The 72,089-nt window shown below is 38.6% G+C and overlaps 5 protein-coding genes and 1 pseudogene across 5 annotated transcripts; 3 read left to right on the top strand and 3 right to left on the bottom strand.

The window, feature by feature from the left end:
* The first annotated feature begins 33,011 nt into the window (after positions 1-33,011).
* LOC149385186 (ethylene-responsive nuclear protein / ethylene-regulated nuclear protein (ERT2)) lies at positions 33,012-34,476 on the top strand. The gene has a single exon (XM_089625042.1). The coding sequence runs from the start codon at positions 33,249-33,251 to the stop codon at positions 34,269-34,271; it is 1,023 nt and encodes a 340-aa protein (XP_089481168.1). The 5' UTR covers positions 33,012-33,248; the 3' UTR covers positions 34,272-34,476.
* Positions 34,477-40,478: 6,002 nt separating this feature from the next.
* LOC149385185 (uncharacterized) lies at positions 40,479-43,556 on the top strand. The gene is made up of 8 exons (XM_089627011.1): positions 40,479-40,705; positions 40,846-40,922; positions 41,494-41,877; positions 42,551-42,596; positions 42,668-42,759; positions 42,869-42,965; positions 43,073-43,129; positions 43,220-43,556. Exons 1-8 carry the CDS (start codon positions 40,565-40,567, stop codon positions 43,304-43,306), a joined length of 981 nt encoding a protein of 326 aa, XP_089483137.1. The 5' UTR covers positions 40,479-40,564; the 3' UTR covers positions 43,307-43,556.
* Positions 43,557-50,296: 6,740 nt separating this feature from the next.
* LOC149385184 (galactan beta-1,4-galactosyltransferase GALS3-like) lies at positions 50,297-53,721 on the top strand. Its single transcript, XM_089625464.1, has 2 exons — positions 50,297-51,714; positions 53,037-53,721. The coding sequence occupies exons 1-2, from the start codon at positions 50,534-50,536 to the stop codon at positions 53,380-53,382; spliced, it is 1,527 nt and encodes a 508-aa protein (XP_089481590.1). The 5' UTR covers positions 50,297-50,533; the 3' UTR covers positions 53,383-53,721.
* A 1,080-nt stretch (positions 53,722-54,801) lies between these two features.
* Positions 54,802-56,556, bottom strand: LOC149385183 (putative purine permease 11 pseudogene; annotated as a pseudogene).
* A 4,121-nt stretch (positions 56,557-60,677) lies between these two features.
* Positions 60,678-62,124, bottom strand: LOC149385182 (uncharacterized). The gene has a single exon (XM_089627196.1). The coding sequence runs from the start codon at positions 61,929-61,931 to the stop codon at positions 60,876-60,878; it is 1,056 nt and encodes a 351-aa protein (XP_089483322.1). The 5' UTR covers positions 61,932-62,124; the 3' UTR covers positions 60,678-60,875.
* Positions 62,125-62,284: 160 nt separating this feature from the next.
* On the bottom strand, positions 62,285-66,691 carry CEST (death domain associated protein). Its single transcript, XM_089627198.1, has 6 exons — positions 66,275-66,691; positions 66,039-66,083; positions 65,810-65,926; positions 65,295-65,375; positions 63,099-63,263; positions 62,285-62,541 (listed from the first exon to the last, which is right to left on the bottom strand). The coding sequence occupies exons 1-6, from the start codon at positions 66,554-66,556 to the stop codon at positions 62,452-62,454; spliced, it is 780 nt and encodes a 259-aa protein (XP_089483324.1). The 5' UTR covers positions 66,557-66,691; the 3' UTR covers positions 62,285-62,451.
* Positions 66,692-72,089: the final 5,398 nt, after the last annotated feature.

Here is a 72,089-nt window from a genome sequence, read left to right as displayed (position 1 = left end):
GCCAGGCACCGAGGACCTGGCGTTCACCACCACCAGGCTCCGTCGTCATCAACACAGGCTTCCGGCACGAAGATTGGTCATGGCCAAAGTGACCACACCCAAAGCAGAGGAAATGGAGCTTCTCATATTTGAACGCCACCCACATGGGTTTGCCCGCCACCGGAATAAAACGCCCCGGGAAGAGTGGTTTGGAGAGGTCCACCGTCAGTTTGAATCGAAAGAAATCTCTGAGAACCGAGCGGAAATCCGGGTCCCATTTGAAGAGTGAGATATTCCCCCCCGCCGAGGCAAGGCGGGTCAAATTTTTCTCCGTACGGGCCTGGATCGGGATTCCGTACACCCTAACCCATAGATCCATGGACGAGAATTTGCAATCCCTCCAGTCTTGGGAGTCTGGCCAATTCTCCGGAAGAATTAGTCCTCCAGAAAAGCACCAAGGACCTTTCTTTATCATTCGATCCGCCACCTCGGGGCTCGAGAATTCAATACCGATGAAGAAGCAGCCGTCTCTTTTATCCAAGAGTTTTGATTTCCAACCGGTCTTACTCCACCACAATCTGCTGAGAATAGAGATCGCCAGCTTCGCAGTACCGATTTTCGGTGCCATGAATTTTCCGACCACCGCAGCTTTCAAGCGGTTGATCGCGGAGAGATCGTCGCCAGCACTCGCGTCGTCATCCCAGTCGCCGTCGTCCATATTCAGTCCGTCAGCGAGATCAGCAAGAGAGTCAATATCATCATCATGACCAAGGTCTTGTTCAAAGTCCATGATCAGTTACAGAGTCTCACGAAGAGTGGTCCAGGAGGAAGGGCTCATCTATAGGGAATAGAGAGCGATCTACGTCACTGTTGTAATGTCTATTTGAAAGTTACACATTTATCTTCCATAAATTGTATATTTACTAGATAGTTTTTTTTTTATATTTTTAATGTAAAAAGATATTTATTTATATTGTCTTCTCCATGTATAAATAGAAGTTCTCCTTTCATATCAATACAACAGATAGAAAATCATTTTTCAATTTTTTGTTCTCTGGATGTCTACATGGTATCAGAGCTCAGAAACTCAATCACCATGAACACCTTTGAAAACTCATTTGCCCTCAATACAACCAAATCTTCTCCAACTCAGAATTTTGCTATTTGAGACGTAGAGCACTCTTCACGACTTAAATCAAGAAGAGATGTTTGTCACTCTTCAACTCGCTCACTCATCTATGGCAGAAGATCAATCTCTACGAACACCACCAGTGGACCTACCCTGAAGACGCAAAGCTCCACCGTAGAATCGTGGAGACCAAACATGTATTCAAGCTGTTATCCAGACTCAACAAGGACTCGGATGAAGTCTGAGATTGTATCCTCAGTATAAAACCACTACCATCTCTCCGAGAAGCCTTCTTGGCGGTCAGACATGAAAAAAGTAGGAAGAAAACCATGCTTGGAGGAAATCAAGTCAATCAGAGCTCAGACTCGTCAGCTCTCATCACTTGTGACGAAAGCCTAGCAATCGAGTTTCCGTAGACAACAAACCATGTAAAGCCAGGCCTTACTGCGACCATACGACCTGGTCATACTCGAGAATCATACTGGAAACTCCATAGGTGTCACGACCCGCGAGCGTCGTCACCTCGCCCGCAAGCCGCGACTCGACGAAACCAACATCACGTAGCGGGAGCATATCATATATGAATAATGAAATGTAAACAAGACATTTAAAGTAAATATATAATTTATGAAACATATAATATACGAAATACAATATTATTAAAAGTGCGGAAACGTTTACAACAAAAGTGGTTATCGGAAATCTTGGGAAATTTTTCGTTTTTCTTTCAGATCTAGAAGTCGTATATCGACCCTTATACATACATATATATGTACATAGAAGCTCCCGACTTTACATATATACACGGGATATTATTTAAGGAAGAGTCGATATTATTCAAAACATTATATATATAGAGGACTACTTCCCGAGCCAGAACCCATAGCCCGTAGGTCAAGAGATACGCGTCCCGTCTCAGTTTCCTTCTCGGTACATTGCCGCCTTGCCCTTATCTACATTACCAAGGGACATAAAACTATGAGTCGAATGAGTCAGTAAGCGGGAGTCTAGCCTATGAAAGAAAAGCAGCTAATGCAAAGCATGTGACGTGCGAACAAGCAAACAAGAATGCAGGATGCAGCTATCACCTACAAGTGACTAATGAGCGCGCATCCTAGAATACTAGCCGTCCCGCAAGGTTATACACTCCTCACTGCTATAACCTCCGGTCCGACTAGAGACCAGTTTCAGACTTCGAGCAGCAGTCGTCAACTGATCTAAGTTTTAACACATGTCTGGGATCCACTAGTGGTACTTCTTTCATCATGACGTCAGCGCCACTGGTCTCTGGCATAGTGAGCTCGCGAACCGCGACCTTCACCCACTACGCCTCGGTGTGCTCAAGGCAGCTTCCGGTGAGTCTTCCAGCTAGCAATGAGCTCGCAATGCGCGACCTTCACCCATTGCTTCGAGTACTCGGCGCACGGACCGGCATGGCCCGCCAAGCACAAGTCAGGGACTTGTGAGTACCACCGACACGAGTTTAAAGTTTGGGTACACTGCAGCTAGCAGCGTACACGTTAAACTTATATACGGAAGAGCGTGACGGGATAAACCCCGAAAGAAATCATTGTTTCCCTTTGAAGCTCGTTTAGTGTTTTAAGTTGAAAGCTCGAAATATGACTTTCGAACTCTCTACTCTCGATTGAATTTGAGAGTCTATCGCTCTTCCGTCCTCTCGATTCTAACCTACTTCCTAGAGTTAGAAGAGAAGTCTAACCGCACACAAAGCAAACAAGGTTGGTTCAAGTTAGCGTTTGAACCTAACGGGCGAACCCGAGCTAAGTTTTCAAGCAAGAGTGGCCGAAGCCTTAACTTTCGAGTTTATTCATTTTTAGGCTTTTACCTACTCTTGTTTACTAGCAAGCAAATGCACAAACAAACAGGGTTATACCCTTGGTAAGTAGTTGACTTATGTCTCCACACTTACCCGGAATTGTTCGACAGAAAGCTTGACGATTCCTGAAGGTGTCTTGCTTCACACGTTCCTCGAGACACTTGGCACTTGTCGAACGTCAAGAGAACTAGCATCCGGAGTCGAACATCTATTAGTTAATGGATTCGAGTTTACTTGAAGAGGATAGGGTTCGTTGTCGGGATTAGAGTTGGTTCGAAAATCAGGAATTTAATTTATTATTCCTCGGTTTTTCGGAAGTTTATTCAAGACTCACGTATTCTCGTATCGAGACTGATACGAAATAATGTTCAACGAGTAATCATGAGTCTTAAATAAATTAAATAATCCGAAATTAAAATAACCGAGAATTCCAAACGAATAATTAAATTAAATTCATAAGCATCATTAAATAAATAATTTATAAATTATTTATTTAAATACTGAGAGTACATATCTAAGAGTATTTAAACGCTATAAGCGATTTAAAACTCACGAGTTAATCGAGCTTTATTTCGATAACTCTTCCACTTGATATCTTCAGAAACTGATCTCGTCGCTCTTGACTCGTCTGGTTCCCGTTCGTCCGTCAAGATCTGTAATTCAAACCTGGAACCCGATAACGAGTTAATATCTTAAATTCCAACTCTTATCAGTTTCACAATCCAAATCCCGATATCACAATTCAAAACCCGAACCCATAACCAAATCAAACGAACTCAACACAATGTTGACCACGAAACTCCCGAGGCTCAGAAAAAAACCCATAATACAAACAGACCGAAACAGCCAAAACCATAGCTCACGGCCAAACATCAAAATGAATCATTCAGCCAACAACAACACACGGTCACAACAACACACGGCCAACCAACAACTTAACCAAGACAACACTTTCAAACCATAATCCAGGGTCAACAAATAACGTCCAAGTATCCAGAATTCACAACTTCACAGCCTCAATCCATCATTAAACAGAAATCCAAATCAAAACTCATAAAAAAAATTTCACACAGCCAAGATAACAATTTCAATGAAAATTCATCCAAAAATTCTCATAAAATTAAAACAGGCCCTCTAATCATCACCCAAGCTTTAAACAAACTGAGAAACAACTCAAGATCATTACTAAACACGCAGAGATCAAAAGCCCCAAATCCAAACCTAGTTCATCATGATTTTCGGCCAAATTGAGTCCAAAACAAGAAATCCGAAATCAATTGACAAACTCAAGTCATCAACATCAAAACTCGAGCTCAAAGAACAACTCAACTCAATCAATTTCTCAGATTTCACTCGGAAATCAAAAACCCCAAAAAAATCTCATGAACCCTAGCTTCAAACAAATCCATTCGGGTTTGATTTCCTTACCAAGTTTCTCGTGAATTTGGACTCCTCGGCGTGCTAACACTCTTTCCCGGCGTCTCTTCCTCGGGCGGTGGTCACGGCGAGCTCACGGCGGAGTGCTTCCTCGGCGTGGACGCGCGGCTACGTGGCTCGGTGGCTTGATGGCGTGCGAAGAAGAAAGGAAGGAGAAGAGTGAGAGAGAGAGGATGGCGGTGATGATGAGGCTCGGTGACGGGTGAAGATGGAGCTCGGTGTTGTTTCTTTTTTTTTCTTGTCTGGTTCTTTTGGCCGAGCAACGTGAGGAAGAAGAAGAGAAGTAGAGAGAGACCGAGAATGAGAAATAGAGAGAGTGAGGGACGGGTGAGGTGGCAGCGAAAGAGAGAGGATGAGTGGCTTAAGAGGCTAAGTGGCACTCTCACGCTACGCCACGCGTGCACAGGTGGCCCACTCAAATATTTCCACAATTCTCTTAAAACGACCCCCTTTTCCTCTTTTTCTTTCAATCTCGTCCTTCAAAATGTTGCACATAGGTCCTTTTAAAATAAACTCTCACAATTCTGTCCTTAATTAATTAAAAATAATCTTGAAAAATAACCGAGAAAATTATTATTATTTCCTGTTATCTTGAATATATTTAACGGATTCCGGAATTTATTTTTACTCTTGAGATTTTTAAATCTCCGAGTATGTTTCGAATAATAATATTGGATTACTCGAATATTCTCATTCCGAAATTTCATCGACCTTAAATATTATCATATTCCAAGATATTTAAAATTTAAGGACGTTTCATATGCAACAAGAATTTGAATTAAAACTCGTCCATTTTATTCAAATTCACAAGTCGAGCGGTTACAAAAGTTTATACATTACAATAGGAAACCATGAAACTTGAAGTCAGCTCGTGATACCAAAGATCCAAACTCAAACAGAAATTTAGTATCCACGATCTCCGCTGCATCTACTTCCACCTTGAATGTGTCTCCATTCAATAATGACTAGCTCGCAATCTTCCAGTAACTCATCCAACAAGCTCAACTCGGAGGAGAAAGCTCGATCGGGAATACTGTGGCAATGAGGTAACTCTTCTCGCCATGTAAGCTCTGAAAATTCATATGCATGGATTGTCGACTCAGGGGCCTCGGATCACATGACTGGTAATCGAAATTTGTTCACGAAATATTCTATGTGTGATAGAAACATATCGTTCACCATTGCCTATGGATCCAAATTCAAAGTCGTTGGCATAGGAACTGTGATCATTTTAGAGTCCTCAAAAGCCGGATTCGATGTTTTAATGCCTCAACTACACTGCAATTTATTGTCCGTGCACAAGTTTAACAAGGATCCTTGGTGTCGAGATATATTTGATGAAAGCACTAGTGTGTTTCAGGACCAGAGTTCAGAGAGAAAGATTAGTAATGCCGAGCTGAGTCCTGGACTCTACATCTTCAAGACCAATCCATCCAATGTGACCCACCTATGTCAAATGGCCCAATCTCCATCTCCACACAAAGAAGTCGTGCCAAACCATCTTAGATTAGGACATCCAAGTTTCATGTATCTCAAAAGAATGTTTCCTTCTATATTTCTCAATAAATATGCCAGCTCAATAAACATACTCGTCGCTCGTATTATCCTAATTCATACATACCATTTCGTCCTTTTGCAACAATACATAGTGATGTCTGGGGACCCTAAAAAATTCCAAACATTACTGGAGCTCGGTGGTTTTTTCTCTTTATAGATGACCACACGAGACTAAGTTGAGTATACCTAATGAAACACGAGTCGGAAACAACCGAGCTATTCAAATATTTCCACAAGACCATCAAACTCAGCTCGACACCTCCATTCAGATTGTTAACATTGATAATCCACGAGATCACTTCAACTCGGAGCTCGGAACATTTTCCAAAACCCAAGGCATAGTTCATTCCAGCTCGTGTGTCCATATCCCTCAATAAAATGGGATAGCTGAGCGAAAAACTGACATCTTCTTGAGGTCGCTCGAGCCATCATCTACTCCTCAAATGTTCCATCCTGTTGGAATCGATCTAGGGTTTGAGAAAATAATTAACGCTTCGGTAAGCGGCGGAATTTTAAAAATTTTCTTTTACAAGTAAAACAGTTTTTACTAACCTAGAAAAGTGCAAGTACATGTAATTAAAAACCAATATGAGCTAGAAGTTTACTAACCTTTCTTGAAGCTTGAACTTTGAAGAAGCTTGTGGAAAGTTTGCAACGCTCGTCTCCCCTCGCAGCACGTCTCTCTTTCTTTCCTCGGCACCTCGAGCAACCACGAAAGTTTCTATCACTAAATCACTCGAAAAGAAGGAATCAGTGAGTGGGCACTTTTAAACACTACGACTTAAGAATGAGTCTCGAAGTCGCAGAGCTAAACACTAGGTCGAGTGAGGACCTAGGTGCCAAGACAAGAAAAATCGAAAATAAACTTAGAGAGAGAGAGAGAAAAGGGGCGGCAACCACAAGTTCTAGAGAGAGAAGCTCTCAATCTCTAACTTATGTGGAATGAGAAAAATGAGAAGAATGAGGCTCCTATTTATAGGAGAGGTCTCACCTTCAATAAGGTAGTTTCCTCTTCTATAGAATATCACATATTCATGAGCCAATTTCCTCTTTTCCTCTATGATGCACTCGGCCAAGGTAGGCTTCATTAAGCCTTGGATTTGTTTCCTTTTTTGTTCCTTGCCTTGCTTCTTTCTCAACTTGGGTGCCTACCTCTTGTTTCCCTTAGAGGAAATTTGTTTCCTCTTTTTCTTTTGGCAAGTATCTTCATACATTTATGCACAAAATATTCTCTCTATCTCTTGGGTATGTTGGGCGCCTATAGCCTTCTAGAAAAGGCTTCTAGAAGCTTTTCCATTTGTTCATGACAACATGAAAAAGGCCCAATAAGAATTTTCAATAAAATTCTTATGAAATGAAATTAAATCACAAGGCCCAATGATCAAGTCATGGCCGAGTGAAACATGTCATAAAATGACCTTGTCAAAAATTTATTGACATTCATTTCATCCTTTGTCTCAAAAGACAAAAATACCCTTTCGACAATTTTCGTTCTTGTTTTGACTTAGCTTCCAGTTTAACTATTCCTATCGATGTGATTCGTGACAGTGACCTCATGGACCCAAATGAACAAAGCTTGAGCTAAACACTTGGACTCAAAAGTTCACAAACTTTTTCCAAGTTTAGCTTAATGCCAACTGACTCCACTAAAGAGCTGACACTGAAAATCTCTCGGTTCAAATGAAATTGTTTTCTACTCAAGAATTCGACCTAATTATAATGAGCGGATCCACTGAATATTATCTATGTTTACCCTTCATGAATGTCATCAGCTAGTCGGGATTTACTAAATTACCATTTTACCCTTCTAGCTGTTATTTCCTCAACTCATTTGTCGCTTGTGAATAAGTTAGAAACAATGTATTGACGAGGAGCTAACAAGTCACATTGTTTCATCCAAAAGAGTCAGGACTCAATTTGGACACTGGCCAGTTCATTTATTCACACTCCAAGGAACAAAGCATGAGGTGACATACATTGCATTTCAGCAATCTTGTACATGAATTCCATATCTATGAGAACTTCACAAAGTTACTCATGACAGACTCACAACTTAGTACTTCACCAATAGGCCTTGTTCGGAATCACATAGTGAGTCCGAACTTTGACTTTCTCAAATGAGAATACTAAGGTGTGAAATGGCATGTCTCATTTCAGGATTAAGGTAAGCATGATGCAATTCATACATAGTGACTTCGAGACATAAGAGGTTAAATGGTTTGTTCTTATATTGTCTCTAGAAGTGCACTGGTCAATTCAGTACCTTCGGAAGATACCTAGAAGAACTATAGAGTCCCCAACTCTCAATGCCTCATAACCAGACATCATAGATTCTTCTAACAATCATACTGAGGTCAATAGTCCTTTGACCCTAAGATTGCGAATATATCGTTTTAAGCAAACTACGAAGAGTTTGTTCATGCAAATCTACATTTGTCTCTTCGTAAGTTGTTAAGTTTGTTTATGGACTAAAAGACTAAGGTTTTATCATAAAGCTTCAAACAAAGAAAGAATGAATGAACGTTTCAACTTTATTATTAATGAATAAGCAATTACAAGCAAGAGTCTTCGTAAGACTATATGACATCAAATGTACATAAATAGACACTACTACTCTTCTTGTGGGCACCATTGACAACACATCCCACATCTAGGGAGAAGCAGTATTCACACCTACCTACCTCATAAATCGAATTCCATCTCGGGTCCTCAGCTTCAGAATTCTAACCCATGTTCTCCTTGACAAATATCCTCAAACACGAATCATATCCACACTCCCACCAAAAGTGTTTAGGTGCTCCGTTTTTACTCATACATATCATCAAGGAAAACTCGAGCAAAAATCAATGAAATGTATTTTCCTTGGTTACTCAGCAACTCAGAAGGGATTTAAGTGCTATGAACCCACATCTCGGAAATTTAGAGTATCTATGGATGTTATATTCCATGAGCTAAGTCATTGCTTCTCCAATTCTACTCGTCCAATTAACTGATCATTAATCTGGACTTTAGCTCGATATCAGCTCCGAGCTCCAACCCAGTAGTTCCAAGCACTACTCCTATGTCCAGCATTCCAAGTTCATCTCAAATAAATCCGAGCTCAGAACACTCAGACTCCAACTCACCCAGAGTCAGGCACAAGCTCGCATCCATATAGTCTCTCCCGTCTTGGACATCGAAAACACTGAACGAGATAATAGCTCTTCTCCCTCAGACTTACCTATTCTCTTGAGAAAACCTACGTTGTCATATATATGGCCCATACAAGATTGAAGATTATGTGCACTACGAAAATATATCGGCGAACTATCAAGCCTATGTGACAAGTATGAACCAAGAAAAAGTGCCAAGCTCCATCAAAGAAGCTCTCCAAATTCTACGTTGTAGCCCAAACCTCACCCAGAGTCAGGCACAAGTTCGCATCCATAAAGTCTCTCCCGCCTTGGACATCGAAAACACTGAACGAGATAATAGCTCTTCTCCCTCAGACTTATCTATTCTCTTGAGAAAACCTACTCGATCGGTCATATATATGGCCCATACAAGATTGAAGATTATGTGCACTACGAAAATCTATTGGCGAGCTATCAAGCCTATGTGACAAGAATGGACCAAGAAAAAGTGCCAAGCTCCGTCAAAGAAGCTCTCCAGATTCTAGCTTGGCGAGCTGCAAACTTAGGCAGAAATCTAAGCTCTCGAAAAAATGACACATGGGAGATCACCAACCTGCCACCCGGGAAGCGAACTGTTGGATGAAGATGGTTATTCCCCATCAAACACAATCCGGATGACATCGTGGAGAGGCTCAAGACTCGACGTGTCTCTGGGTAGACTCAGGCATATGACATCAATTACCAGGAGACATTCGCACCGGTAGCAAAATTCAACACCATCAGAGTTCTTCTCTCACTAGCTACCAACTTAAATTGGCCTATGTTCCAACTCGATGTGAAGAATGTCTTCCTGAATGGTGAACTGGAAGAAAAAAGTCTACATGCAAATTCCACCGGACTTCAAAAATGATCAAGCTGCCAACAAAGTCTGTAGGGCTGAAGCAGTCTCCTCGCGCTTCGATAAGAAAGTTTACTCGCGTCCTCAAACAATGCAACTACTCGCAAATTCAAGTAGATCATACGTTGTTCTAAAAAATCTATGACCAAGAAAAACACTCAATCCTGAGTGTATATGTTGACGACGTAGTCATAACTAGAGACGATCTCGAAGAAATAGAAATATTAAGCAGACCATGTCATTTGAATTCGAAGTAAAGGATCTTGGAGGCTTGCGATATATTCTTGGCATGGAGGTAGCTCAGTCTGAGAAAGGTATCTTTGTATCGTAGCGTAAATACACTCTTGACCTCCTTAAAGAAAATGGATGCTCGATTGCAAACCAGCTTATACTCCCATGGATCCGAACATCAAGCTCGCAGCTCGGACCACCGAAGTCGTCAACAACAAAGAAAGATTCCAGCAACTCGTGGAAAAAAAAACTCATATATCTCACTCACACTCGACCTGACATCGCATTCTTAGTGAGCATTGTTAGCAGATTCATGAATAACCACTCAAAGGCCAATATGGAAGTCGTCATGCGAATTCTTCAATACCTCAAATTTGCCTCAGGAACAGGTCTATTGTTCAAACAACGAAGTATTCGAGATGTTGAAGTCTTCATAGATGCAGATTGGGTGGGGTTAGTTTATAATTAAAATCTACATCTAGCATGTGTATCTATGTTTGGGGTAATCTCGTCACATGGCGGAGCAAGAAACAAACTGTGGTTGCCCAGAGTAGTGTAGAAGTTGAGCTCATATAATTGGCTAATGGAGTGTGCAAAGGTCTATGGTTAAGACGGATGTTGAACGATCTCAAGATTAAGCTCAAAGGTCCAGTTAAGCTTCTATGTGACAACCAAGCTACTTTAAGTATTGCAAAAAATCCAGTTCATCATGACCAAACTAAGCACACGGAGATCGATCGTCACTTTATCAATGAGAAGATATATTCGAAGATTATCCAGATGGAGTACATTCCAACCCGACATTAAGTGGCCGACATTCTCACCATGTCTATCCATCGGGCTAGCTTCTCCAAACAATGTAGCAAGCTTGATCTTTTCAACATTTACAATCAAGCTTGAGGAGGAGTGATAAAAATAAGTTCATAAGTCTCAATGTCACCTTGGAAGTTGCAATGTCTCCTTGAAAGTTGCACATATATATTCCCATAGATTGTGTATTCCAAGATAGGTTTTTTACATTTCCATGTAACAATATATTTATTTATGTTGTCTTCTCCATATATAAATGGAAGCTCTATCCTCTCATATTACTACAAGTAGAAAATCATTTCTCCATATTTTCTCTCTAAATTTCTACAGGTATTGGGAGATGCTCAGAGGAATTTTCATTTGGAACCATTAGTGGAAGGGGCTTTGAATGTCAAGACCCTCAAAGGTTTAAATTTTTTACGTGAAGGGCAATCCATGATATCCTACCTACTCATCGAAATTAGACTCGGAGAGGAATCAATTACATCGCGTACTACATTCGAATTTTTACAACGAATGAAGAACATATAGAGAGATCCAGAGAGAAAGACGCAAAGAAGAAGATAAAGTTTTTGATGAGTTTTTCTTATTTTGTAATTGAGGAAATGAATACAATATATTTGAAAGTGAATAATATTAACTAATTAATGACTTCCGCTTAACTAAAATGTGGTCGTTTAGTTAACAACATGAATTAGACTTAAAATAAACAAAACGACAGCGTATCTAACCATTTAACTCTTAACTAATTGAAAGTCAGCTTAGGAAACAAACAATAAATCAAATAGATTTGTCTCCATAAAACCTTCATTTCCTATGCTTCCTTTCAAGATGGATTGATAATATTTTTTAGGAGCATCTGGAACATCAAAGGTAGCAAGATTGAAGCAGGAACTTAGTAAGAGCACCGGCGATTAACATTGCAGATAATTTAGAAGTACTAACGGTCATGCAATTAATCGCGGTTAACCTTAACTAGTTTGGACTAGTTATACTTAAAAAGTTTATCTTAGTTAATCTCTTGATTTTTCCACAGTAGTTTGATATTTTTGCTTAAAAAGTTAATCTTAGTTAACCTCTTGATTTTTCTACAGTAGTTTTATATTTTTAAAATATTAAGCATAACTATATCGACTTCTCGTGTTTGAGGCTAATTAATGTTATATGGTGTTCAATGATGAATTTTGTTCTTTTTGGAGACAATTATTTATCGTCATTGATTAATTAATGAAGAAAATGTTTAAAATAGCTGACTAGTATTAATTAAAATTGTAGTCCAAGTATTTAAATATAAAAATATTAGTCCATTTTATCCCTACCTCTCACATACTATGTATGACGTGTACGTATTGTCTTAAGCTGTACTATTTTCTTTATTACTAGATAATTGTGCTAGATATTTAACACAAGGAACTTAAATTTATCATATTACTGGCTCTCCCTTATTTAATAATCACTTTTCAATTACGTTTTTAATTATTACCAAGTCATTTAGTATTTTTTTAATTTAATATCGATACATTTTTTTTTTGTAATTTATTTTTGAAAAATATCAATACATTCCTAGCTCTCTCTCTAAAACAAAAAACTAAAAACTAAAAACAAAAAAACTCACTCCGTTATATGTTCACCTCTCACGACCAAACCCCCTCAAAGGACCATTTCCTACCGACCCCTCATCCTCCGCCGTCCGAAATCTCCCTCCACACCATAAGCCTCAAACATTGTCGCAGATCGCCACTATTGTCATCACCATCATCTTCATTTCTAATGAGTAGTATATTTTAATAATTTTAGTAATTAGTAGATTGTAAAAAAAAGGTTTAATTTTTGTTTAAATTAATCTTTTAAATTTTTATGCTTATTGATATTATTAGATTATATTTTTTTTATTCAACTATTTTTGAAAATTAGTATACATAAATATGGTTCTTGGTTAATCAATTTAATTATAGAATTATAAACTATTTTTAAATTTATTAATCATTATAATATTTGTTTATTATTTCTCAAATGATCCGATTATTTGTGATTGTGCGATGGAGACTCGATAATCATTTATTTTATTTAGTATTGTTTGACCAAGTCACTAAAACAAGGAATCTCATATATTTTTTAAGCGCGATATGATCGACCAACAATTTATTAAGACGTTTAGTAACTTTTTGGGATGGATGGTCCACAATGTGATTCCTTCAATAGCACCATTGTGGAAGAATGGCCTCCAAGAATTTGTAGTAGCGCTCCCAGGGATAATGTACTATAAGTTAGCTACAACAAATTAAACTATTAGAGACTGAAGGTATTAGCGGTTACTAAGCCCAACTAGTTAGCTACAATTGTTAATGCTTGGTCGAAATTAATCACCGTTAAAACACTTAACCATGCAGTGAAAATATATAGTTATTGATATCCATTCAATTTTTGGCCCGTTTAAATTGCCATCTTCTACGGTATTGCCTACTCGCCCTTAAATATGTTTAGTGTTTACCTTTGATTGAAAACAACATTGTAACAAGGAAAAATTACGCAACTATCTCAAAATGGACACATAATTCCCTAAATTCTTCGTGTATGAAATCATTTATCAAAACTAAATATATTCTAACAAAAATGGCATTGATATTACCCTTAACACCTTCTACATAAACCTAAACTCTACTCCATTTTCACATATATTATCTTCTCTCTATTATCGCTCTGCTGAGTCTGAATAGGAACTCATTTTTTATGCAAAGAAGAAACCTTGAAGTACGACATCATAAAAAATACACAAAAGAAACTAGAATTCTCATACTAAGAACGAGAATTTAGCTATTCTAAGAAAAAGTTTTAGAAACTAGGTCGCTAGATAATTTCCACCTATAACATGAGTGAATGCTGTATCAATTGCCGCATCAAACTTTCTTTCTTGTCATGAGTGACACTTGGCTTTGAACCCTTTTGAAGCCAACAATACAAAAATATGCCCATCATCGATCACCGTGGAAATTACCCAAACTACTTTATTTTTAAAAAAATAGTTTTTTGAGAATAACTTACTTCTGATTATTTTTTACATCTTCATTTCAAATAGAGGGAAAATCATCTAAAAACTAAGTTACTTATAAAATATTTAAAAATATGATATCAGGGTATCTGTACGACATATTCATGGAATTTGCCCTATCCTCACCTGTGATTATCTACTGCTAGCATCACAAAAGCGGGCTTGGGCCCAACTGTCCATCACAGCAAAAAATAAAAATAAAAAGAAGAAATTCCATAAATATGTCTCTTGAATGTAGTTCGTAAAATATCTTAAATTTTAAACCTTTCATGAGTTTCTCGTATTTCATATAATTTTTTCCTTTATTTTGAATGAAAATGTAAACAAAATATTTTATTTTACATAAAAAAAAAAAAAAAAAAAAAAAAAAAAGGAAACCTAATGATTCCTATGGGTCATAAATACTCAGACTTTATGAGAGACATTTTCTTTATTTTTTGGGAGAGTTAGTATATGGCTTATTTAGACTTTCATGTTAAAATTATAATCTGACTATCTAACAATTTTAAAAATAGTAAAAAATAAAACAAAACATATGCAACATAGTATGAGAGAGATATATACGAGCTATATATTATTATTACTTATAAATATGGTTAAGTTATCATTTTAGTTGAGCTACAAATTAACTAATAATTACAATTACAAATTGACTAAATTAATTTAAATCTCAATTTCAAAAATTTAACCAATTTATTAACTAACTTTAAATCAATGAAAAATTCAATTCCGAATTTAGTAAAACAAAAATTTAGTAAAATCAATATTTACTAATTCCAAATCAATTTACTAAAATCAAAATTTAGTAAATTTAATAATTCCTAAGTACACATTTACTAAATAAACAACTATTTACTAATTAACAAACAATTGAAATTACAAAATCAAATTAAACTAATTAATAATTAACACCTTAAATAAATTATTAAATCAAATTTAACTAATTAAATTAACTACTAATTAACAGCTTAATTCACTTATGAACTTAAATAAAAAAAAGTACATCGATGAGGTGGTGGTAGGGAGTCGCGGAAACGTGTCGTTGGATTCACTACAATATATATATATATATATATATATATATAGAGAGAGAGAGAGAGAGAGAGATTGGGTCGGGACATGGAGGGTCAAGAGAAGGTTAGAGGCTCATGTTAGGGCGGGGAGGGTCGGGACATGCTTGATGGGCTCGAGGCTCGAGGTAGGTGGGGGTCACGGTAATGGCCGAGAAAGATAGAGACAAATATATATATATATATATATATATATATATAACATTCAAGAGCCGTTGTCGTTCTCCCTTGCATCACCAACATTTGGGAGTAGTCGGGACTTGCTCCTGCTTAAATCATGTGATAGGAAACCAACAGTGAACTATGTGCACTCCGACACTCAACATTAGTATTGGTGTAACGTCAATGAGGAGAGGTCTCATCTCGTCTCCAAACATTAGTATTTGGAGAGAGGAAGAGAGAGTTTGTATGTGTGCAGAGTCTCTTCAAGTTGAAGAGAACTTACCTTCTTCTTGTGGTGAGACCCTCTATTTATAGAGGAGGAGAACGTGGGGTGAAGGTTGGGCTTCATAAATGCAGTAGATGAGAGGGTGCATGACCTTTTGGAGTGAGGTCTTGCCCTTGGACTGCAAAGGCTCGCCCGTAGGTGGCAAGGGGTCTCCTCGGGCAGCGGAGGTCTCGCTCATGACAGCGTGCAATCGGAACAGTACCTTCAGCGTGAGATTAGGTCACCAAAGTTGAGGCAGCTCCTCGAGCGTGTTGGAACTCGGTCAACCACAAGCTCTTAACTCTGGAAATGGTGCAAAAGACCTCTTTGTCTCCCACCGTGATAGAATCAGCATCCCATAAACCAGTCTATCACTAAACCTCGGTCCTCAGCGTGAGCCACCTGTTTGAAAGTGGTTGAGTTCTACATTTTCCGACTATGCGAACATCAAACCCCATTCGGGATAAAGAATTAAAGATAGGCAGACAATCGAGGATCAATCTCCATATGAACACTTTGACATTTGGTGGGACCCTCAGTTTCCAGATCTCGTTCCAAAATGTCGTCAACGGGTTCGAGGACGGTGATGTGTCTGTGAAAGAGTATGCAAGTCGATATCCAATCCTAAATGTATATTTTTGTCACGCCCCAGGAAAGTGGGGGTGTGATTATTGAATATAATCAAACACTAATAAATTTTACATAACTATCTCACGGTGCATACACAGTTATTTACTTTACAAGTCCAAAGATAAAAGAAAAAAAAACTCGAAATAAAAAAAATAAAAAAATAAAAAAAAAATTTACAAGCAAAAGCTTATTTATAGACCTGCTAGATAAACTAAATCGAGACTTCCAAAATACTTGACGACGCTAAACTCCGAGGTCGTCCTAACCCTTCTTCTCGTTTCCTAATTATAAAAAAAAATTGAAGAAAATAGGGATGAGCCTGAGGCTCAGTAGGTGTTATAGTAATGGTTTGAGTAAAAAGATTTTCGAAAATAATACTTTACTTTATAATAATAATATTCTTGTCACGTGTAAATCACCATACATGTACAAGTATAACTTTCGGAAATGTAACTTGCATGAATGTAAATGACAAAAAATTAAATGTGTCTCTAGATACATCTAAACGTGTACTAGTTCCTGAGCCGCTCTACCAACTTAACCCGTGACAGTCATCTGATCAGAGCAAGGTGCACTATCTGCACCGCATATGTGTTTGTGTGAATCCGGCTTATCCAGGACATACGAAACGTTTTCTTTCGTAAATATGAGATATATGTATAGTATTGAAAATATTCTCAATTTCATAATCGAATATCCCGATTTGAAATTTCGCCACATTTAGAAACGATTTTGGGTTCCGTAACACGTTCACAACTATTTTCATTTCGAAAATAATATATACTTGTGGCCAAACCATAAAATCAGTAGACAAAGGGTTATATTTATCTACCTCGAGAATAAGCGTATATATCGCTCGTCCATGCTCTGTTCACTCGCTCCGTGAACCCAAACGTTCACTAACACCAAGAATCCAGACATTCACTTATACTGTGAATCATCTAAACGGCTTCCAACTCGATGTCATATTCCGATAAATCAAACTGAGCTCTAAAAGGCTTCCAACTCGATGTCATATTCCGATAAATCAAACTGAGTTTGAATCAGAAACTAGCAACTAACTCACAAGACTTAAATTTAAAAATTCAAGTCATCGTAATAAAAGTCCAAACAAATCAAAGATATCTCCAACTTCTTCGATATTAAAATCGAGCCAAAAGAGAAATTAGGTCGTTAAAAATAAAATCTCCAAATCACAGTGAGTTCCGACGCTTCTGTGTAGAAGCATCAAACTCCAAACCTGTGACATGAGACAAATGAGGAAAAAATCAATTCAACGACCAAATCCAACGAATTAAACCCTCAATAAAACAAAAACAACCAATACATCAAGCCAATTCCAACAGGGATACAAAATCAAATATCCTATTCAATTTGATAATCCAAAAATTTCGAATCATCCTATCAAAAATCTCCAATTACTCATACTCAATTCTCAAATCCAAACTCAATCTGAAACCACTTAATTTCATCAATAACAGAGTCACACGACAATTCCCAATCACTCAACAATCACAAGCAAAATCATCATAGAAATAACATCACCGAAATAACCATATCCAACAAATTTCACAATCGCAAGCGACGCCTTAAAATAAGGGATTTCAATCCGAGAAAAAACGAAATCCAGAGCTCACCTTAAAACGAAATCCGACGAAAAGGTCACCCGGTCGGAGACCTTGAACACCAAAATCTATAACATAGATGATAAAGAGCACATCATCTCCCACTTTCATCCTGAGGCCGCCACGTGGCATCACCAGACGGCGACACGTGGCGGTCTTAAAAAAAACATTTGGCTTTTTTTTTCCTCTCTCATCAATATATTTTATATAATTTTTTTATGTATATTATAATCATAATTACTAATACTATATTATACTATATCCATAACATAAATTATTTTGAGTATATGCTATTATATATATATTCTCAGAAAAACTATGTGGTATTAATATTACACGTAGATTTTAAATGTTATTGTTTGATATATAATACACTTTTGCAATTTAACATAACAATATATATTATTAATATAAATATAAGAAACTTTTCTTACTTTCTATTTCTCTATATCTTTATTTTTTTAATTTCTTTTATCAAAATTTAACTTTAAATTTTATTTATCTAATTTTTTTTTTGTCCATAATACTTCTAAGAAATCTGAAAGATAGGAAAACATGCAATATTTTTAAAAAAACTTTGAATCATAAAAGAGTTTTTTTTCTACCTTTTGATACTTTTTAAAAATCATTGACAACAATTTTGCTAAATTTAATTTAATACAATTAAAAGTCTTCAACTTACTCTATTTTCCTTATTTTTATTTTCCACTTTTTGTTTAAAAATAATAATAATTTTGTTGACTCGCGCATTGCACGTTGTTGAAACTAGTCCCCAAATAAATTCTTCATTCCAAATAAATCAGAACAAAATCTCAAATCAACATAACCGAACCAAACCACAAAACCATCATCAAAAAGTCAAACCACGTTCAAATAATCTCAGTTAAGGCTGAAATTGGATCGGTTCGGTTCGGTTTCTTACATTTTTTTATATCCGAATCCGAATATTCGTTTTTTAAAAATTCGGTGCAATATCTGGTCCAGTTTAGTTTAAAACCGAAATTCGGTTATCCAAATATTCGGTTATCTGGTTTCTTAAATCCAATATCCGGTCCAATATCCGTTTTTCAAAATTCCGTTATCCGATTCTTTAAATTTCGAATCCAGTTTTATATCCGGTTTAAACAAACCGGTTATCCAGTTTTTAAAATACATATCTAGTTCTAAAATTATTACAATGATTTAAATACGAGTACAAAATGAGTCATATAAAGCTCTAAAATAATAATTCATAGTCTAAAAAATAAAAAATAAAAGTTAGGTAAAAAATGTTGTGATTTTTTTTTTTTTTTTTCAAAATCATGGTCTAGGTGGTTGTGAAAGACCTATGCTTAATTATTTTTAATTTAATTTTTTAAATAAAAAAAATTCGGTTATATAACCGATATCCAAATTTGTCTAATATCAAATCTGATATCCGGTCCTGTTTTAGAAACTGGATCGGTTATACGAATCCGAATTTCGGTTATCTGACGTGACTCCATATTTCAGTTTTGGTTTGGATATCGGTTTTATCCGATTTTCGGTTCGGTTTTGTACAGCCATAATCTCAGCCCCAAATTTTCAAAACTCAAATCCCTAATTTATTTTTATGAAATTCAAAATAGAGAAATTAAATTCAAGGATTCCTTTACCTTGAACGATGTCCGACGATCTTGAGTTTTTTTCCGGCGAAACCGGCTCCTAACCCGGCGCCGACAAAACTTCGCTCCTCGTCGGCCACTCCGTCGCTCTCTCTTCTTCCGGGTCGCGCGGCTCACTCTCTTGATTTCCTTCTCGGCGTGTTTCAATCCCACACTCTCGCTCACTCTCACCCTCGCTATCTCTCTCGTTCGTTCTCTCTTTCTCTCTTTCTCTTCTCTCTCTCGGTCTTTCTTTCTTCTTCTTCTTTGTTTCTTTTATCCGATGCTGGTGTTTTTTTTTTCTTTCTCATCACTTAATGAAGAGGAAGAGAGTCAGTTCACTCAAAGATAGGGCTGAACAAAGTTTTAAATTTTACAAATTAAACCCTCTTTATTTGCTCGGTAAGTCCCTCCTTGTTTTACAATTAACTCCTATATTTGTGTCTCTTCTAATTTCCACCACAAGACTACTTGTCTTTGCTTTACTAGTTGCAAATGAGTCCTTTTTTTATTCCTTTCCCGGAAAATGGAAAATATGATCTGAAAATTAATTAAATAATTTTTTCTCTTAAATTCTTTAATGCAAAATTCATTCAAGGTCGTTGGAATTATTTTTCTCTATCTTTCCCATTTCCTCGAAAAATATATCCCAAAATCTCGTCGACCGTCCTTAATTTCCATTCTCGGTTTATTCTCGTCCTTTTTGAGAAACTTAATTTACGACATTAATCTTAAAATTTCGAGTCGCTACAATTTCTCTAACTCGTCATAGTGCCAAATCATATTGTTCTGGCTGGGGGGTATCTCCAACGGAATACAAAGGACATCAAGAAAACCTCGTCTAAAGAACCTCTCGAACCTTTTCTTCATTCCATCTGCCCACATCATAATCAATGAGTTCTGCTAACCGTATCTCCTAAAATATGGGAGTGGCTATGGTGATCGGTTGAAGCGTCGACGAGCTTGGTAGCCACTTATCCTGAAAAACCAAGACCTTACTTATGTCCCTTATTCTCCACCGGCATCCCTTCGAGAGTAGCTCCCGACCACATATAATAGACTGCCAGAGGAAATAAGTGGAATTCCCGGTTGTGGCTTCAAAAATGGTAGAGGCACGAAAGTACTTGGCCTTCGGTAGTCGAACCTCAAACAAATGGGGATTGGACAAAACATAACCCCCATAAGATTTTGGTTTGCATAAATACTCCAAACTTTTCCAGACGGTTTTCTTTTGTCTTGGATCCCTCCCCATCAAAACTTAGCCATCAGCTATTCCATATCCTTGCACACTGACACCGAGAGACGGAAAATACTCATGGAATATGTTGGAAGCGTCTGCGTCACGATCTTTAGTAAGACTTCTTATCCGGCTTGTGAGAAAAGTCTACCTTTTCATTAGGTGATCTTAGACCATACCAGGTCATGAACACTTCCGAAGACGAGCTTGCCGAGTTGGTGTAAGAGGTCGAGCTATTTTTCATGCGAACTAGTGTTTGAGATCCTCAAAATCCTTCCCAACCTTAATGTACATTAGGTGTCCAGAATTGTCTTCAATGCAGTGATATCAACTCGGTGCCCAATAAAAATGCAGAGCATCGTCTGCAATAAATAAGTCAGAGATCCTAGGTCCTCTCATATTACAAGAAAAAACCCACAAATCGGCCTTATCTAGCTGCTCTATTCTAGGAGACCGATAGTCCCTCTGCAAAACAGAAAAATATACAGCGATAACAGACAACTTTGGCGAATTCCATGTTGAGGGGTCATGAAGCCTTATGTCGAGGCATTTATGTTGAAGAGAAAGTTGGAGAGGAAATACAGCCCATGATGATGAAGTCCCGCCACTTTTCCGACAAGCCCGTTCCGTTGAGCATCGCCTCTATAAAAACCCCATTCTACTTGATCTTACGCCTTACTCATATCCAATTTCAGACTCGTCCACCTCCTTGGTTCTGCGTTTCTATCTTGACATCGAATAAAGTAGTGCGAAGGTGACTATAATATTATTCGTAATTAGCCGCCCCGGGATGAAGTTGGGAAAATCTCTCCGCGTCTAATAGCCTAATCTTCTTATGTTACTTTTAGGTCACCGAACTTTTAAGAATCTCTTCTCCCACAAGAGAAGACAACAAACAAGTTAAGGATTTAGATATCATTTTTTAATACGTGCAGCCAAAAAATTTGACCTTCGAGCGAATGCAAGCTTTTAGCTCAGGCGTTTTTGCAACGTTTAAATATTTTACTGCATCAAGCTTCTACTTTAATTATATTTCTTATTTGCCTTCTGTTAAGCCAATTTTTGGATTAACACTTACGGACACGTGACGTGAGCGGACTCGATCACGTGTCTTTGAATACGTGAGATTAGTGGTGAAATATCCTCTTATCAAGTGAAGAACATGAGAATCGATTTCTCAAGTTCTTGGACTCTCTTGTAGAGGGAATATAATTTGGCTTGGGAGCCTTGTGTTTTGAGAGAGAGTTAGCTTTTCTTCTCCCACTCTACAGAGAATGGAAGTAGATTGTTCATCTTTTTTGTATGAAATTGTGTGAGTGAAGTGGCTTTGATTTCTCTTTGTTCTTGATTTCGGTCTCAAATGTGTTTTAGTGAGAGAAATAGCTGAATAAGGGATTTGACACTGTCTAGTTAGAGAGAGAAAAAGCCAACCTCTGACATGTGTTTGTCTTGGATATTTATAGTGAGGTGACGAGTGTTGGGTTTAGACTTGTCATTTACTCTGGGTCTTTCTTTTCGCGGAGGCAAAGACGAGCACCTCCTTGGAAAAATGTCGAGGCACCCCTCCTTGGAAGAAAAAGTTCGAGGCACCCCTCCTTGGAAGAAAATGTCGAGACGCTCCTCCTTGGAAGAAAATGTCGAGGTGCTCCTCCTTGGAAGAAAATGTCGAGACATTTCTCCTTGGAAGAAAATGTCGAGGCGCTCCTCCTTGGATGTCAAGGTGCTCCTCCTTGAAAGAAAATGTTGGGACGCTCCTCCTAGGAAGGAAATGTCGAGGCGCTCCTCCTTGGATGTTGAGGCGCTCCTCCTTGGAAGAAAATGTTGAGACGCTCCTCCTTGGAAGAAAATATCGAGGCGCTCCTCCTTGAATGTCGAGGCACTCTTCCTTGGAAGAAAATGTTGAGACGCTCCTCCTTGGAAGAAAATGTTGAGACGCTCCTCCTTGGAAGAAAATGTCGAGACGCTCCTCCTTAAAAGAAAATACCGAGACGCTCCTCCTTGGAAGAAAATGTCGAGGTGCTCCTCCTTGGAAGAAAATGCCGAGACGCTCCTCCTTGGATGTAGAGGCGCTCCTCCTTGGAAGAAAATGTTGAGATGCTCCTTCTTGCATATTTTAGCCTCTCGGGTTGATCTTTCGATATTTCGGATTCGTTTTCTGGACTGGGCTTATCATGCTTCTTCGTTTGGGTTGAGCCTTCATGTTTTTCGGATGGGAGAAAATCCCTCAGACCACCTTCAACTTATATTTCTTCTTCTGAATTTTATCTGAGAACACCACATTCAAATTATACTTCTTTTTCTGAATTTTATCTTGTTCTCGGAGATATTGTAGAAATAGCATTAATTGTCCTTGTTGTTTCGTTTTTTGTTGGCTTTATTTTTTAGTGCAAGTTGTTTGGAAAGATGTCGGTCGTCATGTCTCTACTTCTGCTGAGACATCTTTCCTCCTGTGTACAGACTTTATTTCAGGCAAGTTTCCAGTTTTGACAGATTGCCTCGTTGGTGACTTCATTGTGAGATATTGCCTCGCTGGTGACTTTACTATGAGATATTCGTATGAGGCTGGGTAAGGAAACCCTAGATACACTTCCAGGCCTGTTCAGCTGCTGTAAAAGCCATGCGCTCCCCTTAGCAGTCTCGACGCTTTTGATAAAACACTTAGAGCTCTTAGACGTACAAGACCGGCGGACTGGGAGGCTTTGTGTTTTGTTGATCGCGGTGTATTCTCTCAAACACTATTTCACAAAGATTGAGTGTCTGTGAGAGTTGGGTTTTGTGTTCTCGTGATTGAAGGTTCACGAACGGCTGAAGACTGAAAGTCATCCGAGCACAGGCGGTTGTTCGAAGGGTGGAATTGAGACAGAGCTCAAATTCAGGGGGAGTCCCTGACTAGGTATTCACTGGTGGTGATAGTCTCTAGGTTTTATTGATTTGTCGATTGTAATCATATATAAACCTTGTGTGTACTATAGACTACAAGATAGTGAAATCCTTTCCACTGGCAGAGTGCCCCCAGATGTAGGTGTGTTTCACCGAACTGGGTAACCATATCGTGTGTATTTTGTTTATTGCACTGTTTGTTGTTTATCCATAATCTGTGTTCAAGCAAGTTGTCGGACACATTGTCAACACATTGTATGCGACATCTTGTCTTTGTAACTAATCAGAATTTTAATTGGTATCAAAGCAGGCACCTAGATCTTTTGGTGGTTTCCTGGATTTTTTTTTCTGATTACCAAATATGGATAGTTCCAGAGAGGGAGGTTCGGTCAATCGCCCTCCAGTACTCGATGGAACCAACTATGGTTACTGGAAAGCCCGCATGAGCGCCTTCATGAAATCCCTTGATAGCAGAACTTGGAAAGCTGTGATACACGGGTGGAAAGCTTAAGTTAATCTTGATGACAAAGGAGCCTCTACTGGTCCAAAACCCGAAAAAGACTGGACCCCTACTGAAGATGAGGCGGCTCTGGGTAACTCTCGTGCACTCAATGCCATCTTTAACAGAGTTGATAAAAATGTTTTCAGGCTTATAAACACATGTACAAGTGCCAAAGAAGCCTGGGAAATTCTTGCCGTTGCCTATGAAGGAACCACGAAAGTCCGTGAGCAGAAGCTGCAGTATCTCACAACTAACTTTGAAGCCCTCACTATGCTTGAAGATGAGTCAGTCGCTGAATTCAATGTTCGCATCCGAGACCTTGCCAACGAATCCTATTCTCTCGGAAAACCCATGACCGATGAAGATCTTGTTCGAAAAACTCTGAGGGCTTTAAGCCCAAGATTCAAAATGAAGATCACGGCTATTGAAGAAGTCTATGACCTAAAAACTCTGAAGTTTGATGAACTCATGGGATCCCTCATGACATTTGAGCTCTCTCTGCCCAAGATGGAGAAGAAACACAAAGGAATAGCCCTCAGAAGCTCTATTCATAAACAAAAGGAACAGGTATACTCGGATTCTGAAAATGATATTGACGATACTATAGCTATGCTGGCAAAAAATTATAGCAGAGTTATGAAGAGACTCAATCAGATGAATGGGAAAAATGTCTCGCAAGATGTTAAAGACAATTTCCAACAAAGATTCCAGAAGAATATTAACCCTCACAGGAATGGTAAAAGTGGTGAACGCTCCGGAAAAAGGGAAAGGTATTCAGTGTCATGAATGTGAAGGTTTCGGACATATTCAGAAGGAGTGTCCCAACTTCCTCAAGAAACAGAAAAAAAGGGTGCAACGCCACTCTATAGGATGAAGAAGATGAAGATAGCGACTCCGACCAGATAAGTAACTTTGTGGCCTTTACTGCCTCTATATACTCATGAATCTACTAATGAAATTGGTGAATGCTCTCAGAAATTTGTTCTAGATGAAGAACTATCGGACGATGTCATGAATGATGCATACAATACCTTACACACCAAATGGGTTGAGGAGTCCCAGATTCTCGACAAACAGAGTGCTCTTATTCTCACTCTGACTGAAGACAAGGCAAGGCTCCTAGAAACCATTGTGGATCTGAAAAAGGAATTCATTCGGCTAAATGGAGAGTTTGATCAGATGACTAAATCAGTCAAGATGCTGAACTCCAGCACTGACAGCCTTGACAAAATCCTTACCATTGGTAAACCTGCAAAGAACATGAAGGGGCTTGGATATACTCATGGTGCTTCCTCATCCAACACAATTTTTGTTCCCCAAAAGTTTACTAGCCATATGTCACGAAACATGCCTCAAACATCTGGTGATGACAAGCTTCAACGACAACATCAGCAACCTTCTTTTGGACCAACCAGGTCTCTTGTCAACAGACCTCCTTGGATCTGCCATTATTGTGGAAGAAGGGGCCATATTCGACCTTTTTGCTATCAGTTATACGGGAGAAATGTTCATCAGCAAAAGTTCTTTCACAGAAATGCTCCTCCTCGTCAACAACACTCTACTCGGTTGGAATGGAGAGTAAAAGACACATCCTACCGTGCCAATATCGCATACACATCTCTGAGTGCATCCACCGGTAGCAACTGGTACTTCGATAGTGGATGTTCTCGTCATATGACAGGTGACCATACCTTTCTGACCAACGTAAAACCTTACTCTAACTGTCATGTTACTTTCGGAGATGGAGTGAAAGCCAAGATTATTGGTAAAGGTCAGCTTAATTACCCTGGTATGTCTTGCTTGGCTGATGCTTTGTTGGTAGAAGGTCTTACTGCTAATCTTATCAGTATTAGTCAGCTCTGTGATCTGAATTTGCATGTCAATTTTACTCGTGAAAGTGTGTGGTGATAAAGGAGGAACATGATGAACTTATGCAAGGAACCAGATCTCGTGACAACTGCTACATGTGGTCCCCCGTACCAAACACTCAGTCCAACAACTGTCTCATGACCAAGATTGACGAAACCAAGCTATGGTATCAAAAGCTTGGTCACTTGAATCTCAGGAGCATGCAGAAAATTGTTTCTGAGAAGACCATTGTCGGTGTCCCCAATCTAAAGATTGTTGAAGGAAGAATCTGTGGGGAATGCCAGATTGGGAAACAAGTCAAGAAGTCTCACAAGATGGTGCAACATTTTACCACATCTCGTGTTTTGGAACTTCTCCACATGGATCTGATGGGACCGATGCAGGTCGAGAGTCTTGGATGGAAGAGATACGTGTTTGTGTGTGTGGATGACTACTCCAGGTATACTTGGGTTGATTTTATTCGTGGGAAATCTGACACTTTTGCTGTTTTTGAAGCTTTATGCAAGAAGGTTCAGAGAGAAAAATGAGAAAGCATCGGCAAAGTGGTCAGAATACGGAGTGATCATGGGAGGGAATTTGAGAATATGAGCTTTGCTAAGTTTTGTACTGCAGAAGGAATAGCCCATGAATTCTCTGCTCCCATCACACCACAACAAAATGGAATTGTTGAAAGGAAAAATCGAACCCGTCAAGAAATGGCCAGAGTGATGATGTTAGCCAAAGAAATTCCAGCGCACTTTTGGGCTGAAGCTCTCAATACTGCTTGCCATATTCATAACAGAGTTACTATTCGTCCAGGTACTTCTATCACTCACTATGAAATATGGAGGGGGAGAAAGCCAAATGTGAAATACTTCCATGTCTTTGGTTCTGTTTGTTATATCCTTGCTGACAGGGATCCTCGACGTAAATTTGATCCTAAAAGTGATGAAGGTATATTTCTTGGGTATTCTAGAAATAGCCGGGCCTATCGTGTCTTTAACAAACGCACTAAGTCTATGATGGAATCCATAAATGTGGTGGTAAACGATGATCATGATGTTTCTAACAGTACTAATGACGAAGATGAAGTCTTTCCTAGTAACACAGATGTCAGGACAGATGCTGAGAACTCTTTGGACGACATCTCTTCTGGAAGCCCTAATGTCAGGACGGATGCTGATGACAAAGTGAGTGACATTGTTCCGGATGAGGGGTCTCCTCCTATGACTGAACGAAGAATCCCTTCCAGAAGAATTCAGAATAATCATTCTGCTCATGAGGTGATTGGCGAGATTAGTGAAGGAATGAGGACTCGCCCAAAACCCCCTGTAAACTATCGGGAGATGATTGGTAATCTTTGTTTTGTCTCTAAGATTGAACCTAAAAATGTTAATGAGGCTATTGATGATGAATACTGGGTTAATGCTATGCAAGAGGAACTTGTTCAATTTGAAAGAAATGAGGTGTGGGAGCTAGTTCCTAAACCTGACAATGTGAATGTCATTGGAACTAAGTGGATATTTAAAAATAAATCTGATGAGCATGGCAATATAACTCGAAACAAAGCTAAACTTGTGGCGCAGGGTTATACACAGGTGGAAGGTGTAGACTTTGATGAAACCTTTGCTCCTGTTGCGAGACTTGAAGCCATCAGACTCTTTCTTGGCATCTCTTGTCATCTGCACTTCAAACCTTTCCAGATGGATGTTAAAAGTGTTTTCCTCAATGGGTACTTGAATGAGGAAGTCTATGTGGCCCAACCTAAAGGCTTTGTAGATCCCAGCTCACCACAACATGTCTACAAACTCAGAAAAGCTGTCTACGGCCTTAAGCAGGCTCCTCGGGCATGGTATGAAAGACTAACTCAGTTCCTTGTGCAGTATGGTTATACCAGAGGTGGAATTGACAAAACCTTGTTCATAAAGAAGGAGGACGACAACCTCATGATAGCCCAAATCTATGTTGATGATATTGTCTTTGGAGGAATGTCGAACAAGATGGTGGATCTTTTTGTACGACAAATGCAGTCTGAATTTGAGATGAATATGGTTGGTGAGCTTAATTATTTTATGGGCTTTCAGATCAGGCAAATGAATGATGGTATTTTTATCTCCCAAAGTAAGTATGCTAAAAACCTAGTGAAGAAGTTTGGATTGGAAAAATCTTCTCACAAGCGGACCCCCGCCGCTACTCATGTTAAACTTACTAAAGATGAGCATGGTGAATCTGTTGATCAAAGCCTCTACAGGAGTATCATTGGTAGTCTCCTCTACCTAACTGCCAGCCGACCTGACATAGCCTACTCTGTAGGTGTGTGTGCACGATATCAAGCTAATCCCAAAGCTAGCCATCTGGCTCAAACCAAGCGAATTATAAGGTACATCTCAGGAACTGCTGAGTTTGGCCTTTTATATACTTATGATACCTCCTCTACGCTTGTGGGATACTGTGATGCTGACTGGGCAGGTAGTACGGTTGATAGAAGAAGTACCTCTGGTGGATGTTTCTACCTTGGAAACAATCTCATCTCCTGGTTCAGCAAGAAGCAAAACTGCATCTCCTTGTCCACAGCTGTGGCTGAATACATCGCTGCAGGGAGCAGTTGCACTCAGCTCCTCTGGATGAAACAAATGCTTGCTGAATATGATGTTGGACAAGATGTCATGACATTATTCTGCGACAATATCAGTGCCATCAACATCTCAAAGAATCCAGTTCAACACAGTAAGACCAATCATATTGAGATCAAACATCATTTCATTCGAGATCTTGTGGAAGATAAAAAGATCAAACTCGAATATATTCACACCGAAAAACAGCTCGTAGACATTTTCACTAAGGCTTTGGATGCTAACCGGTTTGAAAATCTCATATCCTCCCTAGGATTGTGCGTGATTGAGCAATAGCAATTACTGAATTTCGGAGGGATTTTTGGTTTTATCCTCTGTGTTGTCAAAGCTGGTACTTCTCTATTTTTTGTTCGTGTGTGTTTCTTGAAAGTTTTCTCATGGGCCCATTTTTCTGATTGGCTCATTCGACTGAAGTGCCGGGCTAAAATGTCACTTGTTCTTTTCTTGGGCCTGAGACGGACCATGGCCCATTCCTTGCTGTGACGTCGTGTTACTCCTTGCCTTGCTCTCTTACATGCCGGCGGTTGCGTTTTCGAGAAAAACTGGGAAGTTACCTTCTGCATATTTCTTAATTTCTCGCATTTTTCTTCACCCCTCTTTCACACTATCTCCTTTATTTGCGATTTCACCCTTCTCGACGGTTATTTGTGTGACAGTTTTGCTAAAATTATTTTCAAGATGGTTGGGACTAGAAGCGGGATCATCACTACCATTCCTCCCAAGAAAGAGAAGACCGCGATGAAGGAAAAAGATGTCAAATCAAAGGAGCCTAGGCTGGAGAGTAATAGACACGGTGTCCGGGTTCGAGGCTTGTGATCCAATAAACGCGCCGATGGTCAGGCCGGAGGTGCGATTACTGGGTCAATTCCTCGTGAGAATCCCTCACTCTCCGCCGCTCGAAATTCCATGCTCAAGAAAGCCGCTCTATCGATCACAGACATTACTAGAGAAGTAAGTTCCAGCAGTTTTTCTGAAGAAGGAAGAAAAGATGACGCTGCCCCCGAGGAAGAAATCCACACTGGTGGATCTCCCATTGAGAGCCCTCACGAGGTTGTACAAGGTAACCCTGAAACATTTGTTCCCCCTGATGAAAATCCTAGGGACAGTAAAATGTTGAATTCTCTCCTCGATGAACAAGAGCCTCATCTAGTTGATGCCATTGGTGGCATTCTGGGCTTAAGTGGAGATGTCGCGGAAGATGTTCCAACATCTTCTTCTCTAAGGCAAGAGAGGAAGACTGATCAAGTCCAGGTTGATGGGGAGGATATCCTTGCCTCTCTGAAAGAGAAGGTCCAGAATGATGATGACGTCTGTATTGCTACTCTTCTGTCAGATAAGAGAAAGAAGAAGAGAAAGCTTTTAGAAGAAAGTGCTCATGCTGCTCCCATCCCTGTGAAGAAGAAGAAGAAGAAAGAAAAGGTGGGCATGATTAAGAAGCGTGTAAAGAAGTTTGTTGAGACTCCTATGTCTCCTATTGACGATGGCCATGAGGTTGAGGAAGAAGAACCAGTGATTTCTCTTGGTTTGGGAAACAAGAGATCTGTGGGAGGGCAGAAGCTCCCAAAGAATGTCCCTGCTGCTCCTTTGGACAATATCTCATTCCATAAGGAAGACGGTGTCCTCAAATGGAGGTATGTGTATCATCGAGCCATCTTTCCTGAAAAGGAATTGTCTGCTGAGGCTCTCAAGATAGATGCCGTCATTGAGCTCCTGCACGATGCTGAGATGCTCAGGACTGTCTCAAGCATTGGGGTATACTATCCGGCTCTGGTAAAGGAATTCATCGTTAATCTCTCCTCGTCCTTCGATGCTCCAGACGATGCAGAATTCATAAAGGTCTTCGTCAGAGGACATTGTTTTTAGATCTCCCCTAGTGTCATCAACGAGTACCTTGGTCGAGGGAAGATCATTACCGCCGATCGGGTTCCTTCTCTGGACATTATTGCTCAAGAAATTACTGGTGACGAAACCAAGGTCTGGCCTTCCAAGGGGACTTTGCCATCTGCTGATCTCACTGCCAAATACTTCATTCTCTATCGCATCGGCATCGCCAATTGGACTCCCTCCTCACATGGGTCGAGTATCAAGGCGGATCTGGCTCGCCTAATCTACCAGATAGGTACCCGTTCCTTCTTTGATTTTGGTGATTTTGTCCTAGATCACTTGGCGAAGCATGCCAAGTCGTTTGCAGTGAAGCTCCCCATAGGTTTCCCTTCCCTCATCACTGGTATCATGCTCAAGCAAAACAAGAACATTTTGCGAAGTACAAATGTGGTGGAAAAAAGACCTGGTGTCCTCAACTTCAGTCACAAATTGTTTGAGGGGAAACATGCTCGAGACCTTGTCAGACCTTCTATCGCAACATCTGACATCTCAGGGAGCAAACTTCATTTGGGGACAATGACAGAAGAAGTTCGGAGGAATGTGCTGAAAGAACTTCTTGAGGAGATTGAGACTCTTAAAAAGACTATTGAGACTCTCTCCAACAGGAAGTCCAAGTGTGAAGCCCTTGTCCGAGATCTCACTGCTCCTAGTACTGCTACCGACTCTCAGCCTGGCCAAGCTAATGTTTATGATGTTTCTGATGCTATTGAAGACTCTGAGGATCCTGAGGAGTCTGAAGACGATGAAGGAGGTAATGGCAGTGCCCGGGATGATGTTGGTGATGATGGTGATTCGGCTTAAATCTCTCTCTCTCTCCTTTTATTCAAGATCTGGTCTGTATTATTCAACTTTTTTTTCAGACTTCTTTATGTTTGGCTTGTGCTACAGTTCATTGTGTGTTTCAGACTGAGTTGTTTTGGTGTGTAAAACATCTTTCTCATACTCTTGATGGTTTATGTACTGCTATTTGCTTGAGTTCTCATCTTTTCAGCCTGCTTTTGCTCCTCCCTCTGTTTTGGTCGATCCTTGCATTTGGTATTCTTTTGAGGAAATCAGGGGGAGAGGCGTCATGAGGTCATTTATTTTGACTTTCCTCTCCTGGTCATGACGCTTGTATGAGAACTGCTACTGGAAGTGCTTGCCTAAAAAATAGCCAAAGGGGGAGATTGTTGTTTCGTTTTTTGTTGGCTTTTTTTTAATGCAATTTGTTTGGAAAGATGTCGGTCGTCATGTCTCTACTTCTTCTGAGACATCTTTCCTCCTGTGTACAGACTTTATTTCAAGCAAGTTTCCAGTTTTGACAGATTGCCTCGCTGGTGACTTCATTGTGAGATATTGCCTCGCTGGTGACTTTATTATGAGATATTCGTATGAGGCTGGGTAAGAAAACCCTAGATACACTTCCAGGCCTGTTCAGCTGCTATAAAAGCCATGCGCTCCCCCTTAGCAGTCTCGACGCTTTTGATAAAACACTTAGAGCTCTTAGACGTACAAGACCGGCGGACTGGGAGGCTTTGTGTTTTGTTGATCGCGGTGTATTCTCTCAAACACTATTTCACAAAGATTGAGTGTCTGTTAGAGTTGGGTTTTGTGTTCTCGTGATTGAAGGTTCACGAACGGCTGAAGACTGAAAGTCATCCGAGCACATGCGGTTGTTCGAAGGGTGGAATTGAGACGGAGCTCAAATTCAGGGGGAGTCTCTGACTAGGTATTCACTGGTGGTGATAGTCTCTAGGTTTTATTGATTTGTCGATTGTAATCATATATAAACCTTGTGTGTACTATTGACTACAAGATAGTGAAATCCTTTCCACTGGCAGAGTGCCCCCAGATGTAGGTGTGTTTCACCGAACTGGGTAATCATATGGTGTGTATTTTGTTTATTGCACTGTTTGTTGTTTATCCATAATCTGTGTTCAAGCAAGTTGTCGGACACATTGTGTGCGACATCTTGTTTTTGTAACTAATTAAAATTTATGTCCTTGCTTTAAAAATGATAGACTCTTATACCTTTCTCGAATTTTTTTCTCTTAATAATATCTCACGTTTACATATAATTTTATGCTAAAAATTGGTATTCATTTGAAAACAAACCTAAAATGTGTATAGATTTATAGTCTTAAAAAATGAGGCCATTGTTGAAATCCCTGAAATATATGCCATTTAGTTGAATACACCTAATTTTTCTATTTTTAACTATTGGGTTTGGGATGAATAACATAATCTCATACATAACTTGGTTGATTAAATTTTAATTTTGAGTGTTTGATGATATCATCTGTAGGAGCTTTTATGGGCACTTTTGACTTGAGTGTTTGATGATACCATCTGTAGCCACACGAAGATGCTATATTTTTGTTGTTGTTGTTGGGCCTCTTAGAATCCAACTGGAATGTCATCAAATAAATTTCTAAAATTTATCAGTCAATGAACAGGTTTTCTCACCCTAAATTACGAAAAGCGACCAAAGTAAAAATAGTAACAGTAACAACTCATAGGCGATATTTAGTAAATTTACATTTTTAGTACCTCCGACCCAAACAGAAAAGAAAAAGAAGAGATGAAATTCATTTCCAACTACTCCAGCTCACACGCTTTGCCATCAATTTTGTATCCCCTTTTCATTAATTAGCAAACGCACAAATACACACACTCTCTTTCTCTCTCCCCCTTTCGCTTTCTTCACCGAAAACCCGCTTATATTCTTTTTTATTTTCCCTCTATTAACAATTTCTTTTCTTTTGTTTTTTCATTCCGACACAAGAGAAGACTGCAGATCCTATAAAAACCCAGAATTCGCAGTCCTCTTTCTGTAAATAGTAAAATTAAAGAGAGGAATAAAAGGCGGCGATGCCTCTACTGTGGAAGAAAGCGAAGACGACGCGAATGTCGCGAATGGTGGCCGATCTACAGTCCCCGAAACGCGGAGGCTCGCTCGTCGTCGAGACGGGTTTTCCGACCTCACTCATCGACCTCTTCGTCAAGAACCGCGATCGCCTCAGAAAGCCCTCCATCAAGAAGAGGAAAAACAAGAACAAAAACGACAGCGTCGTCGTCGACGACGACGAGGATTCCACAAACGACACTAACCGCGTCGTCGACCGAGCCCCGGCGGTGGTACCGGATGAGGTCGAGATCCCCTCTGGCGTCGTCCTCGACGCGACCATGCCGGAGAAAACAGCGCGCGTCGGAGTTGAGATTCTCGCGGCGATGGTCGGGGTTCTCGTGGTGGCGTTTCTGGCCCTGAGCACGAAGAAGCTCGCCGTCGTTGTCACGTTGTCGGCTTTCGCGCTCCTTCTCGTCGAATTGGTGATTGGCCGACGACGGAAGAGCGGAGGAGATCACGAGTCGGAGTCCGACGAGGATGAGGAGTTCATCGCGGCGCGCTTGCCGGCGATTCGATTCGGCGACGAGGGAGTACTCTCATCTTCGAAGACGAGAAACGAGGGCCAAGATCAGGTGCCGGGTCTCATCCTGGAGAAGAGCAAGAGCAAGAGCAAGAGGGCCAAGATCAGGAGAAAGATTATCAAGAACTTCGTGCCCAAGAAGCTTCGGACCGCCAACAAGAAAAGAAAGAAAGCCAATATGGAGGCCAGCGCAGTGGAAGAGGAATCCCCGGAGCTGCTCGGAGAAGAGGCAGACGAGTCCGTCGAAATGTCCGTCGAAGACGACGACGACGGAGAGGAAGACGAAGAACAAGACCAAGATCAGGAGTTTTGGACTCTTCTGACGATTCTCGGCGTGGTTCTTCTGGGGCTGTGTTGGGGTCGGGTTTTCTCGTTGGTGTTGACAATCGCGTGGTGTGTTGGGATTAAACTAATTGGTTTTATTCGGAGGGTGTGGGAGGCTTTTAGGAAAGTCTCGAGTGAGTAGGACCACATTTTACATAGGAGTGATCAAAATCTTTGTCTAAGCAAGGTCTCAAAACTCGTGTATTTATTATAGGAAAGAAAGAAGACTTGCCAGTTTAGAGATGTACGACCACGTCAAGTTGTAAATTTCGTTTATTCATATATACAAACTTGAAAGTACATACAGTTCGTCATCGCTTTGTAGCTTTTTTTTTTTTTGGGTTTCTTTTTCATTTGTTGTTTTTTCTGACCAAAACGATTTGTTCCACTGACCGACGACTATTGTTTGTTGTTACGTTGGTTTATCTAATCTAGATAGCCATTTTTACTTATAGAGAATCATAAAGGAAAATGGGAGTTTTGAGATTCTGAGATTATTTGTTATTATGAATGATGAATTTACAAATATTTATAGAATTATATAAAAAGAGTTGAATTAAATCACAATACTTTCAACTAACTACATCTAGAAAATCAGAATAATAATTATACACAACTTTTGATATTATAGTCACAATGACGGCAGTGGTTCCAAGGAAGACGAGCTCAAGAGGAGTTGAGCTGGAAAGACGAGCTGAACTTGAACACTATCCATAAAGCTTGATGGTAAATATTGAGAAGATCAAGCTTGTTACACAACTCAGGGAAACTAGCTAGATAGAGAGACTTAGTAAGAATGTCTGCTACCTGATGTCGGATCGGAATGTACTTCATTTCAATAATCTTTGACTTTATCTTCTCAATGATGAAGTGGCGATTGGTCTCGGTATGCTTAGTCCAGTCATGATTAATTAGATTCTTTGCAATGCTTATGGTAGCTTGGTTGTCACACATGAACTTAATAAGACCTTCAAGCTTGATCTTGAGGTTGTCCAGTATCTTCTTAAGCCACAATCCTTCGCACCACTTTGTTTGCTAATGACATGAGTTCGGCTCCTGCACTGCTTCGAGCAACCACAATTTGTTTCTTGCTTCGCCAGGTGACGAGATTACCCCACACCTAGGTACACATGCCAAATGTAGATTTTCGATCTAATACAGACCCTGCCCAGCTGCGTCTGTGAAGACTTCAATTTATCGGCTACTTCTTTTCTTGAACAATAAACCGGTATATGGGGCAGATTTGAAGTATTGAAAATTTTTCATGACGGCTTCCATATGGACTTTTGATGGGTTACTCATGAATTTGCTGACCACGCTCACTGAGAATCCGATATCAGGTCTGGTATGAGTGATAAAAATAAGTTTTCCTGCGAGCTGCTGGAATCTTTCTTTGTCGGTGGCGACTTCGCTGCTGTGAGCTGCGAGCTTTATGTTTGGATCCATATGAATGCCAGCTGGCTCGCAATAGAGCATGCTTGTTTCGTTGAGAAGGTCAAGAGTTATTTCCGCTGAGATCTAGAGATGCCTTTCTCAGACCTGGCGACCTCCATGCCGAGAAAATATCGCAAGTTTTCAAGATCCTTGACTTCAAACACAAATGGCATGATCTGCTTCAATCTCGCTATTTTCTCGAGATCGTCTCCAGTTATGACTATGTCATCAACATATACACATAGAATGGAATGTTTTCCTTAGACTGAGACTTTTGAGAATAATGAATGATCTACTTGGCTTTGCGAGTAGCTGTATTGCCGAGGAGGTGAGTAAACTTACCAAACCAAGCACATGGTGATTGCTTCAGTCCGTATAAGGACTTCTTGAGTTTGCAGACTTTGGTGGTATTCTGATCGCTTTCGAAGTCCGGTGGAATTTGCATGTAGATTTCTTCTTACAGTTCTTCATTCAAGAAGGCATTCTTCACATCGAGCTGGAGCGATGGCCAATCTAAGTTGGCAGCCAAGAGAGAATGACTACAATGGTGTTGAGTTTTGCTGCTGGTGCGAATGTTACTTGATAATCAATGCAATTAGCCTGAGCGTACCCTTTAGCGATGAGACAAGCTTTAAACCTTCCCATTGTGCCATCCAGATTATGTTTGATGGTGAAAACCCATCTACATCTGATAGTTCTCTTTTCGAGTGGCCGCTCGGTGATCTCCGAGGTATCGGTCTATTCGAGAGCTTGGATTTCTGAATGAGTTGCAACTCGCCAAGCTGGAATTCGAAGACCTTCTTTGATAGAGTTGGGCACGACTTACTAGTTTATTATCATCATATAGGCTTGATAGTTCGCTGAGAGATTTCCATAGTACGCATAATCTTCAATCCTGTATGGGCCACATGAGCGAGTATGTTTCCTCAAGACAATAGGTAAGTCTGAAGGAGAAGCGCACTATAACCTCGTTCACTATTTTTTGGTGTCTTGGATGGGAGAGCCTTCATGGATTCAAGTTTGAGCCTAACTCTGGGTGAGGTTTGGACTATAAGGGACATCCAAGCTAGAGTTTGAATGTTCCGAGCTCAGAAAGAGATCAAACGGGTTTGGAAGGCTGGACACAGGAGCAGTGTTTGGGATAACTGGGTGGGAGCTCATAGCCGAGATCGAGCTGAAATCTGGATCAATGATAAGCCAATTCGGCGAGTCATTATTGCTCTCCCCTGAAGACCAAAATTGGGAGAGTAAGGACTTAGCTCATGGAAGGTAACATCCATGGATATTATGAATTTTTTGGTTGCGGGTTCATAGCACTTAAATCCCTTTTGAGTAGCTGAGTAACCGAGGAAGATACACTTTTAGAGGGAATGTGGAAAGGAGTTGTGTTTGAGAGCATTTGTTAAGGATGACATGAGCTAGAATTCTGAAGTTAAGAACTCAAGATAACATTTTATTTATGAGGTAGGTGGTTGTGAGAACTACCTTTCCCCATAAGTGGGATGGAACATTTGAGGAAAACATGATTAGCTCGAGCACCTCGAGAAGATTTCGATTTTTCCGCTCAGCTACCCCATTTTGTTGAGGAGTATGAACATACCAATTGGAATAAACTATGCCTTGGGTTTTGAAAAAGAAACCGAGCTCCGAGTTGAAATAATCTCGAGCATTATCAATTTAAATATTTGGTGAATAAATTTGATTACCAGTTATATGGTCCGAGACCCCTAAGTCGACAATCCATGCTGAAGGATTTTCCGAGCTTACATGGAGAGCACGAGGAGAGTTACCTAGATGACAAAGTGTTCTTGGGCTTTCTCCTCTGAGCTGAGCTTGTTGGATGAGTTTCTAGAATATTGGGAGCTCATTGCAGACGGGGTAAACGTCATCGGTTTTCAATCTTTTTCTATAATAAGACACAGTATTTGCGCAAACATCGATCATCTAGTATTACATGACAAACCGCTTCAACTTCACCTTCGCCTCGAAGTGCTTCTTCTTTAGAATTTTGTTTTCAGTAAGATGTAACTTCCTCAAAAGCTACAACAGCTCGGTGAACGACTTGTTCATCCAGTGGTTCCTGACTTTGATGTGCATCAATGAAACCAAGAGCGACAATGACAAAGAGTCCTTGCAACCGTTCAGAGATGGTGGTAGTGTGGCTGAAATTCTAAAAAAATGAATTATTAGGGCTTACCGGAGCTGAGGCGAGGCAAGGCTTGGGCTGAAATAGAGAAAAATAGAGTGAGGGACAGACACATGGTCAGAGATGGTGGCTTACCGGAAGGGAGGATGGATGGTGGTTGGAAGGTCAAAACTTTGGTGAATCTGTGGTGGAGCAGAAGGTCAAAGAAGGTGGTTACCGTCGGAGAAGGTGGAAACCTTCAAATGAGAGATAGATAGATAGAGAGAGAGGGAGAGAGAGAGAGAGAGAGAGAGAGAGAGGGGAGGAAATGAAAGAGAGAATGGAAGAAAATGGGAGACTCGGCGGAGGTCGAAGATGGTGGCGGTGGCCGGAATTCGAGAGCAGAACCGAAAAAGAAAACTTAGGGATTTGGGTTTTGTTTTTTTATTTTTGGTTATGGTTCGAGGAAGAAGAAGACGCGTGCTTTTATACAGACTAACAAAATTAGAAGCGAAAGTCGCTTCTACATTTTTAAGTCAGTCAAAATGGCGTCGTTTTGTTAAGAAATTAAAATTTTGGCAGAGAAAACGAAGAGGCAAAATTTTTGGTAGCGTAGAAGTGACACGTCGCTACTAATGTCACTTCTAAATGGCGAAAAAAATTTGAAAGCAACGAAAGTCGCTTCTAATCTTAAATTGACTTGTCAAAGAGAGAATGCTTGGATTTTCGTTGATTGGGTTGGAAGCGACAAGTCGCTTATAATTGAAAAAAATCGCTTCTAATTAGATCATTTGACGTCTATTTCACCAAGGACTGCCTCTTTAGCATACAACCCCTGGAATTTGTAGCTTGCTGTGATGACATCATTGTGTATATTGTTGAGTCAACCCCTAGGAGGGAATATATATATATATATATATATATATATATATATATATAGAGAGAGAGAGAGAGAGAGAGAGAGAGAACATAATATCTTTAAACCCATAGGTCATGATGCAAGATTGGTGTCTAAGGCGGAATCTTGTCTAAGGGGCATCAAGCATGAGGTTATTCCATTTGGTGCTAAAAATTAAGTGATAAATTAGTAGTCCTAGTTAATAAATCATCATAACAAGTTATTTAAGTTTTATTTTTATTTTTTGAAGGAAGTATTATCTTAGTTGTCACTTGCAAACTAATGTGCGAGAGGTGCACACAACTAGCTAGCAACTTGGTCACGAGTTATTTAAGTTTTGAAGGCATTTTTTCTAGTTTGTAGGTGATAAAGTTCAGTCCGAAAACTATTTTTTTTTTAATGAATTAAAATTGAAATATTGATATTTCAACACTATTTAACCAAAATCAGCAATAAAGCAAATGGATTATATCACAAGTATATGACATTCCCAATAATTTTGGTCGTGTGTGTGGCTGATTTTGGAATTTGAGTTGCTGAATCCTCACGGCGTTCACTTTTGTTCTCATCAAATCATTTGAAGATATTTTTGTTTTTTTCATTTGAATAATCTAGGAATTCATTTGAAGATTTATTGACACCTTGTCAATAAATCTTCAAAGATTATGAGAATTTAGCTGAAGATTTATCAGCATTTTAGAAAATAAATTTTATGATGTCAATAAATCTTCAACAAACCCAGAACTTTCAAAGGAATTCTCAGATCTTTGAAAATTTATTTACATCCATATCAATAAATTTTCAAACGAATTTCCATATTATTTAAATGAAAAAAAAATCTTCAAACAGTTCTATGAGAACGAAAGTGAATGCCGTGAGCATTCAACAACTCAAAAACAAAACAATGAGCCACGCACGAGAGAGAGAGAGAGAGAGAGAGAGAGAGAGAGAGAGAGAGAGAGAGAGAGAGAGAGAGGAATGGTTAAAAACGTAAATACACAAAATGAGTAGTCATACTTTTGGATTAAAATAGATTTCTTTAATTTTGGTTCGAAATTATTGGGAATGTCATACTTGTGGTATAATCCCTAAAGCAATTTTTTAACGAATTTATTAGTAAATGAGTTGTGAAAAGATCGATCACGAATTATCCAATTTTGTAAATGATCAAGATTTCGTTACAAATCGATCACGAAACTATTGGATTTCATTATTGATTTGTCACAAAGCTGATAGGCTTTATGTCACAAAATTGCTAGATTTTTGTGATTGGTCAGTCATGAAATCTAGCAATTAATTTTGTGACTAGTTTCTATAAGGATATACTAATCTTTTCACAACTTATTTATGAATAAATCCATAAAAATTTACTTTATGGTTGATTTTGGTAAAATGGTGTTAAAATGGTATTTCTGTAAATTTCTCTTAAAATTACTACAAATTTATAATAAGAAGGTGATTAGCGCACCAACCTCGTAGATGATTTTCCTTCCATATTTCTCGTAATTCTTACCAATATGGATAAGTACGTGAATATACATATAAAATATCAACCACTGCCTCAATGAAACACAAAGGTATAACTAGGCCAGCTTAAACCATGATAGTATTACTGGGAAAAATATTTGGAAAACAACAATTTGATGATTGAGTTGGTGACAAAAATTCGCTCACCAACTTCACTCACCTCCACCCAAATTTCTGCCCCATGATCTCTAACATTATTAACAGCATATTCTTTTTCAAATATAACCCCCCCAAGCCCAATACGTGGTTATGTTTTACAATATAATAAACATTACATTCAACGGATTTCGAAGCAAAAAAGCATGCCAAATGGACACGTTTAAGGCGAAGAAAGATCTCTGCTAAAGACTCGTTCTCTAGGCCATTATAGATTTTATTATTATTATTATTCTTCTTCTTCTAAATTTCGAATTTTGGGTGCTCACATTTCAAAATATCTTCTGTACGTCTCATGGAAGCTTCTGATGGAACCGAACTAGCGTTAGACGAATCGTATCGATCATTGCCTGCTCTCTACTTCTGGTTTTGGTCGATTTGGTTCATTTCGGCTTTTTCTTGGACACTCAACACCTACAAGAAACGACATTCCCAGGTCTCTCAAACTCTTTTATTTACTCTTTTTTATAGTGAAATTTCATATTATTCTGAGAATATAAAACTGATTCAGTTCCGTTATTCTGAGAATATAAGACGCTAATTCCTTCAACCTTTTCTGTTTTTTTTGTAGAGCAGACAAATAATTTACAATGGACACTTGCACTGGTACCGTTAATCAAGCTATTGCAACTCACACTTTCCTTCATCTTCTGGTAATCGAACTCTTCTATGTTGACATTATATGTGTTCATACTAAATACTATTCGCGTGCTATTATTTAAATTTGAAATACCCGATGAGTTAGGGATTACAGAAACGGACTAAAACTAATCACTCAAAAAAACTTTATCATAATTTTTCACTTCAATAATGCCAGTTATAAAAGAAGCAAAATGAGAAACCGTGAATATTCTAAACCGAAATCCAATTGAGGCGTAAATCTAAAATAGAAAAAGAAAATTGAACAAAGTCAAGATAGTATACAAATATGTTAAAATTTCCCGTTTCATGGTTTCTGTTATGAAGTATTTGAATTTTTTCTTTTCCTTTTTGTCTGAGAATTCGATTATTGGTGCCCAAAAAAAAAAATTCACTATAAAACCAATACTTTTGCGCTAAGTTAACCTGATGAGGTCAGGCACGAAGGGAGGTGCAAGTGAGGTGATGCAAGTTTTAATTGTTATTCTAAAAATTTATAAATTAGTCCTACTTGATTTATTTATTTTTTCGGTAATTTACATTCCTGGCTTCGTCCCTGATATGGTGGTGGTATTGATTTTTCAGGTATTCGTGCTATAACCTGGAGATATGCTCTTTGTGGATGTCGTTTGGGGTGTATGTGAGCGGAGTATTATTCCAAACGGCGTCGTTCACGTCGTTCTTGCTCATCTCCCACGGCTACTCGATCACGTGCGAGCGCTTGTCCGCGAGGGAACGCCGCACCCTCGCCAGCTTGGGCTGCGTGTTCTACCTGTCCCTCGTGGGATACAAGGCCTCCGTGCCCTACTTCTCTGTGCTCTTGCTCCTCAACTACGCCCTCACGTTCTACGTCATCTTCCACCACACCTCTCACAACCTTTCCGTTCTCAGGGAACAACTCGGTTTCGTCCAGGACGAGGACGTTCGCGCAATTCGCGACATTCTCTTTTCAAAATACAACATGTATAAGTGAGTACTCTTGGTTTTCGAGATATATTTTTTTGAAAAATCTCACGGACTAGGTCACTTGAGACGTTGGATTTGCAATCTAGACAATGTTTCAAGCATGTTTAAAATCTAGCCACATTTAGTGACGTGATCTCATTAATTAGATAGCATTTCACATGATTGTCACTAGCATTTTTATACGTTAATATTGGTTAATGGCTAATATACCAAGATAAACGAAAAACTGACTAGTTCATTAAAATCAAATTTGAAATTAGCTAGATAGAGCGCTTTTTTTTCTTTTTTCTTTTTTTTTGTTTGTAGATGACTATTTTGGAGTGGATATGCATTTCTTTCTTTTAAGAAATTACATCATTGATTAGCGAAATATTTAAATTTTGAATTTTTAATGATATTCCGAAGATTACGCTGAAATTCGTACATAAGCAAATTACTTATGTTAACAAAATCATTGACGGAACCAAAAATTTTATTGACACGACGTACTTGCACATTTTGTAAATTTAGATATTTTGATTATTTTAAGAATTCATTAGTTTCAATCGGTAGTATTCTTTGCCTCAATTTTTGTCTTAGAAATTGAAAAATAAAGACTAAAACAAAAATGTTACCAAACATTATTCCTTTATTTAATTATAGTTCAATCCAATAATGTCACTTTTATTTTGTGTAGGAAATTTCGAGGTGCGATGCAGATCGTTGCGATAGCCGAGGCTGCGGTACGTATTTTTTTTTAAAGCTCTGTAAAGTTTGCAATATGTACGTAAATGCTTGAAACTCTCATTCTCAGATCTACATCAACTTGGACGACTCATCGGAAAATTATGGGCTTCGTTTGTTGGTACGAGAATGGGCGCAATTATGCATTATCTTTTTCATCGGGTACTTGGCCGACCTTGACCCAGTACATATAACTAATCTTTAATTAGACTTCAAATTTGTTCGAAAATTAAACTCTTTATCTTTTTTCTAATGCAATTGTGCCTTGTAGGTGGACATTCAGATCACAAGACTTGACACCGAGATTTTCCGTGATGCCAACTCTGAAATCCAAAACACCGACTACTGTCCCTCCCATTTACAGCATAGTAACGAGTTCTACTCTCTTTTTTTTTAAATATATCTCCCAAATTATATTTCCGCCTAATTTCCAGGGATAGCGAAATACTGATGATGATACAATGTCTATCTTCAGAAAATGGATGCTTCAACTTTTGAAGATTTTAACAGTCACGAATGGCACATCGGCGTGGTAAGAATAGAGCTTTTGTAACTAACTTCTAAATTTGAGGCGATCAAAATCTAGTCCATTGAACGATCAATATTTTTTTCAATTTTGCAGGCAACTTCTAGTTGGAGTAAAACATCCAAAGAGCCGGTCATAGTGATAATACAGCAGCCACGTTCACATATGCCAAACGCAGTATAGAGTTGACCATCTTATATACTTTTTTTCATTGCAAAGCATTTTATGCTATGTACTTCATTTTTCACAACATGAGACTTATACTAGTTTCTAGGGTATACACACGCCACATGTAAATGATTGCTAGATTCACAGTCAATTTTGGTTTATAGTTACTGTTATGTAAAACATTATGTCTGTGAATCTTGGATAAATCAGCCAAGCTAAGACAAATTCACATCAAACAACGAGTAAAAACTTGCAAAGGAAACAGTCTCCCAAATTTTTTTTTTTTTCTTCTTAAAATAACTTTCTTTCTATTTGGTTGTATTTCACTCAATGATTTAAAAATGTCAGGTGACTATGGTTTTTAGCTGATTACCGCATCCTTGATTCGGACTTAGCTCAGACTCGACTCGGCATTGACATGTCGTTTTATTTTGAAAAACTGTTACAAAAATGAGAAAATAACATTTCATTTTACTGGGTTATGGTGACATAAATGACATGTCGTTTTCCCAGTTTGTGACAGCAACAAAAATGACATGTCGTTTTTTTGTTTTGACGGTAAATATGACATGTAGGGTTTTTTTTTTTTTTTTTTTTTTTTTTTTTTTTTTTGTGAGAAAAATTACTACTTTGTAAATGAATGGCATATAGTTGTGCGTTACATGCCATTGTCGACGTAGGAGTCACTAACCTGCTTATTAAAAACATTATACACAAGATGATGTAGATCATGTTAAGACTCCATTGGTGGGATCATTTAGCGTCATTTATGCATTTTGATTAGTAGTCTGTTGCGTTGTTGGTTAACTATATTGGCTGATTGAATATTTTTGTATTTTGGATAATGTTATCTTATTTTCAGATACAAGACTATTAGTATTTAGCATGGAAAATATAACGAAAATCATTGTATAATATGCAAGATAGTTACAAAAAAAAAAATTCATGCGAAGAGGATAATTTTTAAGGAAAATCAATACATTCACCGGCGAATAAGTCTCACAAAAAACTTAATGCCGATATGCATGATGGTCTTCGAAGACCGTAGAGCAAGTTCTCAAACTTCATTGCGGTTAGGTGTTGAATTGTTTTTAAAAAGCTACACAATTTTTAAGCTTTGTAAACACAGATGAGTGAGTATTGTTCTTCACCTTCGCCGCAACATAATTTTTTAAAATTTTGAAAAATATGTTCGTGGATAACTTGCACGACGGTATCCTTTAACCGGCGTGCAATTCACTTTACTCGAAGGACACATTTTAAATATTATGCAAGTCACATTTTACTATATATTAACGTTAGAAACACTTCTAAACATGTCATTTAAGGGGAAAAAAAAAGGAAAAAGGAAAAATGCTACATTTTGTCCTTTTCATAAAGTTAATCCTATATCTCATTTTCGTAAAGTTAAATCATATATTTGTGTCCAATTCCCTTTTCTTTGCTTTACTTTCTCTATGTCCGTTTTCTTTCTTTGGAAAGACGGGAGTGAGCGAATGATAATTTTTTTAAAAAACTCAATTATAATTCATTTTAGGGACTATTGAACCAAGCCAAAGAGGAGTGTTGCGGCTCTAGAATCCCTGATAAAAACGACCCGAAAAGGTCGAGAGAACAGTTAAGAGGAATGGCCTTAAAAGAGAGGCTATAGCCCAAAATAAAAAAATAAAATAAAATAAAGACATGGACATCGGTTAGAGAATGGAATGAAAATATTGAAAAAGCACACTAAAACTAGCCAGCACATGGCTCAAAGACCTTAGTCAGAAAACTAGTTGCCAACATGCTTTTCAAAGAAATACAAATAATAAATATACGTTTTACATTTATTTGGAAAAAGGGTATGAAATACCCGACTTTTGTAAAATAGCCATAGTTTCATCAGGTATAGCAAAATAGTCAATTGAGAGTATTACGACTTTTAATCCTGCCTCGATTAATTTTAATCCAGCCTTCATAAAACTTACATTCTGTTTTTATAATTCGTTGAGATTAAATTTAATCCAACCTAAATTAATTTTACTTTGGTTAATTTGCTCATAGTCCCTTTAAATTTTAATAAACTTTAATAAACGAATGGTTCTTTATATATGCGAATCTGTGATGTTATATGGGAGAGTCGTTCTGTCGAAAACACCTTCGTCTTCTTTGCCTTACTAGCGTTGCGTGTGCTGTCTTAAATGGACTTATCAGTCTGACGCGATGACGTGTTCTTTGTCAAAGGAACGAAATGTATAATTGACCAGTTATAAATATAATAACACTTAATATTATATTTCGTTTGAAACTTTGAAAAGTGATATAATATTCACTCGAAAGTTCCATAGAGAAACACTACCTTACATTTATACAACATATGCTTCATTCCAGCTGCCACGCGGAGCTTGCCCTTGGCACGTGCCTGTCGGTGATACTCCATTTTTCCTTCTTTTGCGGATAATAATCCATCGTTGCTTCTTTTTAATTCATTTCGTACATATACGTATCTGTTGAACCATTAATAACATATCTTATTTAATATAAATGTTTTTTTTTCTTTCGATTCAATATATATATATATAATTCAATATATATATATATATATATATATATATTATATATATTTTACTTTATCGATGCTTAACCAACTAAAGTAATCCTTCTTATTTGAACAAATATTAATTATATAAATATTATTTTATGCAATATAAAAAAATTACAAAAATTAGTAAAATAGCCAACTTAAACGTTTGACTTTACTAAATAGACAACGTTTAGTAAATCTTAGATAAATAGCCATAAATAATGACTTGATATAATATATGGAGGTGACTATTTATATAAGATTTATGTCTGTAAATACATGCAAATGACTATTTACCTAAGATTTATCAAACGTTGATTATTTAGCAATATCAAACGTTTAAATATGCTATTATCGAACAAATTATTGTTTATGGGAAGAAGCTAGGATGATTAATTTATATCCTTTTCATTTTGGCTATATATTTATTAGATATCATTATAAGAAACATATTTTAATGTGAATATAGGAAATACGTTAGTATAGGTATGCTAACATATTGAGAAATTTTTTTGATAAGTTAAAGATATTACATTTTAAAATAGTAAAAAAAAAACAAAAAAATTAGAAAAATAGCCAACTTAAACGTTTGATATTGCTAAATAGCCAATGTTTGGTAAATATTAGGTAAATAGCCATAAATGATGATGTGGCTTAATATGGCAATGATTATTTACTTAATATTTACGTTTGTAAATATATAAAATTGGCTATTTACTTAATATTTACCAAACCTTGGCTATTTAGCAATTCCTAACGTTTAAGTTGGCTATTTTGCTAAATTACTATTAGTATTTATTTAACATTCAAGACTATATTGATTTTAAGAACTTATTAAAGGAGACTCATAAACTTGTAGATTATAACTACGGTTTTTTTAATAAATAAAGCAATGAAAAAAGACTTTGAAATACATAAACATAAAAAGGTATCAAATAATACCTTTTTTTTTTATCAATTATAAATCATTTTATCAAATTTATAACCATCTAAGTCGTGTGAAACGTTGAAATTGTATTTTAGCTAACGTTTCATGATTTATAACATGGTACTAGAGCACATCTCTTAGGTGCTCATTAGCACGAGTGTGAGTGAGCTTATTCAAGGGCCCCGAGGAATTGGAATAACCAGATAATTCATATGATATATGGGGAAAAGACTTAGTGTGATATCACTTTGATTCAGATTCTCCAACATCTGAAAGATGACTCAACTGAGATGGTATATTAGGCATAGAGGCAGGGATTTATGGGTAAAGACGGTGGCAGAACCCTATAAGAGAGCTCCATTCGATCAGAAGGATGAGTTATGGACTCGAGTTTAGAAGGCAAAGATCCATGAAAGAGGAAAATTTCTTCAATGGAGACCTGGACAAATTGTTTTCCAGTAGTAGCCAATTAGTTGTGGATGGTTAACGCTCATTATGACAAAGATTATCAGCGATGTGGTGGTAGGGCTGAGACTATTGATCATTTATATTTTTAAAGCACAGTCGCTAAACCTCTTGGCCTGCAGAAGGTTTGGGAAGGCAACGAGACTGTGCGGAGAATGAAGATGGTGCTGACCTTCTCATTCCATCTTTATATTGTAATTCTTTAGTTCATTACAATGGAGGTAGTATTGGGATTTCGTAGAAAGTTTGGATTATTTTAGATGTGATTTTGAGTTGGCGCAATCAAATGATCTTTCAAGGGGTGACTACGCTTGATAGACGTCACATGGTGGCATTAAGGGCAAGGATTGGTGACCACTGCTCACTGCGGTACGAGAATAAGTCACATACGTCTTTTTCGATCCTAAAGAAGTTGAGCCGATTTAGCAAACCGGCTAAATGCACACTCAAACGTAATGTTGATACTGGTTTAAAAAACAGTGTTATTGCGATGGTTATCATCACCATAAATGTTTATGAAGAAGTGGTTTGGATGTGGCAGAGTCGCATCTCAACAGCATCAACATTGGAGGCTGAGTTGCAGGCATTGTATGTGGCTTTACTCGTGGTCAAATTTAGGAATGTGCAAGAGATTACTATTGAAGGAGACAACAAGAACATTCTTGACAACCTTGATCTTCAAAAGGATTGTCAAAATTGTTCTTAGACTCTTTGGTTTGATGTTGTTTTATTTCTTGCTATGCGGTTTCATGCTAATTCTTTTGGGTTCCCCATCTAAACATTATTGCTCATGAAATTTGTTGTACGAAGTCTTATAAATCGGGTTCTATGCGTTGGAAGAGTTTCTGGCGTATGTCAGGACAAATATCTTGGCTGATGTAACTTGTTAATGACAACATGATCCGCTCTTTAAAAAATCATTTTGTTTGTTGAATTAGGTATATTTTATTCATATTAGTTTTTTTTAATTTTTTTTAATTTTTTTTTTATTTCAGCTTTCATAGATGGATTTATGATCATATCATATTTCTTATTAAAGTTTGTAGTATTCAAATTTTTGTTATCGAGTAAAGTATCAAATTAACTACTATATTCATAAATTAACGACTAGAATTGAGTTTTTTTTTGTTTCTTATACCTTTTTTATAAAAAAAAAATATTAATAATATATTCTTAAGAAAGTTAGATTGATAAAGTTACTCAAGCAACATTGTCACTCTCCATTATAAAGCTCTCTCCTTTCGGCACGACTACTAATCCACCCAAATACGGGGATTCCCAAGCTTCGTTCATACCCTAATATGAGGTGGATTTTTTTTTAAATCTATATGCAGTCAGAGAAGTCAACGTCATAGTAGCCTACCACCTTCAATTCATCAGCCCGTTTGTACATGAACATATTGTGTTTGGTCAGGCAGAGTTCAACGCTCGGCCAAGCCCGATGACGTGTCTAAGTCAACCCTTGGAAGCTAAAGACGCGTGGCCTACCTATAGGTTCAAAAAATTAGCACAAACGTTGGGATTTGCTATATAGCCAAGTTTTTGTAAATATATAAGTAAATAGCCACTCGGATGACGTGGCTCAATTATATTTTTTTTCATTTATGAAATTTGTCTTTTTTGAGTTTTGAATTCTGAAATCATTTGAAATTTGAATTATTTAGCCAACCCGAAATTTCTAATTTGAATTTCCAGATTTTAAGTGTGAACATGAGTAACCGAAGTTAATTATTTTCTTATACGTAGGAACTGTTTTTACGTGGCTTTGTATTGTTATTTGTTTCCTTATATATTTGATATTATTTCTTATTTACTGTTTTGATTATTTCTTGGCTATTATATTTATCTTATTTTATATTCTTTGTTTTTCAGCGCTCATATATTATTCAAACGTCTGAGATATCACTGATCCACAAGATGTCTGGATTTTCGCACCGGTCTACATAAAATTACTATTGTATTTACGCTCGACAATTGCCTCGTACCTGAGCACTTGAAATCCACGTTAGACGATCGAGGGTTCGACTGAGGCCTTCTCCATGCGTCCGACCTCCTAACCTTAGGAAAAAAAGAGATACAATTTTATGTACAGTAAAAAGAACTAAAACTTTGAAGAATTGACGGCGGTTGTGTATAATTTACGTGTGTTTATAGTGTTTTAACTATTTTAATTTTTATGCATCAACGTTTGTTTTCATTCTCCAATTTTGATAAACTAAGGTTATTAAATGGCGTGTCAAATTTGTAGGTAGGTGCCTTCCCGATTTCTCACCCTTTTTTTCATCAGCAAACCATAAACAACAATCATAAGATCACATGTGATGTAATATTGACAATTTAAATCACTCGTTAGATTGGGACGGATTGTATGTAGTAAATCAAACTATAAAAGGACTAGTGTTTCAGAATAGCTTCTATTCTATAGCGTTGGCCAAGACTACGAATAATAATTACATCGTATAAGAAAAATAAAACAGTAGCACATTGATAAGCCAGAGTAAGACATTATAATTAGCCTATCCATTTTAATACAGAACCTATACGAGATATATGAATTTGTTTTTATGGAATATGAAAATTCTTTGAAGTAAACATCTTTATATATATATATATACTAGTTTATTTCATAATTAGTAAAAAATATATAGTAATAATGATACATTTTTGGGTAATTGAGATTTGAGTAACCAAAAACTTATCCAATCTACTTATTTTTTAATATGTATATACATAGGATATATATATATATATATATTTGTTTAAAGGTGTGAGCATCTTCACATCATACCATAACAATTAACAAGTAACGCGCATAAGATTAAAAAAAAAATAATAATAAAAAAACAAGTAACGCGCATATTTCAGCCCAAAAAAAAAAAATTAAACAAACGAAATAAGAATATAAATAACGTAGAAAACCCATACAGGCTATACAGCCACATGTGACCAATTAACAACTAAAACACAATCATTCATCTGCATTCCCACTGCAAAGAAACAAAATAAATAAAAAGCTAAATTATAAAGCACCAACGAAGAAAACCATAGAATAAAATCATAAATAACAATGAATGAGAACCAAAAATAAAAGAGGACGTTACTTAAAAATAAAAAAGGCAAGAAAAGTAGAAGAAGGTAAAGGAGGCCATATTAAAGACGACAAACTGGGTGTATGTGAGAGAGAGAGAAAAAGAGAGAGACGCTGTGTGTAGATTCTCTTTCCTCTTCTTCTTCTTCATCTTTCTAGAAACCCTTTGTCTCAGTCTCGGCAATAATCGGCGCAACAATGGCGAAAGAGAAAGAGAGAGAGCACCAAGGAGGAGAGCAGCAGAAGAAGAAGCTTCTGGTGAAAGTGGTGTGGAGGAGCTACGCGGCGGAGCTGAAGCTTCTGCTAATGGCGGTGCTCATCCTCTGCTCCATAGCCACGCTCCTCCAGTTCCTCCCTCCTCGCTTCTCCATTTCCACCTCCGATCTCCGCTCCTGCATCACCAGAATCTCCGCCGAGAACACCACCAGAATCTCGGCCGAGAACACCACCGCCTCCGCCGCCCCCGTGTCGGCCTCTCCTCCTCCGCCGGCGACGGAGAACGGCGTGATGAAGAGGAGCTTCCTCCCGTACGGCGCGGCGGCGTACAGCTTCGTGACGATGGGAGCGTACAGAGGCGGCGAGAGGACGTTCGCGGTGATCGGACTGGCCTCGAAGCCGCTCCACGTGTACGCCAGGCCGACCTACGAGTGCGTGTGGAAGAGCAAGAACGAATCCTCCTCCAACATCTCCACCGTCGGATACAAGATGTTGCCGGACTGGGGCTACGGCCGAGTCTACACCGTCGTCATCGTCAACTGCACATTCCCCGCCAACCTCACCGTCAACGCCGACAACTCCGGCGGCGAGCTTCTCCTCCTCGCCTCCACCTCCGGCGGCGGAGACAGAACCTCCAACGTCACCGAAACCATCCCCGCCCTCACCGAACCCCCCGGGAGCGTGGATTTCGCTCTCTTCACCTCCAAGCCCAAGTACGACTACTTTTACTGCGGATCGTCGCTGTTCGGGAATCTGAGCCCCCAGAGGGTCCGGGAATGGATGGCCTACCACGTCAGGCTGTTCGGTCCGCGCTCGCACTTCGTCTTCCACGACGCCGGTGGGGTCCACGAGGAGATCATGGAGGTTTTCAGGCCCTGGATCGAGCTCGGTTACGTGACTCTTCAGGACATCAGGGACCAAGAGAGGTTCGATGGGTATTACCACAACCAGTTCATGGTGGTCAACGATTGCCTCCACCGCCACAAGTTCGACGCCAAGTGGATGTTCTTCTTCGACGTCGACGAGTTCATCTACGTCCCGCCCAAGAGCACCATTAAATCCGTGCTCGATTCGCTCTCCGACTACTCTCAGTTCACCATTGAGCAGAGGCAGATGAGCGGCAAGCTCTGCTACTCCGACAACAACCCAGGAAGAACATACAGGTCAGTTTTCAATCTCTTTTCTTCAATTATTTGTTAATTAGGGAATTTTCTATTGAGTTGTCAACCTTTGATTCTTTAGTATACTAACTAGATTAGGTTCTGTGGCTCATATTGTTTTTGATCTTTTCTTGTGATTGCCAGTTGGGTCACACTCTGTTTGAAGAATAATACAATTCGTATTTTATTAGATGCATACGTATGCCTTGTTTCTTACTCTTAGTATGGAATTTGGGTTGGGAAATAACAATTTAAAAAAAAAAAAAAAAAACTAACTAACTTGTTTGATGCCTAATTCAATGTGCCGTGCCATTATTGATTAGTGTTCAGTGCTGTTTGTAATTTTGTGGCTCTTCGTCTTCGTTTTCAAAGCGTTGTTTTGTTGGGTAAATCAATGTAAATGAATTCCTGCATATATTTATTGTTGTTACGAATTTTTACGACTACAGCCTGTTATATTATATGCCCTCCTCCGTATTCTTCGCATGTTAAAAGTTAAAAACTATTACATTTTGATGTGAAAAACATTGGGAAGATATTATTATTAGCACATGCTTTTGGATTTAGGTTTGTGTTTGGTTTCACACTACCTAATTTATTGCCCGACAGACAGGTGTAAGTGTGGAGGGACATTACCCTTTTATTGCCGTGATTGATTGTTTGATTAATTATCTCCGGACCTTTATTAATTTGTGTTCATTTCATTATATGAGTTTGTTCGCGGTCGAGTGCCTTCAATCATTGGTGTTTCCTGTAACTGTTATTGATATTATGTGTAATTGGTTAAAAGTGAATAGGAAATTCCTATTAGGAATAGCACAATAACCCCAATTTATTAGACTAGCTTTTTACCTCAAAGTCATTGGTGGTTGAAGAATGAAATGATGAAAAATTATTGAGATGGCACAATAATGTGATATGCTTTTCAACAATTCATAATATTATCATTGCTAACCATGGCCGACACTGGTTATTGTAATAGATTAGGACTAATTAACGGGACGTTTTGTCTTAGCCAGCGTGATTTTATTGGACTATATGCATGAGTCTAAATTTCAGATATTTAAATCTTCCCCATAATAATACTAGTGTTTCCAAAATCCAACACATAAAAATGTTGCTGTCATGTTGCTTTCACTGATTTTTTTTTTTCTTTCTTTCTTTCTAACACTCCTTGTCGGTGCATCTGGGCATTATTTTTGGCCTAGTAACGCATTTATTAGTGGCTGATAATCAGTCATAGGAAACTTGAGCTTTCGCTGAATATTCGTGATATTAAATAATCAGTTGGTGTATTAAAGACGTGATTGCAATATATTTTGCAGGAAATGGGGGTTCGAGAAGCTTGTGTACAGGGACAACAGGAAAGGAATAAGGAGGGATCGGAAATACGCGGTGCAGCCTCGGAACCTATACGCGACCGGGGTCCACATGTCGCAGGACTTGGCGGGAAAGACGACCCACAACACGGAGGGTCGGATCATGTACTTCCATTACCACGGTACCATCGCGCAGCGCCGCGAGCCGTGTCGGAACCTCCTCAACCGCACCGAGCTCACCTTCGAAAAGAGCCCTTATGTCGTGGACGCGACCATGACCAGCGTCGGACCCGTCGTCAAGAAGTTCGAACTCAATATGATCGGAACGAGGTTACAGAAAACCCGCCAATGATAGCAACGGCCAATATCTCTCTCTCTTTTTTTTAGCATCTTGTTATATAAAATAAATATAAATATATATAAATTTGTTCTCTGTTTGTGATTAGAATGAGCATTTAGTAGCAGAGGATACTTTGGGGTCTCTGGGGGAAAGGGGAAGGTTTATTCTATTATTTTTACTTGTAATATATTTTTTTATTTATTTTTTTCTTCTTTTAATTTGGGAGTATAGATAAGAGGTGGAAATAATGAGCGGTTGCATTCTTTTCTTATTTTTTTTCTTTTCTTTTCTTTTTGAACTTTGTTATCATGGGTTTTACTGCTGAGAATGGTTCTTTAATTTTTTAGAATATATTAAAAGTGAAGATAAGTTGTATTGAATCTGTTGTCGGTGCGGGGGTACCCCCATTTCGCCCCCTAAAATATAATAATAATAATAAAATGAGACTATCTTATTAAGAGCGTTGCTAATCATCACGGGCCACGACCAGGGAACGATCCACACATATTTTGACACGTGGCACTGTGCTGCCACGTGTCAAAATATGTATGGATCGTTCCCTGTCGTGGCCCGTGTCACAAAGCTTTTCCGTTTTATCTGGTAGACTGTTACAATGAGAAAATGGTAAAAAATTCTTAGACAAGTCCTAGTTATACATACTACTGGCTAAAAAGTTTAAGCCAATGGTTCGAGGGCTATTTTTTTTTTTTTGAGGAAACGTGGTCGGTGCCACGGAACACCCGGTTCGAGGGTTATTAAAACATAAAGATGTATTAAGATTACTTAAGCTTATAGGAGGGAAGCCCGTTTAGCAAAATCAAGAATATCAGAGAGAAGCTAGTGATTATTACGAAATAATTTGCACGAAGTCCTGTATTCGGTGGTTATTATCGAAGTATACGAGGAATGTAAAAGGCAAAACATAACAAGAAGAACGAGACGCTCCCATTTCTAGAAAATGGATAGGTGAATCAAAGAAGTAGTCGTGATGCGAAATAAGTCTCAATTCGGGTAGGAGACACAACATCAACATTCGGTTCAGGATGTCAAAAATACTTGCATATGAAATAAAATAGACTCGGGAAAAATAGATGGTCTTGATGTCATGTGGTGAGCTTTTTCCATCACTCGGGCAAGTACTACTACGAAGTGGTACCGAAAGCTCCAACATAGTTCAATAAAGTCATGGAAAGAGCTAATTTTGAGCTCCATGGAGCAATTTATCGGATCAAGCACAATGACGACCTCAAACGAGATACTCATGGGCATAAGGCAATCTTATGATGAGCTAACAAAAGACTCCGTCAACGAAAGACTATACCTAGAGATTACAACAACTTTCAGAACATGGCTCAAAAGTATATCTATGTTGAAGAGGGAAACGCTTGCGACTTGGAGGCTTGAGAAACCATGACACAGGCAAATGAGGCATTAAAGATCATCTACCGCACAAGAGGAATTACCCAGAGAGATTGCCTCGAGCAAGCCCTTTGCTACCAGGCTCAAAAAGTATCCCTCGTTGAGCATGAACCTGTCGTACGTATACAATCTTACCCAACATATGGAAAGTTAATACAAAACCGCTCCGATCAAGAAAGACATGACAAAGTGATCATGTATCAAGTATTGTACTTTTCACCATGACATTGACCATAGCGCAGTCGGGTGCCTCAACCTCAAGGATTCCACAGAGGTGAAAATACAAGAATATCTAAGCTAATAAAGAAGCTCTAGCGGAGGAATATAATCCAATATCTTCTTACAACAAGATAGCATCATCATCAGAAGAACTCACATCGGAGAATAAAATAGGCAAACGATAAAAAAAAACAGGTTAGGGAAGCTCAGATGCTGCATCCATACGTTTCATTTTCAACCGAGCACTGCCCATTAAAAACTCTAAAGACATATACTAAAGCCATCTGGTTTTCTGAACGAATCTGTTTTCTGAAAAAGAAAATCATTTCACAATTAAATGGAAAGTACTAATTTGTTGAAAGGAAAAAGAAAAAAAAAAGGTAGCCAACACAAATTTATATAAAAATAAGGATTAATTACAAGAATATCCCCTGAATTCAGGGGTCGGTAACGAACTGCCCCCTAAACTCGAAAAAGTCACAAAAAATCACTTGAACTCTCGTTATGTTAAAGTATTGCCCCTTCTGTCAAAAATATTCTGTTAAATAACTTGCTTAAATAATTAAATAAGCAATTCACAACATAAATGAGCATCAAAACGAGTCTAATCTCACTTCAATTCCACGAATCAAGTCCAGAAATCAAAAGCCCCAATTTATGAACCCTAATTTCGGATTTTCGGCCAAATTTAAGAAATTTCAAAGAAAACAACTTCCAATCAACAAATTCAAGTAATATCCAATACAAACCGAGTTCAATCAACCCTAATAACTCGTCAATTTCATCAACTTCCAACCACCGAGTCTTGTACTCTCCGCTGGCAAAGAGTCCGAGGAGAGAGACGCACGTGGCGACCGCGAAGGTGAAGATCTGCATCTCGAGGACCACCGAGAATGTCTCTCGCTTCAGGACCTTCTGGAAGGCGAGCTGCATGAGGGAGAGGATGAGGGAGTAGAGAGCGGAGGCGGCGAGCGTGGCGGCGAACCCGAGGACGTACTTCCGCCTCGAGACACCGAACGGGCCGTCAGAGTCCTCGTTGACGGCGATGAGGGCCGTGGATAGGGACAGAACCACCACGGAGTTGAGGATCAGAGCGGTGAATTTCTGGGCGTTGAGGAAGTACGAGAAGACGGCATTGAAGGCGAGCTGGGTCGAGCAGATGAGAGAGTACGTCGAGGCCGAGAGGTAGAGAAGACCGACAGAGTAGAGCATGTTGTCTCCGGCGATGACAGCTCCGAGGACAATGTAGACCAAGGCGATGATCATCGGAGAGGCTGAGATTGGGGGTCGGGTTTCGGAGGTGGGCGAGAGGAGGAAGAGAAGGACGAGGAGGATCGGGAACGCGGTGGTCTGGACAATCGTGGCCATCCATTTGTTGTTGCCTCCGCGGTCGTAGTAGAATCTCCCGAGCATCACTACCGCGGCCTGCCCAGCGATAAGGAAAGTGATGAGGAGCCCCACCAGGCACCACCACTGCCATCGCTTAAGCTTCGTCAATCCCGTCTCTGCGGCGGCTTCGTCTTTTGATACCATCGGATCTTCATTACCTGCCAACCCTAATTATTTAAGCAATATTATTAATTTTCCCAACAAATAATAATCACGTGAGGGTCATGTGCTCAAAATATAAATTTTAACGGAATATTTTTGACAGAAGGGGCAATACTTTAACAGAACGAGAGTTCGGGTGATTTTTTGTGACTTTTTCGAGTTTAGGGGGCAGTTCGTTACCGACCCCTAAATTCAGGGGGTATTCTTGTAATTAATCCTAAAAATAACAAAACAAACATGAAGTATTTTTTTTAAAGAGTTATTGATGAGTGCACTTTATACGTAGAAATCTCTCGTTCCCGGAGCCTAAATCTAGCAAGCTCTCAAGTGTATTTAAAGGTTATTTCGTGTTTTTAATGACAATTTCAAGTAAAATGTGCTAAATTTAGAGCTAGAACATCATTGAAGCATGTTAGAAGTGTTTAGAAGCATTCAAGGGCCAAAACAAGTCAAAACGGCACCATTCAGCGATGAAATAATTATATTCAAGGTCTGCGCGCAACACGCCAACCTCCGTGCACTACCCACTATACGAAAGTCACTGCAGAAATATTTTGCACGTCATCGCGCTAATGGCGCGATGCGCCAGCTCTTTAGCACGACGCGCGGTTTCCGAAACCTCCGCTAGAAAGCTCCAGACACGAACTGGCGCACCGCGCTAGTGCTTCAGTGCAAGGCCGGCCCTATAATGGTTGGCCACTTAAGCAAAGGCTTAAGGCCCCAATTTTTTTGTGAAAAAGGTTTAAAAAAAAAGGCCTCATATTTTTGAAAAAAATGCCTCGAATTTTTTATAAAATAAACTATGTGAAATTTGTTGTCATTAGCCCATTTTACACTTCTTGTTAGGGGAATAACCTAAGTTTCATTTAATTAAGGAAATAGCCCATTTTTTCGTAGCAGACAATTATACCATTCGCGAATCAGTTAATTAATTAACAGACTGAATTGAGTTACGCTAATTAATTAACTAAATGTTTGGATTGGAAATTCACAAAAAAATTACAAAAATCAGAACTTAAGTTAATTCATATTCAAAGCATTCAAATTCCTATTCAAAGCATTCAATTAATTAACCTAATTCCTAATTCAGTCAGTTAGTAAATTAACTTTACTCACAAAAAAAAAATCAGAACCTAAGCTAATTCTTAATTCAACCAATCAATTAATTAATTATTCTAACTCAATTCAGTTAGTTAATTAATTAACTGATTCGCGAATTAGCACTGGTTCAACAAAATAGCTCAACAATTCAACAAACCGATCGATCGAGGGTAGATAGAGCCATAACGGACTCAACAGCCCATGGGTGGGAGATCAGAGGCGACTTTCTCGGTATTGCCGTTCCGGAAAGACGGGTACCGAAAATCACGAACCCAAAGACATTTTCTCTTTTTTTTTTTTCCTTTTAATTTAAGACGACAATGTTAAAAATTGCTGTTAAAAAAGTCATACTATTACTTTTGAATTTTATATTTATTTATTTTTGTAAGGCCTCATTTTAATGTTTCGCTTAAGGCCTCGACAATCATTGGGCCGGCACTCAGCGCCCTGGAGGCCCTGTCAGACTTTTGTTTCTCAATTTTAAGCCTTTTTTAGCCTTTGGATCCCATCCAAAGATCCATATTCTCCTAAAAACACCTCTAAACCTATTTAAAGGATCATTGTAACCTAAAACACATCTTAGTTCATCTTTTGCTTTCTTTTAGTTTTAATTTTTCTCTTTGGAAAGTTTTTGGAGAAGAGAAAACGTGTTATTCTCCGAAATTGACAACCCGAAGAGTCTCTTGACCTCTACTTCTCTCGTTCTTCTTTCTTTTCTTTGTTATTTATTTATGTTTCTTTAGATTATCGTTGAACCTTTCTTTTAATTAATATGAATTCTTTTTAGTTTTAATGTTGATTTTATTGCTTTCGATAATTATTTGTTGTTTATTTTTTTTTATGAATTCATTTAGAGGCTAGATTTGTATGGGACAGCGATGTAGCCCAAGCCAATGTTAACACGTTGATGATTTTCTAATTTTTTATATTGCTCATTCTCGATATTTTACCTTGATTATTAGCCGTGCATATTGTTAGTTCATTGATTAGTTACATTTGAATTATTGTTTAGGATTGTTTGTTTTGAGAGAGAGAGAGAGAGAGAGAGAGAGAGAGAGAGAGAGAGAGTAAATTGTCGTACTTTTGCTATAATCATCATTATTGACCTAGTTAGTAGGAAAGTTTAGGCGAGAGTGCAATCATTTGAATTCTTGTTCTTTATGCGTGTGATTGTTTTAAGAATAAACTAGCAACGTAAACATTTAGAAACATGGTTTTTAAAATCTAGCCCAAGTTTGGTAAATTTTGTAATCTAGTTATTTATTGAAATTTACGACTATGAAATATCGAATACACCCTTATGTGGTTTAAATTAGTGAAAATAATACAATAGCCAACGTTTGAGTCCTACTAATAAGAAAGTCAATACCGTCATCAGGCTTAGTACACGCTCGGATTCAAAATTGAATATTTAACAGGAAAATCATTAATGAATATAATATAGGAAACAAATAAAAGTTAAAATATCGGTTGTCATCAATCACAATTGTAGTAAAAGTATCTACAGTACATAAAAATAAACAGAAATTAATAAAACGATTACAAAAGATGAGCCTAGAGTATATAAAAATAAATCGAAATTAATTATTGACAAAACAAATAAATAGAAATTGATAAAAATATACAAAAGAAAAAAGAACTAGGGATATACACATTTATATTATAATAGAAATTCATTGAAAATCAATACAACTTTCCTGATTATAACAAATATTATAATCTTTCCACTAGACGTGGCTACAAATTAGGAAAGCCAAAAGATTATGGAATATAACGAATATTAAATGTTGACTGTATTACGTTGGCTGTATTACGCATCTTTGAATGCCGATGAAATCTTTTTTTTTAAGGAAACAGTAGCCACGTGTATTAAATGCATTTGTTGGCTGATCAAAACGTTGGCTACATGTTGATGTTAGCCAATTTTTAGTAGATGATAATTTAGTAATTTGCTAAATAAATGATTAATCCATCATTTTTTGCTAGAATAGAAACATAGGTGAAACGTTGGCTAGATTAAAATACCAACGTTTCAAGTGACTTAGTCCGACTAATTTTTCTTGTTTTAATAAGATTAGAAGCCGAGAGGATAATAATTCGTCAATTGCATAGGTTTGCTAGAGTACCCGAGATAGGATAGTGAATATTTAGAAAGAGTGAGATTTGTAACATATGAGCGAGACCACAATAAATAAAATAGAGATAGTCAACATAGTCGGTTCGTGGTGAAGTCTTGGCCCTGCTTTTTCTTGTTAATTAATCTCGTTTGATTTATTGTTTTCTTGTCTTTTTGTATTTTTTAGTTTAATCGTAATAATCGCTCGACAAGACTTTGGACTCAATTCTCGTCAAGTTATAGTAGGACAAATAGTGACCTTGGATGCGACTTTTGTCGCATCCAAAAGTCACTTTGGATGCGACAAAGTTGCATCCAAAAGTCCGAAGTTGTTGCTCGTGGATGCGACTATGGATGCGACTAGTTGCATCCATGTTAACTCTGACAATGACTTCTTTTGTTGCGTTGATTGTCGTTGTCCAATAAACTTAATGTATACAGAATACGGTATAGATATATAAGTTAATCAGTATCACAAATATTATACATCTCTATCATATATATATATATATATATATATATATATAATCACATATTGGTTATTGTATATAGTGATGATTATGTGATATTGTATACAATATACTGATATTGTGATTATTGTATGTCGAAGTTATAACGACGGCGGAGATATTATATACAATATATTGATAATGTGATTAGTTTATATTGTTAGTGTCGGAGCCATGGCGACGGCGAAGACGGTCTCCCACGGGCATTCGAGCTCCGACGTGGCTCCGCGGAGCTTGGCGTGGTTTTACATCTCGTAGATCTTATATGTTGAGCGCGTTGAATAAGAGTATTTTGGTCATAAAAATAAAATCTGTCATTTTTGTATAGTTTAAAAAAAAAAACATTGTTTTTGTGAAGTAACAACCAAAACCAAAATCCGTTGTTTCCATAATTTTAAAGAAAACTCAACTATGTGATTATCAGGAATTAAGTAATTAGAGCAGATTTACATTACGCGCGACACCAAAACCGCAAAAGCCACAAGGTTTATATCCTGACAACTCTTCTTTTGTGCATAATTGCTTAACATAAACATCAAAATACATCAGAAGAGAAATATTCCATAAAAGCAATAGGTATGAAATCATGATCATGCGCTTTGTGCTTCTAAAAATGCATTGAAATCTTCTCGGGCCTTGCGTAGGCGAGGCGTGACGCACGACGCCGGCGATGCAGGGTACGACACCGGTGAGGCCGTCGAGAACCGGACGTGGCGACCCGACTCGTGCGACTTCCGAGCCGCAGCGCTGCCACGTGCCATCGATCTCGACGACGACGAACCATTCTTGAGAACCCCTTTGACGTCTTTGTCGAAGAGGAACGCCGCGGACACGGGCGAGTTGGCGTCGTTCGCTCCGCTCCGAATGAGCTCCATCGGGAGATCGAAGTAGTTGTTGGTGAACTCTCCTTCTCCTCCTCCGATGGCCGACGAAGCCCAAGACCCGCATTCGAATTTCTCCAACGACACCGTCCGCGATATCATCGCCGCGTTCCCAGTCTCGAAACCTTCCTTCCTCGACGACGATCTCACCGATTTTGCCTTCCCGAACCCCGGGAGAAACAAGCACAGTGCACCGCACTTGAATCCCTCGTCTGACCCCACATCCGCGTCGTAGTTGACCGCGGCGACGGTCGTGTTGGATTTCTTGTTGACTTTTCCGCTCGCCGTCGTGGGCGGGTAGGGTTTCAGTGAACCGGGCTTGTCGAGAAAGAGGTCGAAATCGACAGACGGGGAAATCGACCGTCCCTCGGCGCACGACTTGCTCCGGCGAAGGTAAAACTCGAGAGGCAGATTTGGTTGCTCCTCTTGCTGTTGATCCTCCTCGGCGGTCGGGCTTCTGGTCTGGTGTTGCAGTGGAGACACTCGGATTTTCTTTAGGAAAGACGGGTTGAGCCGAGGAGACGAGTGGGCCGAGTTCGGGAGACTGCAGCTGAGAAACTTGGGTTTCCCCGGAAGAAGAGAGGCCGGCAATTCCAATAGCCCTCCGATGGTTTTCGGGGATGCGACGGCAATCTTTGGCAACTCTCGGAGTGAAAACGGGTCTATGGAGATCTGCTTTTCATTCTCCGGCGATCCGATATCTTTGACATTTCCAATAATATCCGATCCGGGTTCGGCAAAATAAGTGTCTGAAGGAGGAGCCATTGATGGAAATGGTGATACAAAGGAAATGGTACAAATATTGGTGGAGGAAATAAACCATTTATAGGACCAAAAACGTGGCCTGCATTTTCCCACAACTTAGTAATGCCAACCATGTTCTATAAGGAAAGAAAGGAAACAATTACGGGTTTCATTTTGTTTATTTTATCATGGCGGCAACTTATAACTGCCGAGAGTTGACATTTCAGTTAACCACGTCTATAAGAGTGGCTACCTTCTTAGGCGATGAAATAGAATAATATAAGCTTCCATCTAAATTGTAAAGTCAGATGTGTTTTTTTACATGCAAAAAATAAATATATATAAGTAAAATCTACTTTGTTTTCATTTGATCTAACTTTTTTTATTGAATATTTTAATACTAATTAGAACTTGCAGTGGTAAACTATAAACCGTAGTAATCATTTTATGTGTGTGATTGTTGGGATGTACAAACTCTAGGAGGAAGAGGCAAACACAGGATAAAGACCTATATAAAACACAGAGTAGAGATGGGGAGTTCCTATTGAAGAGAGTTATAGAATAATATAAGCACGACCGAGACACCGATGATGACCGGAAAGCCCGTTACAAAGTATAGTGCTCCATAACCCTGCGAGATTCAGAAATATCTGTAACTATTGCTTAAAAGTGGATTCAGTATCTGTAACTATTTTCTTTCCAAACAAATCAGCTATTGAGATTTTGCAGCATGTTTATTTTTTCTGTAGTAATTTTAGTGATCTTTATAACGATGTTGAATTTTTAATGAAGTCTAATACCTAAACAGCTCGTCCTCTTTATTGCGATATCGCATTTTAATCAAAGTTCAACACCTAAGCCTAGAGAAGAATTTTGAATAGCTATAAAATTTAATAAAAAAATAATATAATTTTATGGATTAAAACCTCAAACAAACTCTGAACAACTTGGAACACTTCAGATAAGCTTCGGGTTTTTATTTGTTTTTATTTTTTATAAGCTAGTACGTTCACATATGTTTAAATTAAGTTTCAAGTTATTTAGAGAGTAAAATATTTCGGTGAAAAACTTGACATAAAAAGAGCCAAGCGTTCTGCAAAATTTATAGCCTAGAAGTATGTTAACAAATTTAAGTAGTTCTGGAACCAAACAAGAGTCCGGAAAATAGGAGAAAGATTAGAAACAAACCAGAAGTGAAGGGACTTCATTCTCATTCTTTCCTTGATCATCATCGATCTCTGCGGCAGTGTCCCAGTCGATGTTCAGTCGCTTGGCAGCCACTTTAGGGTCAACCCCTGTGTCTGTGGCTCTTGCGTATTTGGATTTGCTAGGCTTCTTCTTCTGTGCTTCAACCTGTACAAGGATAAGATCAGACTTCATTCATGAACATGTTTAATCTTCAAGACCCTTCTGGAAAGAGCTAAATCTGTTGACTAAAAACTACATGCGCTCTGAAGTAAAAGGTGCACTAATGATCAGGTATGTTAAATTTTGTATAGTTCAGCTTGAGGTTTTCATCTCAATGATTTCGTCTTGAACTTTGATTATTTTCTCTTAAGAAAAAAAAAACAGAGGTTTAGGAAAGCAGCGATAAAGTCAGTCTAATATCACAATTACTTCTTTGAGAGAACACCAATTGAGTGTCCATTGGGGCGTCGGTTGTACCATAGATGAGAATCTGCAGAGTTTAACTTCGTAGAGGTAACACCAGTGAGTTTAAATTAAACACCAATTGTTTGTCTCATTCAACCTGATATTGTTGTATGCTCTAAGGGAAAAAAAAAAAAAACAGGTGCTTGTGTTACTTCATCAGGTTGGTGTACTATGTGTGAGAAAGACAGTGAAACTAGAGCAGTTTTCTTGATTGCACTTGATTATACAAAGATTTAATGTTTTTTTTTGTTTTTTGAAACAAGGGAATGTCATGGGCTGATCCAGGCACTGTTTCCTATACCTGGGGAACGACTCGGAAATAGAAAAAGGTTTGGTGAAACAAACAATAATGGCTATCTTTTTATTACAACATTCTATCGCACGTATAAATCTCATGGAAAGAGGCGCTGAATGGTCCGAGGATAATATAGAACAGGGGCATGTACGGTCGGTCTCAACAATATTCTGGTAGAAGAAACCGCAAGGCTCAAAGCAAAACTAAACTGGGCCAAAGAAGGTTAGGGATTCTAAAACATTTTCACTCATGACGGCAAGGAAATCCAAGAACTCATTCTGGAAAACTGAGAGGCCTAACAGTTCGTTTCCTGTTGTCGAGGGCGCGATCGGTAATGAAATCATCTGTTTACGGAAGGATCTTTGCGCGTCGACTCCAGTGATCGTTGAGAATTAAGGAATTAATCGGCGCCCCATTTCAGAATCTAGTGCTGCAGATTTATCAAAAGCTGAAGAATAGGAAATAAAAGAAGCGATCTTCACTTATGACCAGAATAAATCATCGGGGTCTGAAGGATTTTCTACTGGTTTTTTTTTAAGGCTTTTGGGTTGTTTCAGGAACTTTGGACCAGTGACAAAGTCAACAACGTTTCCAACGAAGCATAGCTTAATTGCAGGGAAGTTAAATTCCAACATTGCGACCTTGTATAAGGTAATTTCAAAGGTGCTTATTGAGAGACTAAAGGTTGTAATGAATTAGACTCTCTCCTCTGTGAAGGGACCTTCATTTAGACCCGCCATATCACTTATTCGATCCTAATATGGAACGAGGTGATTGAAGTATATATAAGTGTCAGAGAATAAGGAGCGGTTCTCAAGCTAGACGCCTATGCTAGAGTGAGTGTAATGGTGCTTTCTTTATTTTGTTTTTGAAAAAAGGGCTTTGAAAGAAGGTGGATAAGTAATTGCAATTCATCGACCTCCTTTTCATGCCTGGTTAACGGGAGACCGCATGAAAGAATCTGATTTTGCTTCGAGGTTGAAAAGAGACCTTGGAAAAAGAAAAGTAACTGATTGAGAATCAATTTATCCGAGTGAATCGCAGCATCAATGGGTTCCAAACTCCAAAGAAGGAATTTAACCCATTTCTTACCTTGGAATGCCCATCAGAGACAGCCGTAGAAGAAAAGCTATTTGGTACACGTCTTCATCGCCGAAGAATAGTACCTTCAAAGTAACTTATAATTTGGGAATGGCATCATCGACTCGTGCACGACCCGTTGTCTTAGCGAATTCGAGCTTACTCTCTTTGTAACTCAATAGCCTATTTCGAACAGGCTTTTTTTTTTATGTTATCGATAAAATTCTACTTTCTTTTAAGGTGTTAGAGAACAACAGTGCATTACAACGACTAAAATACGTGTAAGTTTTATTTGAAAACATATCTAGTGAGTGAAAGCAGAGTCTATAGACATGATACGATAATGATAGTAATACCTCAAGGTTAGGCCACTGACTGAGTTCTTCTGCAAGCATCTGAAGAGCAACCCGGTTCTCTGGAATTTTCCCCTCATTCACCTTCATCAAGAATTCCAATCAAATCGTAAACAAAAAATGAGAGTCGCATTTCGAGAATATCTTCAAAAAAATTCAACTGTAAACTTATTTTCTTCAAACGAATCTTATGAATACGAGAAGTATTAGTATATGTACAGTCGGATATAATCAAGTAGATAAAGATAGGACAGTGTACAAAGGCAAGAGTGATAAATATGGAAAATTGGCACTTCAAGAGGTTCATCATCACTCGCGGATACATGTTATGAAATGATAAAAAGACCGAGCATTTCTGAATTACAAAACCTAAAAACTTTAGGGGATTTCAAAACAATTCACAAAAAAATAGTTCATATTTACATCTATATGCTTTGTACATTAGTCTTAGCCAACAAATTATGATATGAAGATCTAGCAAAGCGAGTTCATAGAAGGGCAAGAAATGAGAAGCTTACTTCTTCCAAAGCAGCTGCTAAGTCATCCCTAGTTGGGGCATTATCTGTGTCTTCAATGCCAAGCATTCTCCGGCGTTCTGCGTCTCTCGGGTCTTCAATCATTACAGTCAACTTAACCTACAAATTGTTTCGCCATAAAAGAAAACAACAAAAATCGCAAACGTTCTTAATTCTTCAACGATCTTAGCACTAAAAAAAATTTGAACCAAGTAGAATTCACAAGGCACACCTCACTGAAGATCATGTCTCTGTTCTTACGGAGAATCTCCAACACCTGACAGAGTGAGAGCAAGCGTCACAACGCATTCATGAACATTAGAATATGCCTTCATATAGTAAATCATACATTGTTGTGACCAAAAAACACGTTGCAATAATTTAGAGCGTAACGCAACTTACTGGGTCGCTAATTTACAACAATAAATAAATAAATAAAAAGATAGTCTTGAGGGTAAGGAAAAAGACCCTTTTGATTTGTCGAACGTATTCTAGGTCTTGAGGGTCAGCGTCTTCTTGGGAGAGACTCGGCGACGGGGACGGGGTAGAGACGGAGTCGTCAGCGGCGGCGAAAGCGACGGAGAGATTTCTAAAATTGGGGGAGAACGAGGAGCCATGGGCGCGAGAAGAGAGCAGCGACGCGTTGTTGCGTCGGAGGAGAACGAAGAGCTGTCGTGGATAGCACTGAATCTTATGATGTTGCTTCGGATGAGCAGAGAGGCCGAGTGGTATTATTTGGAGAACTTGCATTTTAGTGTTTTCGATTATTTTCCTTTTTTATTTATTTATTAGTTCATGCTATTCGACATTGTTGTATGGTCTTGAATTTGGCGGAGTGGATAGATTCCCCATCATCCCTGCACTGCCTGGTTTCAGACAATAGCGATTTAAGATAATTTGCTCAACCACGTAATCCTCCGACATGGCCCACAAAACTTGGACCCACCATTTTCAAATCACAAACTCGCTCTTCAAGTATTCGATACTCTCTTGATGCCTTCCGTATTCATTGCCAACAAAATCTGAAGCAAATGTGCAGCGCAAGGACTGAAATCACATCGTTATCATTAAAATTGCGCATTATTTATCATCTTTTTTTTACGGTTTGTCGTGAGTACCTTTCATATTTTCCTCCTAACGTATCTTACATTTTTCGTATAATTTTACTGAAATCGTTGTTGCAGAAAGTGTTATAACATAATGTACAACGCTTGCTAAAATTTAGAGATCTGAAAGATAAATGATACGAGTGTGAAAATAATAAATAAACACCAGAGTCGTTAGCACAATTTGGCAAATCGTGCCTACGTTTAAAGGGCATTTGCTCAGTAGAAAGTAATTTACGATGACAACGTGGTACAATAAGAATTTACACTCAAGTACTCCCTCGCTAGCTACCCAACCTTCGTCTATCATCTTCAACAACAACTTAGGCTCCCTCTAAACTTCAGATCCCCTAGATTCCCACAGAATATCTCTCCGAGACTTCTAAACGTGTTTCTCTAAAATTTCAATGGAAAAACTTAACCTCGTGCTTCTAATACAATCACCTGAATATAGGCAACAAAGCAGAGATAAAAGACACATTAATATCTTGAACACAAGTCGTTCTAAGCTCAGCTAATCATTTGAATAAATCTCTCAAAAAGCGTGAGTGACGACAGTGTTGTTTTGATCTATTTATAGAGAAAATTAGGTCAAAACAATTCTTGAGTCGGATTAGGACCACCAGACCATTATGTCATCAATCTACACGGGAATCCTACTTCAATTCGGAATAGAAAATCCCAAAAGGGAATGGACCATAACTGTTGCACAATCTATGACAACAGAAGTTGTGCCGCTTCTAGAAAATAATTGTAACGAGGATCAATTCTATTAGAAATTATATTCCACAATTCTTTGAGTAATTTTCCAACATTAAATCGCCAATTAATGTAACAACATTTACACTAAATATAACTTATAGTTAACATTTCATGGGGAATGCACTGTTCCCGCGCGAATTATAGCATATTACAGGCCAACGAGAAGGGTTCAGGATTATTCCTCAAATGTCCTAAGTTTTCACAAATTCCGCGTGATATTTGGGTCAAAACCCGCGACCCAAATACCTACCCAACCCAGTGAAATATTTACCCAAATTTCTCAGATTCTCGCACGTGAAATGTCTCATTGAGCGAGAAAGAGGATCTACAAAATCGTCCCGCTTGAGTTTGATCCTTCCGACTTACCGTGGTTACCCGCGCGGATCTAAAACTTATTGTCTCCTTCCTTCACGTTTCTTCTACGATTTCATGACTCTTCGACATCCGCCTAGGTAAGCGTCACAGAGTTTGCCAGAGCTAGGTTCTCTTCGTATTTTAATGGATTTTGTATCTTCACTGGAGGACTCAAAATCTTCATTTCCAGTTCAATCGTATCATGGGCCTTACTCTTAACCTGAGTACTCGATTATAGTCCTCGTGCTCATGCTTGTCTCCGTCATCCATGTCTCTCCTTGCACCTTACCAACTTATTACAACAGGGACCGTGCATATGAGGACGAACACAATATTCGTTGCCAACCAGGTTTTAAGAAATACTCCATTTATGTTGGTTAAGATCAGTATAATTACAATCGCATATGGAGACTTATATGACTTAATATGCTCACATGATGACTTGGTACGAGTATTGTCTATTGCAAGTCGAACAATCTCATGCATTTCAGTGACCTCGACACTCTAACTACAAGTAGTGAGTGTGAAACTCTTTTTAGTATGCTTTGGTTTGTCACTAGTACAAAATATAGGATCAAGTGCGACTTTTTTCGAACCTGAAAGTTTGCAAAAGTCGCACCTGATGACCCTTTCCGGTGCGACTTATGCAACAAAGTCACATCTGAAAGTCCGCATCTGATGATTTTAGGTGCGACTTTCCGCACCTGAAAGTCATCACTATCAGGTGCGACATTTTAGGTGCGACTTCTCGCATCGAAAGTCGTACCTAAATTTACTCAAAAATAATATATTAAGGCGGGATATATATTATCAGATGCGACTAGTCGCATCTGAAACCTTCGCGCGAAAAGTATCAGATGCAACAATATAAATATAGATACAATATATAAATACTTAAACAGAAAAAAAAGTACTAACCTGGGACTCGGAGAGGGAGCAGGTCACGGCGGAGACAGGGACTCGGTATAACGGCCTGCGTCGGAGAGGAAGTACCCGAACGGGGCTCGGCCGAACAGGGCAGCGGGCTCCGGCTATTGGAAGGCCACAGGAACGGGGCTCGGCCGAACAGGGCAGCGCCGGAGCTGTGGTTGGAATCAAGAAAGTTGTCGTCTTCTACAAGGGCAAGCCTCCAAAGGGCCTCAAGGCCAAGGGGCTTAGCGCACAGTGAGGTTCGGAGGGGCTCGGGACGTGGCTGTGAGGCAGAGAGAGAGAGAGAGAGACATTCAGATTTTAAGCAACAACAATTTCAGTGAGTGAGAGAGAGAGAGAGAGAGAAATACCGGTGGAGGTCGCAGTAGGGCCAACGACGGAGAAAATCCGGTGGAGAGGTCGCGCGGAGGTCGTGGTCTCAGTGAGGCAGAGAGAGAGAGAGAGAGAGAGAGAGAGAGAGAGAGAGCTGTAGGAGAGGTTGTGAGGTGGCCTTAATGGTTGTGGAGGTCGTCTGTGGTGGTTTGTGGTGGTCGAGAGGCCGGAGAATAGTAGAATCGCGAGAGAAATTTTTTTTAAAAAAAAAACCGGCCGAACAACTGGAGAAGACGAAGTGCAGAAGATTTGATTTTATACAAAAACCTAAATTACAGGTGCAACTTTATCGCATCCGATGGATCTTTCCGGTGCGAGTAGTCGCACCCGATGGATCATTCCGGTGCGACTAGTCGCATCGGATGATATAAAAAAAAATTAATTAAGAAAGCCATGTCATAACTGAATGAAAAAAGAAATGGGAGAATTGGCCCGCTTAAAATTTTAAACAATCAGGTGAAACTTTGTCGCACCTAAAAGTTTTTTTTAACTATCTGGTGCGACAAGTCGCACCTGATACTCAAAAGAAAAAAAAATTAGCGAAATTTTTTGGACTTCTGGGTGACAATCGGGTGCGACTAGTTGATAAGTGAGATTCATTCACACTTATCTATGACTCTTAGATAAGAATCGGAACTTGTTCTTAGTGTTTTTTATTTTATTTTGTAGTTTTATTATGTTTTCAGGATAAAGAGAGTGAGAGAAGGCTGTGGTGCGAAAACGGGTTGAATCGGAGCTAAATCGAGCAAGTTATGGTCATTTGAAGTCAAGTCAACAAAAGTCAACGACGGTCAATGGAGTCAACGTTTCAAGGGTGGCGCGCCGCGCTCTGGTGTTTAAATTTTACACCGAGAGCTCGAGCAGACGACGCGCAAGAGAAGCGCGACGCGCCTTCAGAATTTCACGAGTGGCACGCTGCGCCGTTATGTGGCGCGCCGCGCCAGTTGCCTTTTCAGCATTTTTTGGAGCTCGTCCTTTAGATCATTTTTGGCCCTTGGATCTCATCCAAGGGTCCATATTTGCTCCGGAAACCTTTCCTAAACCCTCATATACACTTATTCAAAGAGAAAAATGAGAGGTTTTACATTCATAACACTTTTACATTTTGTTCTTGAGAGTTTGGAGAGAGTTTTAGAGAGAGAAACTAGGTTTTGAAGGAGATATCTTGGAGTGAAGAAGAAGAAGGAGAGTGACAACCTCCATCATCATCATCAACTCCATTTGTTCACCCTTAACTCTCTCTTTTTACTTATTTCTTGTTTATTGAACTTATTACTCCATTTATTGCTTTGAACATCATTTATTGCTTGCAATCTATTTCTATTGAGTTTTGGTGATTACTTTAGTCTCTTGAACATTGAATATTTGTGTTTTGAATTTATTGTTTTGGTTGAGTGGATTTTTGGAGTTGGTGGTAGTATATTAATGAGAGCTTAAGTGTTTGTTTATTTTAGCACTCAATGTCTACTTATTTTATTGCTTTAATTCTTTTGTTAATTTCTATTTTGCTTTGTTTATTCATAATCATGAGTAGCTAAGTAGATTTAGGGGTGCGATGTAGTTAAGTAATTGAGTTGGTTGGTCAAACCTTTAGATTATATTTTGTACTTCATGGTTGGGTTGAGAGTGAAATATTATGGGTATGGGTTGTGTGTTAACGCTAATTAGAGTAGCTAACTAATTAGTGAACCTTAGACGAGTTTAGAAACCCAGAGGTAATAAACGAGTGAGCTCTACCCGTCCCATCATTAACCTTCCTAGAGCTATAGAAAGACTAGGGGGTAAATGTAGTTGATTGAAATCCCGGGCTAAATGCGGTTTCGTGTTTTAGTAGGACCCAAACCGAGAGGTGTAAGTTCGACACGTAGCTAGATTCCTAAAGACTCGAGAGAGATTAGTGAATGTGTTAAGAGGGATTGAGACTATATTTTACAACTCTAAACCCGAGCTTAGAATCGTACCAGGACCGACCGACTCGATGAAATAACGAAATCGCGCCCCTTCCTTTTAACTTGTGTTTAAATAGTGTTTTCACTTTTGTTTACATTTCATCTTGTTCTCAAAACAATCAAAAACCCCCATTTTTCATTTTCCATAACTCGAAAAAGAAAGCTAGTGAGTTTGCTTCGGAAATAGTCTAGAGTCCTTGTAGGATCGATATCCGTGCTTTTGCACTCTATTACTTGACGACACGTTCGCTTGCGTCGTGTAGAATTTTTCTTCAGTTAAGAAAATTCCCATCACTAGTCGCACCCGAAAGTCATTTAGATGCGATATTTAGGTGCGACTAGTTGCATATGATAGTCATGCGCATCAGAAAATCAAATTTGTAGTAGTGTGTATGTACTCTATTTAGCGTAGCTTTTTGCGAGAACTCGCTATTATGTCTTGACTTGTATTCTAATATGTATGTTCGTGAAAATTTATTTATTTATTTTTTAAATTTGTTTATTAAATACCTCGTGGAAAATCCTTTTTTTAGCGGTTTACCAAATGAAAACGATAACCTGAAAACTTCGAGACTTACCGCGCTATACCACGGAAGGTGTGGGGGTCAAAAATCAATTTTCTAAAAATAAAAACAACTTAAGTTGGGCTTTAGTTCGACCAAAGCCCAACAGCAGACCCGGTCCGGCTCTCAAAGACTTATCTGGGCCCAGCTCGACTCCTGAAGGTCGGCCCAAGCCCATTCAGAAGCCCAGTTCGCCAAAGGAAGGATGAGTCGCCCGTGTTGACCCAGTTAGAGGAATCGGTCTTGG

This window comes from Urtica dioica, chromosome 9, assembly GCF_054948205.1.
Source record: "Urtica dioica subsp. dioica isolate 48M chromosome 9, U.dioica_male_clone48M_v1_H2, whole genome shotgun sequence".
NCBI lineage: Eukaryota > Viridiplantae > Streptophyta > Magnoliopsida > Rosales > Urticaceae > Urtica > Urtica dioica.
Note: the sequence above shows the minus strand (reverse complement) of the source record. Positions and strands in the feature narration are given on the sequence as shown.

What these genes read in the sequence shown, in the direction of transcription:
- LOC149385186 (XM_089625042.1), top strand. Translation starts at nt 33,249, where the DNA reads ATGCCTCTACTGTGGAAGAAAGCGAAGACGACGCGAATGTCGCGAATG.
- LOC149385185 (XM_089627011.1), top strand. Translation starts at nt 40,565, where the DNA reads ATGGAAGCTTCTGATGGAACCGAACTAGCGTTAGACGAATCGTATCGA. An exon ending in ACAAGAAACGACATTCCCAG is followed by an intron (nt 40,706 to 40,845) that starts GTCTCTCAAACT and finishes TTTGTAGAGCAG; the next exon opens with ACAAATAATTTACAATGGAC. An exon ending in TCAAAATACAACATGTATAA is followed by an intron (nt 41,878 to 42,550) that starts GTGAGTACTCTT and finishes TATTTTGTGTAG; the next exon opens with GAAATTTCGAGGTGCGATGC.
- LOC149385184 (XM_089625464.1), top strand. Translation starts at nt 50,534, where the DNA reads ATGGCGAAAGAGAAAGAGAGAGAGCACCAAGGAGGAGAGCAGCAGAAG. An exon ending in AACCCAGGAAGAACATACAG is followed by an intron (nt 51,715 to 53,036) that starts GTCAGTTTTCAA and finishes TATATTTTGCAG; the next exon opens with GAAATGGGGGTTCGAGAAGC.
- LOC149385182 (XM_089627196.1), bottom strand. Translation starts at nt 61,931, where the DNA reads ATGGCTCCTCCTTCAGACACTTATTTTGCCGAACCCGGATCGGATATT.
- CEST (XM_089627198.1), bottom strand. Translation starts at nt 66,556, where the DNA reads ATGCAAGTTCTCCAAATAATACCACTCGGCCTCTCTGCTCATCCGAAG. An exon ending in ACGTTCGACAAATCAAAAGG is followed by an intron (nt 66,084 to 66,274) that starts GTCTTTTTCCTT and finishes TCACTCTGTCAG; the next exon opens with GTGTTGGAGATTCTCCGTAA. An exon ending in GTCAGTGGCCTAACCTTGAG is followed by an intron (nt 63,264 to 65,294) that starts GTATTACTATCA and finishes ATCCTTGTACAG; the next exon opens with GTTGAAGCACAGAAGAAGAA.